Source organism: Peromyscus leucopus, chromosome 4 (genome assembly GCF_004664715.2).
Source record: "Peromyscus leucopus breed LL Stock chromosome 4, UCI_PerLeu_2.1, whole genome shotgun sequence".
NCBI classification, from domain to species: domain Eukaryota; kingdom Metazoa; phylum Chordata; class Mammalia; order Rodentia; family Cricetidae; genus Peromyscus; species Peromyscus leucopus.
This window is the reverse complement of record NC_051066.1, coordinates 65,160,747-65,232,835: the sequence shown is the minus strand read 5'-3', so window position 1 is coordinate 65,232,835 and position 72,089 is coordinate 65,160,747. Positions and strand designations below refer to the sequence as shown.

General features: G+C 36.3%; 5 protein-coding genes across 5 annotated transcripts; all 5 read right to left on the bottom strand.

Annotated features, from left to right (window-relative positions):
* Positions 1 to 1,989: 1,989 nt before the first annotated feature.
* Positions 1,990 to 7,591, bottom strand: LOC114693903 (olfactory receptor 4A15-like). Its single transcript, XM_028870450.1, has 2 exons — positions 7,582 to 7,591; positions 1,990 to 2,945 (listed from the first exon to the last, which is right to left on the bottom strand). Exon 2 carries the CDS (start codon positions 2,938 to 2,940, stop codon positions 1,990 to 1,992), a length of 951 nt encoding a protein of 316 aa, XP_028726283.1. The 5' UTR covers positions 2,941 to 2,945; positions 7,582 to 7,591.
* A 12,876-nt stretch (positions 7,592 to 20,467) lies between these two features.
* Positions 20,468 to 21,415, bottom strand: LOC114693902 (olfactory receptor 4A16-like). The gene has a single exon (XM_028870449.1). It carries the CDS (start codon positions 21,413 to 21,415, stop codon positions 20,468 to 20,470), a length of 948 nt encoding a protein of 315 aa, XP_028726282.1.
* A 12,827-nt stretch (positions 21,416 to 34,242) lies between these two features.
* On the bottom strand, positions 34,243 to 35,160 carry LOC114693901 (olfactory receptor 4A15-like). Its single transcript, XM_028870448.1, has one exon. It carries the CDS (start codon positions 35,158 to 35,160, stop codon positions 34,243 to 34,245), a length of 918 nt encoding a protein of 305 aa, XP_028726281.1.
* An 11,327-nt stretch (positions 35,161 to 46,487) lies between these two features.
* LOC114693900 (olfactory receptor 4A16-like) lies at positions 46,488 to 47,517 on the bottom strand. The gene has a single exon (XM_028870447.1). The coding sequence runs from the start codon at positions 47,465 to 47,467 to the stop codon at positions 46,523 to 46,525; it is 945 nt and encodes a 314-aa protein (XP_028726280.1). The 5' UTR covers positions 47,468 to 47,517; the 3' UTR covers positions 46,488 to 46,522.
* A 16,668-nt stretch (positions 47,518 to 64,185) lies between these two features.
* Positions 64,186 to 65,130, bottom strand: LOC114693899 (olfactory receptor 4A16-like). The gene has a single exon (XM_028870445.1). It carries the CDS (start codon positions 65,128 to 65,130, stop codon positions 64,186 to 64,188), a length of 945 nt encoding a protein of 314 aa, XP_028726278.1.
* Between the last annotated feature and the right edge of the window lie 6,959 nt (positions 65,131 to 72,089).

Below are 72,089 nucleotides of genomic sequence, written 5' to 3'. Positions count from 1 at the left end.
GATTTTTGATGAAGACACCAAAAATAGACACTTGGAAAAAAGTCAGCCTCCTTTACAAAAGGTGCTGTGAAAACTAGACTCCCAAATGTAGATTGATGATACATGAAACTTTTCTTTAACTGTTTACAAAGACCAATTCCAAATGAATCAAAAACCTTAATGCTAGACCCAAAATTCTGGGATTCTCTAAGGGAAATTATTTTAAAGTTTGGACAAGATGTTTCCATAAAGGGCTGTTATGACTCAGAAAATAGTGCCAGAATTGACAAAGAAGATTGTGTAGAATTAAAAGGTTTGCATCTAAAAGAAGAAACAGTTTACTAAATAGAAGAAAATCATTGCTAACTACACATCTGGCAGATTTATAGGATTAATACCTACATACAAGAACAAAACAATCCTAAATACCAAGAAATCAAACATCCCAATCATTAAATTGTTTACTGACCTGAACAGCTCTCAAAGTATGAAGAAATGACCAATAGATGTGTGCAATCATGTTGAACATCATCAGCCATCAGGGAAAGACAAATTGAAACTATACTGAGATTCCATCTCATCACAATAATAATACCTACTATCTTTTGTTTTATTTAATTTCTTTCTTTTTCTTCCATTTTTCTTTATTAAGAACTTTCTACTCACTCTACATACTATCCACAGATCTCCCCTCATCCTTCCTTCCACCCCCAGCCCTCTTTCCCAAGCCACCCTGCATTCCCACATCCCCCAAATCTAGGTCTCCCATGGGGATTCAGCAGAGCCCAGCACACTGAGCCTATAATGCCTACTATTTTTGAAAGAAGTTAGCAAATGCTAAGAAGGATGTAGACAAAAAAGAAAACTTCTACACTCCTGGTAGGTATGTAAATTAATCCAGCCACTGTTGAAACCAGCATGGGGAGTGGTTACTTAAAAACCTATAACTAGATCTACCATGTGAACCAGATATAATTTCTAAGTGTTTAACCCAATGCATTTAATGCCAGTCAACATTATACAGACATCCTTGCACATCAGTGTTTATTACAGCTCATTCACAAATGGCTAAATAACAGAATCAACCACTAAGGTATGGAATCAGCCCAGATGTCCATTAACATAGGAATGAACAAGGTAAACGTGTTGTACAAATACACAGGAATTTATATTCAACCATAGAAAGAAAAAATTGTGTACTTTGAAGAAAATTTGATCCAGCTAGAGATTATACTATTAAATAAAAAGTCAAACTCATATGACAAATATTCCATGTACTCAATCATATATGGATTACAGAATTTCTTTAGATACTGCTAAGTAAACAATAATTTTGAATCTCAACTTAGAACTGTATTGAACTGGCTCCTTGGACTAAAGAGAGCAAACTCTCAAAAGGCATATTTCAGCACATGAACATAAATATGTTTTCCTATTCTGACCGCTCACACAAATGGTGAGGTGAAAATGTCAATTAGCTTCATTAAGACTTTCTATAATACATGTTATACATCAAAGCATTATCTTTTAATTTATAAATATACACAAAATATTAATAGAATAAAGTTTAAATTCATGAAACAAATTGAAAATATGTTAAAAGACAAAAGCCTAGCCCATAAAAGAACTTGAACTAAGCCAGGTGGTGGTGGTATATGCCTTTAATCCCAGCACTTATAAGGCAGAAGAAGGTGGATCTGTAAATTCAAGGCAGCCTGGTCTACAGAGCTAGTTCCAGGACAGCCAACATTATAAAGGGTTTTTTGTTGTTGTTGTTGTTGTTTTGTATTGTTTTGAAACCTTGTTTAAAAACAAAAATAAAATAAAATAAAAAAAACTTACACTAGTGTGTATTAAGCCTGTAGAATAGTCTTGGTTTTTAAAGATGAAGCATAATCCACTTAAACATGAACACCACTGTTTCAGCACAAAGAAATAACAAAAGAGAATAACAATGAAAATGCAAATGCTTCAGGACAATTGTCCCTTGCTTCCATGAAAGAATGAATGTCATGTTCTACAGGAAGAATATAGCTCTCCTACTAAAGTGATTTTAGTGCTCCAAAGTCTCCTCATGGCATTTTTCATTTCTGCATTCCTCAGGGTATAGATTAAGGGGTTCAACATAGGAGTAATTAAAGTTAATACCACAGTCACAGACTTATCTATGGGAAATGTGGAAGTAGGCCTTGCAAACAAGAAGATGCATGGAACAAAGAATAAAACGACCACAGCAATGTGGGATGCACACGTATACAAAGCTTTGCGCTTCCCTTCCAGACTGTGTGCCTTAAGGGAGTGTAAAATGACTCCGTAGGAAACTAGAAGAATTAAGAAGGTGACAGTACAAATTGCCCCTCCATTAGCTATCATACAGAGTCCAATGAGATAAGTATTGGTACAAGCCAGTTTTAGCAAGGGATAAATGTCACATAAAAAGTTGTCAATGATATTTGGACCACAGAAAGGAAGCTGATAAATGAAAATGAACTGAATTAAGGAGTGAACAAAGCCCCCAATCCAGGCCCCCAACAGTATGAGAACACACACCCGCCTGTTCATGATGGTCAAATAATGAAGAGATTTACAGATGGCCACATAGTGGTCATAGGCCATCACCACCAGAAGAATGACCTCAGCTCCAGCAAATAAATGATCGATAAAAACTTGAGTCATACAAGCCTGGAAGGAAATGGTCTTTGTTTCATAGAGTAAGTCAACGATCATTTTGGGAGCAATGGCAGTAGAATAGACAGCATCTATAAACGACAAATAAGCCAGAAAAAAGTACATAGGAGAGCCCAGAGAATGGCTGGCCATGATGGTCACCATGATGAGCAGATTGCCCATTACTGTTACAATGTAGATGAGCAAGAATGTGACAAACAGAACCTTTTGGCCCTCAGGGTTCTGGGTGAGGCCCAGGAGGATGAATTCGGTTACATTGTTCCTCTTTTCCATAAGTTCTGAGGGTTTTTAACTCACTCAAGTGTCAAATCCTGCAGATAAATAGCACATGCTGAATTTTAAAGTAATCCTAAGTCCCATGACCAAAATTTTATGACTAGGTAACACTCTCATGGCATAGTACAACCTGTCCCCTAAATTCTTATCTTTATATCCATACATTAGTACATATCTCAGCCCTCAGTTGAAAAGCTTCTTTTTGCAGTAGATAGAAATTCACACAGACATGCAACTGGTGGACTATGTAAATAACTGGAGATTGTGGGGTCTACCTCTAATTGGGATATGTAAACCCTCTCTTCACAAGGCTCAAGGATATTTGCAGAAATGGGACGGAAAGTTATAAGTCAGAGGTAGTGGAAGTCTGTAGTGAAATAGTGTTTGCCAGACATCGATAGGGACACTACACACATGAACTCACAGTGGGTATGACTGTATATACAAGAACTATATGGAATCAAACCAGTAAAATCACAGAATGAATATCAAAGGGGCTCATAAATTCCCACCACTAACTGAGAAAGAGCTTGCACACTGCTCACATAAGAAGCACCTCAGAAAATGAGTGTTTGGATTACTATCTCACTGTTTCTCACCTTGTTTTCACAAACATCCTGCTTCAAACACCATAATGAAACATTCAGGATGAAAGGATCTTCTGAGTCCCAAATACTGCTTTCTTTAGACAGTTCCTCACAAAGACTAGAAGCTGTGGTTTATGTATACTTTTTTGTTTCTCAAAATCATTTTTAAAATTATGCATTTTATTTAATCAATATTCTACTTTATGAAATAAGAAACTTCTTACAAATATTGGTGAGACTTCCAGATTTTTATGTACTCAACAAATGAATTGTTAATGGATGTTTTAAACACGTGAATCTGATTAGTGGCAAATAAAATAATAGAATATAGTTGCAAAAGCCAGTGCCATATGAGAGAAACAAATTGCATACTGTGTGAGTATGAAATACTAGGAAACACTTTCAAACTGCAGTTTTCTGCAAGTATAGATGATGAAATTTATATTTTAATGTAGACACTTTTGAAACACATGAGGAAAGTCTTTGCCTGCACATTCCTACTTAATTACTTTATAGGCAGAGTTATATCCTTTGAAAATAGAAGTTCTTCTCAAATACAAACAATTATCATGAAACTAATATATCCATGATATACACTCCAATTAAAAATTAAATGTTATCATTGGATTTCTCATCTTAAATATGAACTTTTAAATGTCATGTGTTTTCTTACTCAGTTTCTTTGAAGTAAAGAAAATATACTATCTCTAAAATCTGTAAGTATCCAAATGGACATGGTGAAAATTTAAAATAAGCAGTTGACCAAGAAAGTGGATTTCCTGTGTCATGCATGGTTATTGTCAATTTTGCTTTGCCTTAGTGAAATAGAGCACCTGGAACTTTTTCGATGTTGAGATCCAATTTCTGATTTAGATTATCAATCTCTAGAATCTATATTGAACAATCATGTGACCTTTGGTTAATTACACAATATCATGTATATTATGAGAAGCATAAAACATCTAACATATAGGGAGTGTCAAGGATTCAATGCAAATATAGTTTTAAGAAAATTACCTGGCACGTATGCACTTAAGTAAATTCAGGTATTATTTATTGTGATCAATTTCTGCACATATTTTTAAAAACCATGATTTATATAAAAAAGAGGATATACAAGAATCACCATAGGGCCTTCAACTGTAATGACTCAAAGGAAAATTTCTATTGAATGGCTGGATGGATTATATCTTTATTGTGTACAGTTATGGGGGCTGCCTCTTCTTTTCACACACATCACTATCAGGAGATTTATTGTATTGCTTTTTCTAAGCATTGCTATGGGCTTTGACAATTTATTACAACTAAAATTGATGCTTTAAAGTTACAGAATCAACTGAATACATAAGTTTTTTAAGACAATAGAAATGAAATCTTTAAATTAAGTAGAAACAGATGGTGCATCTTGAAGATTCATGCAGATTTTAGAATTAAATGATCACAAAAAATCTTTACTCATTCTGATAAGTAAATATAACTCCATGAATACTTCAGAAATAAATTTTTGAGTATGAATTTCATATTTTGTAATTTTCTGGTAATTTCCACATCAAAATCTATTCATGCCAGTAAAACCAAAAAGAAAAAATAAACCAGAGTAAATATTTAACTAATATTGAAAGAATTGTTCACAATAGGCAAAAATAGTAACAACTCACCTGCCCATCAACAGACAAATGAGTAAACGCACTATGTAGCACACACTCATAAGTTTAGCATCGAGGTAGTGTTCAAGGACAGCCTTCTTACCCAGTGTGTCTTTATGCCTGTGCAAAGGGCATAATTTCTGAACCTATAAAGTGGGAAGAGTGAGGAAATAGGTGAGTGTATATTCCATTTCAAAAATAAGTGTACTTAATAGGTGAAACTTTTAGAAATTATACCAAATTATTAAATCAGAACAACACAAAGGAACAGGTATTTTATGATCTTACCTCTGTATAGTACTTAGATTTGTCATAGTCATAGAAATAATACAACAGTAGTTTAGAGTTGGTTAGGGATGGAGAGTTATTGTTTTGTGGGGTAAAGAGTACAAGGATGAGATGGATTGTGGTGATATAACATTGAAATAATTGTTTTCATTTACCACACTAAATAGAAATGACCTCTGCAATTTAATTGTAATATATATATATATATATATATATATATATATATGAATGTTTTATTTATTGAAAATATATATTTAAATAAAACTTCCTCAGTCAGGCAAAGAAACAAAAGGTCAAATATTTGTCAGAGAACAAGCAGAGCTGTACATGGGAAGAGTTAAAGGGAGGAAAGGGAGGCAAACATGACCATTTTAAAAAGAATTAAACATCTGCAGAGAAACATAGCCTTTAAAATCCCATAAGGAGGTGACAGTTGGTAGTAATAAGTTACATTCTCTAAATTGTATAAAATGTCTGATAAACACATTACTGTGAATATAAACCATGTGAATGCAACATGTTCTCATTTCTGTTATATGCATTTAAGCAAGAATATAAAGTTTATAGATAGTTATATTTTGTTTATTCTATCAATATTCTATAAAGTAAATAAAGTACATGCAGTATCCTATTCTTGTATCTGTCATAAAAGTTTGAAATGAGTCATCTACTGACTTATGAAAGACACCTTTGAACTAACCTTCTTTGACCTTATCACAAAATCTCTGTAAAGATTTCACTGATGTGTTACCTGGGTTTCTGTTTCTTCTTTGTTCACTTGTTCCAGATTCAGACATCTGTGATTTTATTTTCAAGCCCAGAAAATTATCTCTTACTTTGATAAGTCAAAATTGCAAGCATATCAGCACAGATATACCTTCAAAGAAATACACACTCAGCCACTGAAGCTAGACTTGGTTTGTCACACAGATGCAGCTCCATAGGACCACACAGAGCATGATAAACATGCTTCATTCTTCAAAAAGCATTCTAGAGTTTAGGCTACAGATTTATCCACAGTTGGACTCCGGAATAAACAGCAGATGTATGTAAGGTGAATCATGACATTTGAAAGCTGTTTTGAGAACATGTATCAAGAATCTACTTCACAGTTCATTCATATGCATAATACTATTAGATTAAACAAGCATGTTAACATTTTGTCAGTTGTGAACAATGCAGGATAATCTCAAGTTATTGATTTTGTTTTATATTATTGATCACTCCCAAAACTGCATTTGCATTGTTTATATGTACCATGTTATTGGCATTTTGTTTTATAACTTAAGAGTAACATCAAATCCCCAGGAGAATTCCTTATGAGGCAAGGGAAAATATTTATAGGAACTTAATAATGAAATACAAACTATTTCACTGAGCTCTTCAAATTGCCCCCAATGTGCTTGCTTCAAATCAAATTCTCTGAAGAATTATGCCCCCAGAGAAATGATACCTCCTGTGTTCTCTTTACTCCAATGTACTTCTTTCTGGATACTGATTATTCCATTGCCTTCTCACCCACATTAATTTTAGACCTACCATGTGATGAAAAATGTTTTCATTTCCAGCTTGCCTGGCCAGATCTTAATGGCATACTGTACACTCCTCTGGTAGGGCTGAAGCCTTCCTTTGGATGACCACCTGAAAGCTGCTGCCCTATTTATTTACCCCGAATTGGGTTTATATACCCCTGCCGGTAGTGATCTGTGAGAGAGGGTTTAAAATTAAATAAGCAAATGGCCGTTAAGACAAAGGGGGAAAAAAGCAAAATGATACAAAAAGTCTACAAGAATATTTCTGAGTTAATTTTGTGTTGATCAACTGCCAGGCATGATGCCTTCCATGAAATATAGATAATATGCCCAGTAAGACTCCACTGGGGGAAACTGTTTTTTTTTTTTTTTCCTTTGCCAGTGTGTATAGATTAATGGTTTTCCATCCTGATCACAGTTCCCCCTCCCTCCCTCCTCTCCTTCCATTCCCTCCCTGAAACATCCCTTCTTCCCTGCCACCCCCAATCCACTCCTCCTTTCTCTTCAGAAAAGGGCAGACTCCCACATATATCCGCCACCCATGGTATAACAATTTGCTTTAAGATTAGGCACCTCCTCTCTTACTGAGGCTGGATGGGACAATCCAATAGGAGGAAAGGGTCCCAAAAGCAGGTAACTGGGTCTCAGAAAGCCCCGCTCCCACTTTTAGGAGTCCCACAAGAATGCCAATCTACACAAATTAGCCCATGTGGAAGGGCCTAGGTCAGTCCCATGAAGGCTCCCTGGTTGTCAGTTCAGTCTCTGTGAGCCCCTATGAGCCAAGGATAGTTGATTCTGTGGGTTTTCTTGTGGTGTCGTAGAACTCTATGAGTCCCACAATAGTTTCTTCCCCTCTTCCACAAGGGGAAATTCAACAAGCTACACCTAATGTTTGGCTGTGGGTCTCTGCATCTGTTTCCATCAGTTGTTAGGTGAAGCATCACTGATGAGAGTTGAGGGATAGGCAACCATCTATGAGTATAGCAGAATATCTTTAGGACCCATTTCATTGACCTTTTATTTATTTATTTATTTATTTATTTATTTATTTATTTATTTTGCCAGTCATGTTTGATTTTATTCTAGGTCTCTGGGCTGTCCAGCCTCTGGGTCTTGGCCCTCTAAGTGGTATCAGGGGTGGGCTCCCTATCATGTTCTGGGGCTCAACCTAGACCAGTCATTGGTTGACCATCATCCCCATAATTTCTGTATCACCTTTACCCCAGCAAATCTTGTAAGCAGGGCAATTGTAGGTCAAAGGTTATATGTCTAGGTTCGGGTTCCAATTCCTCTAGTGAAAGTCGTGCCTGGTTATAGGAGATGACCAATTCAGGCTACATATTCCCTGTTGCTAGGAACATTAGCTGGGGTCATCCTTGTAGAATCCTGGGAGTTTCGCTTGCACAAGGTTTCCAGCTCATCCCAGAGATGTCCCTGATTCCAGTTGTCTTTCCAAGTGCTCTTTCCTTCCATCCTTTCCCAACCTGATCCCTCCTGATCCCATGCTGCCCCATTCAGAGTCCCCATACACCTGTGATATCTATTCTGTTTCCCCTTCACAGTGAGCTTCATGTTTCCCCCTCTTGAGCACCTCCTGTTTACTTAGCTTCTTTGGGTCTGTGGACTATGGCAGGGTTATCCTTTACAGCTAATATCCACCTATAGGTGAGTACATACCATGTTTGTCTTTCTGGGTCTGGGTTATCTCACTCATTAGTATGAGATACTTTTCCATTTCATGATATCTTCTTCAATTTCTTTCGTCAATGAAGTGAAGTTCTTGGCATTCAGGTCTTTTACTTGCTTAGTTAGAGTTATACCAAGATATTTTATGTGGCTATTATGAAGGGTGTTGTTTCCCTGATTTCTTTCTCAGCCCATTTATTGTTTGTATACAAGAGGGCTACATTTTTATTGTTGTTTTTGTTTGTTTGTTTCAGTTTGTGTTGTTCCTAGCCACTAGGCTGAAGGTGTTTATCAGGCTTACATATACTATTGTATCATCTGCAAATAGTAATAATTTGGCTTCTTCCTTTTTTTTTCTTTTTTTGTTTGTTTTGTTTTTGTTTTTCGAGACAGGGCTTCTCTGTGTAGCTTTGTGCCTTTTCTGGAACTCACTCTGTAGCCCAGGCTGGCTTTGAACTTGAACTCATAGAGATCCGCCTGGCTCTGCCTCCCAAGTGCTGTGATTAAAGGCGTGCGCCACCACTGCCTGGCTGACTTCTTCCTTTTCAATTTGTATCCCCTTGATTTGCGTTTGTTGTCTTATCGCTCTAGCTAGAACTTCCACTACTATATTCAATAGATATAAAGAGAGTAGACAGCCTTGCCTTGTCCCTGATTTTAATGGAATTGCTTTAAGTTTCTATTTCATTTGATGTTGACTATAGGCTTGTTGTAAATTGCCTCTATTATGTTTAAGTATGTCCCTTATACCTGATCTCTCCAAGGCTTTTATCATAAAGGGGTGATGGATTTTTTCACGAGCTTTTTCAGCATCTAAAATGATGAGCAGTTTTGTTTTTTTTTTTTTCTTTCAGTTTCTTTATATGGTGGATTACATTGGTGGATTCATATGCTAAAACATCTCTGCATCTCTGGAATGAAGCCTACTAGATAATGTTGGATGATCTTTTTGATGTGTTCTTGGATTATGTTTGCAAGTATTTATTATTTTTGCATCAATGTTCATGAGAGAAATTGGCATGTAATTCTTTCTTTGTTAAGTCTTTGTGTGGTTTGGGTATCAGGAAAACCATGGCCTCATAAAATGTATTTGGCAATGTTCCTTCTATTTATGTTTTGTAGAATAGTTTTAGGAGTATTGATATTAGCTTTTCTTTGAAAGTCTGGTAGAACTCTGCACTAGAACCATCTGGCCCTGGTCTATTTAAATTGTCTATCCGATCTCAGTTTAATGTTGGTAAGTGGTATCTATTGAGAAATTTGTCCATTTATTTTAGATTTTCCAGTTTTGCGGAGTACAGGCTTTTGAAGTGAGACCTAATGATTATTTGCATTTCCTCATTCTTTATTGTTAAATCCCCATTTTTGTTTCTGATTTTGTTAATTTGGATATTATCTCTCTGCCTTTTAGTTAGTTTGGATGGGGTTTGTCTATCTGGTTGAATTTCTCAAAGAACCAAGTCTTTGTTTCTTTGATTCTTTGTATTGCTCTCTTTATTTCTATTTTATTGATTTCAGCCCTCAGTTTGGTTATTTCCTTTCATCCACTCCTCTTGGGTGTGTTTGCTTCTTTTTTTCTAGAGCTTTCATATGTGCTGTTAATTTGCTGGTGTAAGATCATTCCAAACTCTTTATGAAGGCATTTAGTGCTATGAACTTTCCTCTTAGCACCACTTTCATTGTACCCCATAAGTTTTGGATATTTTGTGCATTCATTTTCATTGAATTCTAGGAAGTCTTTAATTTCTTACTTCTTCCTTGATCCAGTGGTCATTCAGTATCGAGTTGTTCAGTTTTCATGAGTTTGTAGGTTTTCTGTTGATTAGATGGCTGTTGAAATCCAACTTTAATCCATGTTGGTCTGATAAGATACAGGGAGTTATTTTAGTTTCCTTCAATCTGTTGAGACTTGCTTTTTGATTGATTATATGGTAAATTTTTGAGAATTTTCCAGGAGGTGCTGAGAAATGTATATTCTTTTATGTCTGGGTAAAATGATCTGTAGATATCTGTTTGGTCCATTAGAGTTATAAAGTCTTTTAGTTCCATTATTTCTCTGTTTAATTTTTGGGTGAATGACCTCTCCTTTGGTTAGAGTGGGGGTAGTGAAGTCTTCCATAATTAATGTGTGAGTTCAATGTTTGATTTATGCTTTAGTAATGTTTCTTTTGCAAATGTGGGTGCCCTTGTGTTTGGGGCATAGATGTTACTAATTGAGATGTCTTTTTGTTGTATTTTTCCTTTGATGAGTGTATAATGTCCTTCTACATCTCTTTTGATTAACTTTGGTTGGAAGTCTGTTTTGTTAGATATTAGAAAGCTGCACCAGCTTGCTTCTTTGATCCATTTGCTTGGAAATCTTTTTCCAACCCTTTATTCTGAGGTAGTGTCTGTCTTTGATGTTGAGATGTGCTTCTTGTATGCAGCAGAAGGATGGATCCTGTTTTCATATCCATTCTGTTAGTCTGTCTTTTTACTGGAGAATTGAGTCCATTGATATTGAGGGATATTAATGACTACTGATTGTTGATTCATGTTATTTTCTTGGTGATAATGGTAGAAGTTGTAGTGTGTGTGTGTGTGTGTGTGTGTGTGTGTGTGTGTGTGTGTGTTCCCTTCTTTGGGTTTTGCTGGTGTGAGGTTATTTATTGCCTGTGTTATTGTGAGTGTAGTTAACATCCTTATGTTGGAGTTTTAATTTTAGTATCTTCTATAGCCTGGACTTGTGGATAGATATTGTTTAAACTTGACTTGTAATAAAATATCTTGTTTTCTCCATCCATGGTGATTGAAAGTTTTGCTGGGTATATAGTAATCTGTCCTGGAATCCATGGTCTCTTATAGTCTGTAAGACATCTGCCTAGGTCCTTCCAGATTTTAGAGTCTCCACTGAGAAGTCTCGTAGGTCTGTTTGCCTTTATATATTACTTAGCCTTTTTCCTTTGTAGCTTTTAATGGTCTTTTTTTTTTTATTCTGTATGTTTACTATTTTGATTTTTATTGTGCCTGGATGTTTTTATCTAGGTCAGTCTATTATGTGTTCTGTAAGCTTTTTTGTATTTTTTCTAAGCATGTCCTTCTTTAAGTTGGAAAAAATTTCTTCTGTGATTTTGTGGGATATATTTTCTAGGCCTTTGAGCTGGGCTTCTTGTCCTTCTTCTATTCTTGTTATTCTTAGATTTGATCTTTTCATAGTGTCCCAGATTTCCTGGATGTTTTGTGTTAGGAATATTTTAGATTTAACATTTTCTTTGGCCAATGAATCTATTTCCTCTATTGTATCTTCAGTGCCTGAAATTTTCCCTTCCACCTCTTTTATTCTATTGTTGATGCTTACATCTGCAGTTTCTGTTTGCCTACCCAGGTTTTCCATTTCAAGAATTCCCTCAGGTTGTGTTTTCTTTATTGCTTCTATTTCAATTTTCAGGTCTTGAATGGTTTTCTTCATCTGTTTGCTTGTTTTTTTTTTTCTTGGCTTTCTTAGCATTATTTAAGGGATTTATTTATTTATTTCCTCCATTTTTTTGTTTGTCTTTTCCTCAATTTCTTTAAGGGATTTTTTTTTTTCATTTTCTCTTTAAGGACCTCTATCTTCTTCATAAATTATTCTAAGGTCTTTTTTTTTCTGCCTCAGCTGCATTGGAACATTCAGGTCTTGCTGCAAAAAGATAGCTGGGTTCTGATAGTGCCATGTTGCCTTTTATGTTATTAATTGTGTTCTTACACTGGAATTCAGGCATCTGGATTTGGAATGATTAGAGCAGACCTCATTTTAAATATGAACTTTAAAGAAAAGTCAATGTTTTATTCCTCAATATATTCAAAACATAGAGACACTGGTATTTCTAAAACCTGTGCATAGCTGAATGGACTTTGTGGAAGAATGTTGAAAGGCAGAAATAAGAGAATGCAGGTCTCCTATGATATATGCAGTCACTGTCAGTTTTGGTTTACTCTGTAATCTTACATTGAGAGACACAGGTTCTTGAATTATTGGAACTTTGAGGTGGGAGATACCAGACTCTGATTTGGAATATGATCCTCAGAATCTATGTTGAACAGCTGTGTAAACTTTATTAAATTACTCAACATCATGTGCATAATGAGGGTTTTAAAATATCTCACTTTTAGGAAGTATCAAACATTACAAACAAGGAAAGATCAAAATCTTACCTGCACATAAACACTAAAATGTTCAAAATATTACTTACTATTATCTGTTTCTATATGTAATTTTTAAAGTCAGACTTTAATAAGTAGAGTTTCAGAATACTCCCCATGGCCCTCTTTCTACCCTAATTACCCAAAGGAGACTTCGTATTGAATGGATGGCAGATTATAACTTCAATGTGTTCAGTTGTAGATGCTTTTTCATTTACTATAGGCAATTTCATTGTCTATAACTCACTGTGGTATTTGAAATTCATCTCCAACATGAAACCAACTGAGTGCAAACTGTACTGTACAAAACTCTATCCATTATGTTTTAGTTTTATTAGCTTATAGGGATTTTTTTTCATTACAGAGTTTTTCAAATGAAGTGTTTGTAGTTCTTTACCCCTTCCATCCACATCCCTTTTTCCTCCCTTGCTCCTTTTAACCCCCAGTAGTCTGTTTTTACCTTTGACTCTCTGCTGTGGATATCGCTCTGTATAAATAAAACACTGATTGGCCAGTAGCCAGACAGGAAGTATAGGCAGGACTAACAGAGAGGAGAATTGAAGGAACAGGAAGGCAGAGAGAGATACTGCCTGGAGCCGCCACCAGAACAAGGAAGATGTAAGGTACCAGTAAGCCACAGTCACATGCCAAAGTATAGATTAATATAAATGGGTTAAATATAAGAATAAGAGCTAGACAATGAGAGGCCTGAGCTAATGGCCAAGCAGTTTAAATAATGTAAGCGTATGTATGTTTATTTTATAAGTGGGCTAAGGGACTGCTGGGGCTTGGAAAACTCCAGCTACAATGCTTTTTTTTTTTTCCTTTTTTTTTATTAAGAGATTTTCTATTCATTTTAGTTATCAACCACAGATTCCCCTGTCCTCCCTCCTCCACTCCCCTGCCTTCCCCCACCCCAACCCATGCCCCATTCCCACCTCTTCCAAGGCAAGGTCTCCAATGGGGAGTCAGCAGAGCCTGGTACATTCAGTTAAGGCAGGTCCAAGCCCCTCCTCCCTGCACCAAGACTGTGCAAAGTGTCTCAGCATAGGCACTAGACTGGGCAAAGTGTCTCACCACAGGCACTAGGCTCCAAAAAGCCAGCTCATGCACTAGGGACAGGTCCTGATCCTACTGCTTGGGGGCCCCCTAAACAGTTCAAGCTAAACAACTGTCTTGCTTATACAGAGGGCCTAATTAAGTACCATGGGGGCTCCTCAGCTATTGGTTCACAGTTCATGTGTTTCCACTAATTTGGCTAGTTGTCTCTGTACTTTTTCTAATCATGGTCTTGATATCTCTTGCTCATAGAATCCTTCCTCTCTCTTGTCAATTGGACTCCTGGAACTCTGCCTGGGACCCAGCCATGGATCTCTGCATCTGCTTCCATCAGTCACTGGATGAGGGTTCTATCATTACAGTTAGGGTATTCAGCCATCTGATCACCAGAGTAGGTCAACTCAGGCACCCTCTCGACCATTGCCAATAGTCTATGGTGGAGTCATCATTGTGGATTCCTGGGAACCTCCATAGCACTCTGCTTCTCCCTATTCCCATGATGCCTTCATTTATTATGGTATCTCTTTCCTTGTTCTCCCACTCTGTTCCAGTTCCAGCTCGAACCTCCCACTCCCCTAAGCTCTCATTCCCACATCCTTTGCCCTCCTGTTGGAGAGGATGCAGAGCAAGGGGAACACTCCTACACTTTTGGTGGGAATGCAAACTTGTACAACCACTTTGGAAATCAGTATGGTGGTTTCTCAGAAAGTTAGGAATCAATCTTCCTCAAGACCCAGCTATACCACTCTTCGGCATATACCCAAGGAATGCTCAATCATACCACAAGGACACATGCTCAACTATGTTCATAACAGCATTATTTGTAATAGCCAGAACCTGGAAACAATCTACATGCCCCTCAACTGAAGAATGGATAAAGAAAATGTGGTACATATACATAATGGAGTACTACTCAGCAGAGAAAAACAATGAAAGCATGAAATTTGCAGGCAAATGGATGAAGGTAGAAAATATCATCCTGAGTGAGGTAACCCAGACTCAGAAGGACAAACATGGTGTGTACTCAGTCATAAGTGGATACTAGATATAAAGCAAAGGATAACCAGACTGCAACCCACAGCTCCAGGGAGGCTAGCTAGTTAGGAGGACCCTAGAAAAGACACAGGGATCATCCAGCGATAGAGAAATGGATGAGATCTACATGAGCAAACTGGGGGTAAGGGAGGGTAATGACTCTCTCTTTCATCAATACCTCTTATTTTGTTGTTGTTACCTCTCTGGATTAAGCACCCTAATACCAGTGAGAGTATAAGAAAAGAGATGTCATCAGTGGACTGAAGTAAAGATAGTTCCTGAAATGTCTCAGTCACGGGTCTGGTTTGCCTTCTCATTTTATACTCTAAAAGCACAAGGCAGGGCAGCAAGAAATGAGAATTGGCGAAAGCAGAAATGGCAGTCAACAGGTTAACAAGGACCAAGATCCATTATTTCGTCTGTTTCCCAAGGTCATTCTTTCTAGGTAGCAAGACAAGTCATGCTTGACAAATAGACAATACAAATAGTGCTTTAAGTCAATCATTAAATAAATTAATAAACCAATGTCTAATAATTGGTCCTTTATTCTTCAGAATTTATTTTCCAGGTCTCCTATTTAGTTTTTCCCCTACCCCTGATTTGAATACACATATACAAATATTATAAAAGAAAGATTATAATGCTCAAGTCTCACTGGCAAGGGGAAATAGAAGAGATTTCAGGTGGCTAGACTGGTGGCTGGTAGAGATGGGAGCACAAGGAATCAGCTGGGAGAGGGCATGGAGAGAATACTGAAAGAGCAGACTGGAAAGGGTGTCATTTCTGGGTCAGGTAGAAACCTAGTGCAAGGAAAACTCCCAGGAATCTACAAGGATGATACCAGACAAGACTCCTAGCAAAAGGATATATTCAGCCTCAGGTGTGGAGACAATTTTAGATGTATCCAATGGCATTGTGCTTCACAACTCTCCATTTTGATTGGTGATGATCTTCTTTAATGGACTCCATCTATTGCAAAGGGAAATTTCCTTGCTGAGAAGTGACAGCTACACTTATCTGAAGCTACAAGGACAAATGTTTAGACTGTACTTATGGATTATGTTCGGTTAGTGAAGTGGTGGTTTTAGTTTCTCCCCCAAGTTCCATAACTTTACTAACACCGAGTAATTGACTAACATTTTAGCATCAGGCATGGTTTCCCTCTTGTTGGGTGGGTCTTAAGTCCAGTTAAAGATCTGTTGGTTACTGCCAAGGTATGCATGCCACTAATGCACCCCAGGGCTTACCATGCCATACTTGTCATTGGTGTGATTCATAGGCATCATAACTAGGTAGGATTGGTGATTGCATCCCCTTCTTTGGAAGCTTGTATGGTTTCTGTGGAACCATGAAAGCTAGTGTTCAGGAAGAAGGTATTCATATCACTTCCAGCTCAGGGGCCTCTGGGCTCTGCATCTAAAGCGTATGGTGTCTTCAGCAGTAAGGACTTAGCTTCCACCTCTGGTGGGCAACCAAGAAAAATGGCAATAGCCTGCATGTTTAAGGGAGTATATTGAAGAATCCTGACCAAAAACTCAAAACAGGGGTTGTCATGTCTGGTACTGGTCATTCTATTAGATGGTCTTTGGTGTTTGGTGAGGGCACCATCAGAGCAAATGAGAAAATTTTATTTAAATTCTGTATGTATATTTATACATAGAGGTGCATGTAATGTAGGACTTTTCTTTATATAAATAGTTAATGGTATGATTCCTTACAACTTTTTAAGGCATCTTTACTGTTATTTTACTTTTCTTCTTCCTGTATATGTACCTCCATCCCTTCCCTCTCCCTTAGAAGCTCCTATTTTCCCATTTTTCCGAATGGATAATTTATATGCTGCTATTCTGCCCAATCACCTTGTAGTATAGCCTAGTTTAGCAATATGTATTCTTATCTGTTCTGGTTTTGATCAGGACACAGGTTATAAGAGCTATGAATGTTATGTATATAGGTCAGTAAAATTTTTGTATGTAACCTTTATTTTATTGCTTAAAATATGAAAAAATTTTGTATATTGTAACTATTTTATTTTGTTTCTAGCTTCCTTTTAACTAAGTGGAGTGGCCTTAATAATTACACCAATACAACCCCTACCATGAAAATGATCCCTTTTATCTTCATGGTTTCTGAAGTTACTCCAGGATCTGTATCTGTACTCACAACTGAAGATTTGTATCTAGAAGCATCTGTTAAGAGATACATGTGACATATGTCTTTCTGGGTCATCTCGCTCAATATGATATTTCCTTATTCAGTAATATTATCTATAAAGTTTATGATTTCATTTTTCTTTACAGCTAAATAGTATTCAAAAGTATATATACCACAATTTTATGGTCCACTGATCAATTGCAGGACATTTAGAGTGTTTCTATGTCCTACTCTTGTGAAGAAAGCAACAATGGACTTGGATGAGTAAGTATGTGTGGATTTGGATTGTGAATCAGTTGGGCATCATTCAAGGAGTGGTAGAACTGGGTCACATGGTAGATTTAATTTCAGCTTTTTATGAGTTCTCTATACTGATTTTCATAGTGACTTCACCAGTTTGCAGCCACAACAAAGAAATTTTGTAGCACAAAAGAACATGTGCAAAAAGAGTCCGAGATTTCATTAGAAGGCTGCTATGATGCACCATCGACATGTCTTCTTCACATTACTGCTTCATTTCATTCAGGAGGTCTGTCATTTAAGCTGTAGACAGATGAAGGCATAAAGTTGAAAAGCATAAAGCTAGAAGATAATCTCTGCCCAATCACCTTGTAGTATAACCTAGTTTAGCAATATGTATTCTTATCTGTTCTGGTTCTGATCAGGACACAGGTTATAAGAGCTATCAAAGTTATGTATATAGATCAGTAAAATTTTTGTATTTAACCTATATTTTATTGCTTGAAATATGAAAAAATTTTGTACATTGTAACTATTTTATTTTGTTTCTAGCTTCATTTGTCTAATTTGTGTTTCCCCCTCCCCAGTGAGAATATATTTTCAGGCTAAAGTAGTATTTTAATATATCACAGAAAAAAAATCATGCCATCCTTGTTGAGGAAGCTTTTCACTTCCCTCAATCAACCACAGCTTCCTTTGTGAAACAGACTTTTTTTTCTTACTTTGTAAAAATCAAAATTTATGCAAACAAAAGAATCCATGGTGATGAGAGCACTGATATCTTAAATAAGGACACAGACAGGATCTTGCAGTTGCCTTTACCCACTCTCCTTCACTTAGCCTGAATTCTGTCCCTGGCATCTGCAGAAAACCACTTCGTGGTGTCCCTTCAGGGTGGACACCAGAGGAAGCAGAGCCCTCTTCTGGCAGGTGAGCACAATTTTTCTACTGGGGAGCTGGTCTTGCCTTTGTGTCTGCAAGAGCTCAGTGCTAAAACACTGTCTCTCAGATTCCCATATAAGACAAAAGGTGCGGTCAGTTAAAGGGTGCAATTGCAGCCCCCTCGCCAATTCTTCCTATGGCAGCACCATCCATTGCCTTTTTCTCTCTGCTTTCTGTGCAGACACGCAGGGCAGAACCTCTATGGCTCTTCTAAAGCAGCTTGTTGATATCAAGCTGATCTTCCATCCCGACCATAAAAAAAAAAAAAAAAAAAAAAAAAAATCAGGAGCAGAGGCCATATGATCTACGCTGTTTCTTGTTTTAAGGGCTTTGCGGTTTCTTAGATTCCATTTTTTTTTTTTTTTTTTTTTTTTTTTTTTTTTTTTTTTTTACTTACGATTAACTCCTTTTAAAAAAAAAAAAATTAAACGTAATTCTTTATTGATTCTTTGGGAATTTCTCATCATGCACCCCAATCCCGCTCACCTCCCAGTCCCTCCCCTTACCCTTGCAGCATCCCCTCAATGCCCCCCCAATCAATTAAAAACAAAGGAGCTCTAAGCCACAGAGACAGAGAACTTAGAATTGTAAATCTGTTACAAATTCCTAATTGCCATTTTAATTCTTACAAAGACAAGCAATCACATTTCTTCAATTTTATTTGAACACAGCTTTTTTTTTTTTTTTTAATTTTTGTTTTGTGTGTGATCAAGTCTAGAATCTGTCTGGAGGAGTTGTAATTTTTTCCCTCTTAATTTTAGCCCAGTGTTAGCTAAATAAATGTTATCGAGAAAAGTAACAACTGGTTTCAATAGATGAACAGAGCCTGAAGACTTCCAGTACTTCTGTCTTGCCTAAGCCTCACACGTTAGCCTTGAGTCCAAGGCCAAGACACTTTATACTATTCATGTTTATGGTGAAATGCAATGTTATGTGTATTATCCAAAAGTTATAATCTGAAAATGCAGAGATAATGACCCCAAAAAGGAGCAATCTTCAGATGAATAATGCATTTCTGGGAATTAATCATGTAGCATAAGCATTTGTTTTTTAAATGGTTCTTTTTAAAAATTGTATTGTATTTTGAGATAGTCATACATGGGCACTGTATTTTCTCATTCCCACTCCTCCATCCTCCCTCAAACTCCTCCCATGCTCCATCACAAATTCATGGTATCTATTTTAATTTTTAGTGATATATATGTATATATAGATGTACACCTCCTGATTACAATTAGTGTTGTTCATAAGTAGGTGTCCAAGGCTAAACACTTTAATTTAGACATTCTTTCCAACACCCTAAACATGACATGCCTGATCTCTTCTAAAATTACTTTTTAAATCTATTATTAAAATAATTTTTTCATATCTGTTTTGATAATATTCCTTTCTCTCCTCCAACTCTTTGCACTTCCTGCCCACTTAGGAAATTTAATGTGAATTTTAGGTAAATTGCTTTTGTATTAAAACAAATGACATTGGTTTTTCTTTTTCTTTTTTTGTTTTATGAATTATTTTTGTTTTTACTTTTGAGATTGTAATTTCATTTCATTTCTCTCTTCCCTGTCCTTCCTCCAAACTCTCCCATAGATTCCTCCCCTCTTTCTATCAAGGATGGCCTCTTTTGTTCATTAATTGTCATCATGTGTATATATGTATTCGTATATATACCTATATTCCTAAATGTAACCTGCTCGGTCCACATAATGTTACTTGTATGTATGTTTTCAGGGATGTCTGTCTGGCCCTGGACAACCAATTGAGGCAGACTCTCCTGGGGAGCTCTATCTCTCCAACTTTTAACTTTACTCGGTTGCCTAAAGTTCTTTGTGTAGGGTTGAGGCCTCATGGGCTTTTCCTATCCAGGTTGGCATGCTTGTTGGTATCATTCTTGTTGAAACTTGTTTTTCAAACTTAAAGTAGAAAACCCACTTTCTTGTGGGTTTAATTTTGATATAAATTGAATACAATTAAAACATTTTCAAGGACAGCATAGTTTTATATCTTTACTTATATAAATACATTCTAATTTTTTTAAAAATGTTAATTCATTCTAAAATTTTTTAAAAAAATGTTATTTTTTTAAGGCGCTAGACAAAAATATAGGTATGAACCAAGTAGGGAATAGTAGACAACAGAATCATTTGTTAAAGTCTACTGCCTGTTTATTACTTAGGAATTGTAACCGAAGTGCTCAATGCGGGGAATGAACTCTTATTCTACCTGTAGTGACTTTTTTACACCAGAGTTTTTGCATAGCATTTTTCATCTCTGAATTTCGCAGGGTATATATTAATGGATTCAACATGGGAGTAATAACTGTAAAAACCACACTTATTGATTTATCTATGGGAAAATTAGACACTGGTCTAACATAAATGAAAATGCAGGGGACAAAAAACAGTACAACCACAGTGATGTGGGAGCCACAGGTGGACAGGGCTTTCCTTCTCCCTTCCTGGCTGTAGCTTTTGAGAGAGTTCAGAATGAATGCGTAGGAGATTAGGAGAAGGACAAAAATGATCATACAGATTGCTCCACCATTGGCAACCACAGTAAGACCAATGAAGTAAGTGTCACTACATGCCAGTCTCAATAGTGGGTACATGTCACAGATAAAGTGATCAATGACATTGGGTCCACAAAAAGGGAGATTAGAGACAAAAATAAGTTGAACTACAGAGTGGGCAAACCCGCCAACCCAGGCTATCACCAACAGTAGGATGCAAATCTGCCGATTCATGATGGTCAGATAGTGAAGGGGCTTACAGATGGCCACATAGCGATCATAGGCCATCACCACCAAAAGGAAGACCTCAGCACCACCAAATAAGTGCTCAGTAAAGAGTTGTCCCATGCAAGCTGTGAATGAGATAGTCTTTTTGTCAGAGAGTAAGTCCATAATCAACTTGGGTGATGTGGAAGTGGAATAAACAGCATCCATGATTGACAGATAAGCAAGGAAGAAGTACATTGGGGAGTCCAAGGAGGGGCTGGCAACCACTGTCCCCACAATGAGCAGGTTGCCCACCATTGTCACAATGTAGATGAGTAAAAACAAGACAAACAATGCTTTTTGTCCAGTTGGATCCTGAGTGAGACCCAGAAGGATAAATTCTGTGACATTGTTTCTCTGTCCCATTTAAATATATGTGGATTGTGTCTCAATGGAAATCTCAAGAGAACAGGGTCTGCAATGATATTATAAAAAAGAATACAAATTTATTAGTTCTTAAGCATACCTTTAGTGAAACTGAAACTGATAAAAATAGAATTGAAGAGATAAGTAGTAAATAGAGGAGTGTGGTTTTAACATATAAGGAAGTCGTATTTTACATGTATGATTTCCTTAAATGTAACATTTACGTTTAGAAGGATACTGAAAATACAATTTATGTGTGTATATTCCAAAAATCAGCATAGCCAAGGGAAAAGTTTAGGCTCAATGTGAAAAGTCATGGCCTTGAGTCACTATCAAGGTGTAAATATAAATATGTTTCCATTTGCATAATTAGAAATATAAAGACTGAACTACATGACATCAGAATCCTTCCTTTCCAAACAATCTACATTGCTGGTAGTATGGCCCTGACTCTTTCACCGACTTTGTATTCTTTCTTATATCTTATGATCAAATGAAGATTTCCAAATTAGTTGCTATTACTTGAAAATGCCATCTAGCAGTAACAGGGATGCGATGACTGCAGTGACCAAATCACAGCTCTACATTTCCCAGTCATTGTGTACAAAGAACGCAGGTAATATAGTACAGCAATGGATAACATGGGCTCTGGATCTGTAGTGTGCCTGCTACACTTCCAGGTTCTCTCCCTACCTGTATGGGCATCAACAAATAAACTAACATCTCTGTGCATTAGTTTCATGATTTTCACAGGGGAAGTATGACACCACCAACTTCTGTTTATGTAAATGCAAGGTACCCTGAGCACTGCTAAACTTTAGCAAAATCCAAAATAATAAAATGTGTCCCTGGTGTTCCTGATAGTTTTATTGTGAAACTGAATTAGAATCAACAATAAAATATCTATCAACTTAATAATTACAAATATAAACCATGTTATAAAAACATTACATATATTATCCATGAACTAATTTTCAGAATAAAGTTAGAATTCTGTTAGACATATTTGTTTTGGTATAAATATATTTATAATAAAGTGTAATATGTACCTATTTTAAATAGAAGCAAATAAGTGGACTTCATACACAGATACTAGGAAAAGGATGTGAAGAGAAAGATATGCACACTATGCAGACACACAGACACAGACACAGACACAGACACACACACACACACACACAAAAGAATTGCAGCCTAGAGTTACAAGCCTAATCCAAGAAAGACTACAAACAAAATAAGAAAATTAATTAATTTCTAAGGTAAGATATACATAAAACAGGGGCCAGACATAATCTGATATTTCACTAAGTGGTAGGCATGAGGTACCTTCTACATGTCTCATTCACATTACTGCTTCATCTCATTCAACAGACCCGTCATTGAATAAACAGACCAACAAAGGCATACCTGTTGCAGGACACAAAACTGTAAAATTATTATTTCTAGTACTCCTTGAATTATAGCTTATTTGATGTATGTTCTCAAACTTCAGTTCCAGTTTTGGTAAGATGGAATACATTATTATTACTTAATTATGAAGTTATTTACATGCATAGTAAAACTTAGTATTTGAACTATAGTTTATTGTGCCAATTGTCAAATATTTTTTGCCAAAAGAAATGAAAAATAGTCTCAACATGATTCAAAATTGCAGCTTTAATGTCTTTTTAAAAATTAACACAGGTTATTAAGAATATATTTTTCTCAAAGAGCTAGAGGGGTATTGGGAAGGTTTAGGGGGAGAAAATTAGGGATGGCAGAAATGTTGCAATTATAATATCAAATATAAAAGAAAAAGAATATATTTTTCTCAAAATAAAATATATAATCACAAAAATATCACACTAGTATTTTATGATAATAAATTTAAATATCTGTCTAGTTAACTGCAGTTTTGAGTATGAGTTTGTTTCTTAATACATGCTAACTTGTTTGCTCAGGTCATTTATAAAACCTCATATAACACTCAAATTCATGATAGACATTGAATCTTTATATTGTAGCATGGTAGTTAAGATGTATATTTTTTCTAATTCATATATCTAAAACAAATTACATGTAAATATATTGTGCAAAATACAAAATCTCACAAAGAAAAATATAAGGTACTAAGCTAATTGGTTCATTTGTTATATGTTTGACAAATTTATACATATGTATTTATAGACCATTTGTTGTTGTCAATACAGAAAATAAATACCTATCAAATATAATACTAGAACATATCCTGATATTTTCTAATTAATTCCTATGTTTTGGTAGATTTGTCATTAAATTCAGTTGTTCCTGGGAGAATATATGGTCTTTTAGCTATTAGTTGTATTTCAAGATATCACAGGGATTTGCATCTAGTATTCATTTTCAGTTGTTTCACAAATATGCATTTTCGGTCTTGTCCTGGGTCTATAAAACTAATACTTCTTTCACTCAGGTAGATAGATCTCTCTTGTAGCTATGGTGTGATAATAAAATACATGAATAATTTATGTGTAGTTCTAGAAATAACTACAACTGATGACTGTTTCAATATCTTCACACCTGCTTCTCATTAAGTCAGTCTTCTAGAGAAGTAAAACAGTGCAAATGCCTATAATGCAAAATCATTTAAAATCAACATATACAACATAGCTGTAGATAGAAATTCTTACCTGATAGGAAACATCACTTTGTGGAGAAATAAAGATATATATTTTATTGCTGTGTAAAATTTGGTCTGTTAGTGGAAATCAACCTGATCTGGGCCATTATTTGGTAGCTCAAATACACAAACACAAAATTAAGCAACATTAAAAAACACACAATTTTTCCATTATCATTTCTTGTGAAACAACCAAAAATAACTCCGCTGTGAGGACTCACAATTGATGTGTTTGCATTTAACTATCTTAATTTTAGGCCCTCTGTTTACCAAACCACGCTTCAGTTTAATTTCCTAGATAAGAAGATGATGGAAATTTTTCCACAAGTATAAGCAGAATTCTAAATTCTTCTCAAGTATAATCTTCCTAGGAAATACTACTTCCTTAAAAATTAAAAAAAAAAAAATACTTGTATGTCTCCACAATTTCACCAGGAAATTCAAATCTTACACAAATTTCTGGGAGCAGTCACAGATATAACAAGAGAGCATGCTAGTCCAAGGACTGGAGTTCAGCTAAGGCATCCTTTTTAGCTTGGGTGGAATGGAGTTCTCACAATGCCCTGGGGCCATTTCACCCGAAGAAGAACAACTCCTCCATTTATATGTGCAGATACAGCCTATGGCTTTTGCATCATCACTCATTTAAAGTTAAGAGACTGCCCAGACATAATAGAGCTATTTGTAAGAATTTTTGGAACAAATTCAAATTTAACAAATTTAGTCTCTTCCAAAGAGGTTTCTTCCTTAGTCAAATCCCTGGAGGAAAGAGACTATGCCAAGAGATGGGATCTGATTTCTCAGTAATGTAAAGAACCTATACTATGAAAAGAAAAATTCTGATCTGCAATGATTGATAAAACATGAGTTGTAAATTATCAAATGTTTAGTATGGCCACTAATATTTAGAACATTCTGAAGGAGAGAGCATGCCCATTCTCCTTCCAACACCAAAGCACAGCATAGCATTCCTCTGTAAGACTCACTCCAACCAAGGAGCTCTGTGTACAAAGGCAGAGAACACAGAACTTCAGACTTCTGTAGCTGGCACTCTAGCTCTTCAGAAGGCAGCCAGTATAAGTTCTTCACTGTTAGTGACTTTATGTTTCAGTTAAGATCTGACTCTGTGTCAGAGGAACTTGTAGGGATATTCATGGTGTCAATCATTTTATTTCATTTCAGGATACTATGAAATGAATAAGAACTGAACAACACAAAGTGAATAGTGAATACTGGAAAACGCAATGCTTTTTTTTTTTTTTTTTTTTTTTCAACGTGAACAGTGGCTGAAAGGTTTCTACTGCTGTTTTCTTCCCTAGGCTCTCTGTCACCTCCAGTAAAAAGTTATAGTATCCTTTGATAGACACTGTATTTTTGATGTCACAAATACCCATTAAAAAAGCTTCATTATAAGTTGTCCATTTTCAACTTACCAAACAAATGAAATAAAACTAGCAATCCCAAAGATTATATGTATTTCCTCTAAGACAAAGACTAAATAATGTTGCCAGTCAATTGAGTAAATGGTGAAAAATACATGAAACACATTTAATTCTGTAAAAATTATCAAGGTATAAAGTCATTATGATCATTGCATCACTGCAAAATGATGAGTTAATATATAGACCTGAAGAAATGTAGTCAGAAGACACAAAAAAACATTTGGGGTTGGATTTATCTCATTTTTCTGACAAACTGAAAACTGAAAGTTTTCAGAAGAACTGATCACTTGACGAAGTTATTTAATGGATGCAATTTCCTAAGTCTCTCCAGCCTGAATTCAAGGAATTATTAATGCTCTTTTCAATCTGAGTGAAGTGAGTGTTTGTAATTGTATTATGCTTACAGCAAGTCAAAATTGGAATGTGCTTGCTTCATTAAGAAGAATATGTAGTTACTATCAGCATAACATATTGCCTCCAAATATGCAAGATTCATGGTTAATTCTCTATAATTCAGATCTGGTACCACTTCAAAATAATAGGGGAGATTATGTATTTGTCACCAATGAAGTAAAAAGAAACATTTCTCAGTACCTAATATGAAAAGAAGAATAAGGACACCTAGTGAAATATAGTCAAAGACTTTCCAAAACAACAGAGCCAATGAGATGTGAGGCTGTTGTCCTAAAAGACAACAAAATAAATTCATTTTCTGCAAAGAAATGGACTCTGTAAACAGGCTTGAATTGTCTGTATAATATTTTTATACAACAGATCTGACACTCAAAAAAAAAAAACCAGGGAAAGACAAAATGTGACTGAAAGACAAGAGTAAGGAAAACACATATAGATGATGCAGACAATAAAAAAATAACCACTTACAAGTGAACTTAAATAATAGAAATCTGTAAATCACTAAGTAGAAATTAAATTGAATTTTGTAAGTTTAAATTCTAAAATATGTATTAATAGAAATGAAGAGCTCATTATTTGTACTTAATGACAGATTAGAAATGCATGATAGAGAATTAGTCAAATGAAAGAAAGATCATATATGCATAACAAAAATCAAACATTTTTGAGACAGGGTTTCTCTGTGTAGCTTTGCGCCTTTCCTGAGACTCACTCTGTAGCCCAGGCTGGCCTCGAACTCAAAGAGATCTGCCTGCCTCTGCCTCCCAAGTGCTGGGATTAAAGGTGTGTGCCACCACTGCGCGCAGTGCAAAACAAATATTTTTAAAATAATATATGAGCTATTGCCATTGCCCTTAGCTGCTTTCAGAACTTGAAGGTAATATGCTGTTGCTGAAGACACTAAACATTTCAGACAGAGGACTTGGGGGAATTGAACTGGAAACTGGTCTGGAAGCCTCATCTCTGAGGACGGGCTCTCATCATATTGGAAGGTGCTGTGCAAGCTGCCAAGGGAGAAAAGCAGCCAACCAGTAATCCTACCCAGATGTAAAGTCTATGAAACAAAGCAATGACTGGCCTGTCAAGATATCCCTATTGGTGCAATAGTGGCACTTCTCTCTTAGGGGCAAGCAACAGCTGTCTAAATTGGAATTGAGGCCTGATCAATGGGAGGGAATTGAGGGAATTAATGCCTGATACTGTAAATCTACCCAACTATGCATGACTGGTGAGGTGACAGACCCTAGAGGAGAACTTACTAATGCGATTTTCCTAAACTACTGTAGTCTCTACCCACATTCTAAACACTTACTCATACACCAACGTATTAGTATAGCTCTTACCCCTCATCAAAGAGGCTCCATTTTGCATCAGGTGGAGAATATTAAAGAGCTCTGCAAATCTTCAAAGTTGATTAAATTATTATAGTATGACAACCTCAACCAATAGATGTACAATGCAAACCCCTACACCCAAGGCTCAAAGAATTCATGGGAAATGAGTCAGAAAGATAAGAACCAAAGGACCAGGATGCCTAATGCTAGATAGGTTCACTAGACATGAGAGGGAATTTGCACCCATGAAAACTGAACTCTATGGTTGCCTGAACAAAACCTTTATAATGACAACACCAGTTATTATGCCAATCTAGATAGGGAAAATTCCACAAAGTCCCATCTCTAGATGAAGAGCTTCAGGTGGTCAATGTTGGCTGAGAGAAGGAAACTTAATTTCTTCCAGAAACAACCTCGCATGTAAATTGTCCAATTCCAAAAGGTCAGCTGTGGACACATGAAAAATTAACGCTAAATGGACTTACTTGTTGGGTTTGTGTGCATATATATGTATATTTGTGAATTTTTAACACTTAAAGAAGAGGGGATACTTGAAAGGATTTATAAAAAGGCAAAGTGGCTACCTTTCAGTGGGCCCTGCCAAGGTATGCCATGATACTAAGCGAACACACCACAGGCAACAGTTTTTAGTGCAAGAGATTTATTGGAGGACAGGGAGGAAGAGAGTGAAAGAGCAAGAGCAAGAGCAAAAGGCTGTGGTGACATTAGAGAGGCAGGTTGGCAGACAGACACACAGACAGACAGAATGGGCAAGAAGAGAAGCAAGCAGCAAGAAAGTCAAGAGGAGAGGAAGCTGAGACAGGCTGACACCTTTAAAGGGTACAGGTGTTGCAGAGCTGACGTGGAAAGGTCACCTGTCTTCAGGGGAAGTTGTACCTGCCTCAGAGGCCAAGGCAGGCTGCTGCCACAGCAGGAACTAACAGTAATGAGCTTGGGAGTGGGTGGGGAGAATGGGAGAAGTAGGATGGGGATTATGGAAATACAACACTCAAGTATGAAGTTCTCCAAAAATGTTTATCTGAAAAGAAAACATAAATAAGTAAATTTCAGAAAGCATCTGCTATGTCATTGCTGGGTTTATATGCCTTTATCTCAACTCCTGCAATCGTGTGGTTAGGGGTTTTGATTATACCACATCACTCTTGAATATAGTATGCCTTTTATTTTCTTCATAAATGTCTGAATGAAGTATTCTCTCAACCTCATCCCCCATACATGATATTCTTCTGCTTGGTGGGAACTATATGCTTTCTCTGTGTTTTTCATGTGACTTATTTAGTTTCTCATTTCAAATTTTTTATTGTTTTTCGCAGTTTTTGTTCCTTGCTTTTTTTGTTTTTTTTTTTGCTGATTATATTTTATTTTTTATTTATATATATATATATTTATATTGTTTTTCGAACAGTTTTCTCATAGCTTTCGCCTTTCTGGAGCTAACTTGGTAGCCCAGCTGCTCGAACTCACAGAGATCCCTGGTCTGCACCTGCTGGATTAAGCATGCGCACATAAATAACAGGTTCTTTTTTTTTTTTTTTTAACACAATTGAACGAACCAGCAAGCGCTCTAATGCTTGATATTTTCTTCATTGCTAACTTTTTCCCCTATGCCCTGGATAAAGTCATCTGATTATTTGTGTCTGTTTTCAGGTTATTGATCATTTTATATGATTTTTAAAAATTTTCCTCTGGCATTTTACCAATTTCAGTCTCTTAGTTTAGAGGTTAAGGAATCACGGTCCTTTGAAGTAGTCACATCACTCTGATTTTCATATTGCTTGCTCCTCTGGTCTAGGATTTGTTCAACTTTTGGCTAGTTGTCTTTAGAAGAAATGGTAGAATCTTCTTGTTGACAGCCTACTTTTTTTTAAGTACAGAAGAATTTTTAATACTTAATTAGCAAATAGTTGAAAATGAAAACATAGAGTCATAGGATACGGAGGATAAAGGCTCCTGAAAACCTCTAGGTGCTCCTTCTGGACCCTGGGTAGGCACAGACCACACCTAAACACCAATTTCTAAACACAAAGAGATCCATTATTAAGCAAAGCAAAAATACAAGGTGGCTGAACATTAATCATGGAGAAACAGCAGCAAATAACTTTGGTGGTATAAATTTTAGGGGGGGGGTCTGTGTCAGAATGAGCTGGTATAGGTTGGTAAGTTCTAATTAGGTATGTCAATTAGGGCCAAGTGGAGATTTTTGATTACTGGACCATGTTTTGATAGTTGGACCTTGGTGATCAGCCTCAGCAAATGGCCAAATAAGGGAACAGACCTTAGTAGATAGCTTTAGGAATGTAATCTAACAGGTTTAGCAAGAGAGAGGGAATGGGGGAAGGATGAGGCCTACCAGAGCCATATTAGCCATGCTTGCACCTGCTAAAGCCCCTCAGAGTGTAGATGAAATTTTAAATTGTATTATTAAATAAGAAACACAGAGCCAAATACAGAGTTAAAGGCCCAAGAGATCAGAGAGCACTAGCGAAGAGCCAAGACCAACTTATCTTACCACCTGGCCACCATCGCTTCCTCAGAGAGAGAGACCTTCTTCCTGTGTGACTTGTCTTTTTATTGTCTTTCTGTTCTGCCTTCTCATTGGCTCTAAACCCAAACACATGACTTCCTCATCACTGCCTGTCTATACAGACCTCTAGGTCTCTATGGTTGGTACTGGGATTAAAGGTTGGGGTCACCACGCTTGGCTGTGTCCTTGACCACATACAGACTCTTCCTGCCATGTAATAGGGTTAAGGGTGTGGGCTACCACCACCTGAATTCTGTTCCTGGCTCACTAATGACCTCTGATCTCCAAGCAAACTTTATTTATTGCCACATCAGAGGATCCAATGCACTTTATAAAAGAATGATCAATGTGCAAAATCAGCCAATGTGGCAAGCTGTGTGAGTGAGAAAATTAAAAACTTTCTGTTCAACTCAATAAACACAGACAATGAAGGGCTGTTAGATGTAGGAGGGGTATCTACCTGACATCTTTTTTATACATTTATACAATATATTCTGATTATTGCTTTCCCCTCCTCCAACTCCTCCCAGATCCTTTCCACCTCCTCACCTCTCAACTATGTCCAACTACACGCCCTTTCTCTCTCTCTCTCTCTTTCTTTAGAAAACAGTCAAAAAATGAAATAAAAGAAAAAAAGATGAGAAATACACAGACAAACCAGTAAGACAAAAATAAATAAATGTGAGATAAAAACCTCTACAAAGACACATTGAGTTCATTTGTGTTGGCCATCTACTTCTGGGCATAGGAGACCTACATTCAATGATAAATTAAAAAGAAAGCTAAGGAGGTACCTTTAGGCAGGCCCTGCCAAGGTATGCCACTAAACAAACACGCCACAAGTAGCACTTAGTACAAGAGGTTTATTGGAGGGGTGGGAGAGAGAGAAAGGTCATGTGTTGGAGTGGGGACATGAGAGAGGCAGGCAGACAGAGAGAGAGAGAGGAGGAAGAAGAGAGGCAAGAGAGGAGCAAGAGGAGCAAGAGTCAAGAGAAGGAAGAAGAGACAAAAAGAGCGAGCTATGCCTGGTGGACACTTTTAAGGGGTGCACATGTCACACAGCTGGTGGTGGAAAGGCACCTGGCAACAGGTGATGACGTAACTGCTGCCATGGTGGAAATTAACACTACCTGTAAGTGTTGTTAATATGTCAAATGAGACTCTATTGGAGAAACTGATTTTTCCTTAGCAAGTTGTTATCTATTAGAAATAGCTTCTGTGTTGGGTACGGGAGTCATGTCTATTTGCTCTTCTCAATGCTTCGACCTCTCTGGTTACCACAGTTTCTGAAAATTCATCTGTGCATCTGTCCTGTTATATCTTAAAGACAGTGTTTACTTGAATTCATCCACTCCCATACCATCTTTCAGTCTCCTCTTCTGTATCACTCCCCAATCCCAGAGGGAAGAGGTTTACTGAATACATTTAGTACTGAAGTCTCTATTCAAAATAGTCAGATATTGGAAACAGCCTACACTTCCATTAATGAAAAAATGGATAATGAAATTGTGGTGAATTTATACAATGGAATATTACTCAGGTGTTAAAAATGAATTTTGCAGTTAAATGGATGAATCCAGAAAAACAAAATCATCCTAAGGGTGATAGCTAAGACCCTCCAAAAATATTGTTTGTGTTCTCTTATATGTGAATGCCACCTTTTAAGCCTTCAATCAATATACTATAATCCATATAACCACAGAGGTTAGATATAGAATAAGGGGCTAGGTGGGAGAGGAAGATCTCCTGGGAAAGGGAAATAGAATGTACAGTTATAAGAGACAGGGAAAGATAAGACCTAGAGGATTAAATAAGTAGGAAGATGGTAGAGAGATGTAAGGGAGGGAATCCAGAGAGGGACAACAAACACTAAGGGCCATTTGAGGGGTCATATGGAAACCTCCTGTAGAAGTTTCTAAAAATATATACGTATGTGAAAGAAATCTAAATGGAACCTCCCCAAGTACAGGGGAGAAAATGTCCTAACTAGACATCTTTCTCCATCAAACAAAATCTCTAGTGCCAGAAATGGATTATATCTGATTGAGTCATTGGCAAAGCAGTCCCACAAAAACACCCACACAACTCAAACTATTGCCAAGGTTCTTATTTGCTCTCCACAAACTGATGGGTAAAGGTCATATTGATGAAGACAGCAATTACATATATAATTGCACACTGAGACAACAAGCTGGTGCCTAACTAGAGGCTTTACCACTACTGACTAGTGCCCATGGTACTGGAAGGTACTGTTCATGCTACCAGAGGAGAAAGCTAATCAACAACTGAGCTGCAAATCCTGACCTATAGCAGTGACCTGCCAGCATGATAGACTGGTGAAATAATGGCGCAAACATTGTCTGATTAATTGTCTGATTGGATTTAAGGCTCACTCCACAAACAACCTGCTCTTGAAGGTTCAGTCTTTGCTATCTGGCTTATCATAGTGTAAAGCCCATGAATTGGGGCGAGAGGGGGGGGGGGATGAATGGCTTCTTTTATTCACTGCTGTAGACAGTAGGACTGGACTTCCTATTAGTGAGCTGTGAGGCTACCAGTGACAGCATTTAGCAGTGTATCCCACAGGGCAGGAAGATTAGACTAGGGTTCTATGGAAACAGCATCCCTAGGGACTGATTGATCTTCAGAAGTATAGCATGGTATGCAGCACGAATCCTAATTGGTCTTAATAACAAAAACCCAGAGTCAGAAATAGGGGTCAATGCTGAAAGATCAGAGAGACAAAAGAGTAAGCCACAGTCACCATCTCTTACCTTGCCTGAAAAAGAGTGAGCTCCTCTCTTCACCCACTTTATATTCCTCTCTCTGTACAGCCACATCATTTCCCTTCTCTACTTTCCTAGTGCTGGGATTACATGTGTGTGAGATCCCAAGTGCTAGGATCAAAGGTGTGTGCAACCACTGCCTGGCTCTGTTTCTCTTTTAGACTGGATCAGTCTTGTGTAGCCTAGGGTGGCCTTGAACTCACAGAGAACTCTCTGCCTGTGCCTCCTGAGTGTTGGGATTAAAGGTGTATGCCACCACTGTCTGGCCTCTATGACTAACTAGTGGCACCTCCACACTTGGATCTCCAGGCAAACTTTATTTGTTAGATCACAAACAAAATATCACAATGGTACCTAGAAGAATTTGAAAAGATCCACTGCTTTCTTTCTCTCAATTATATTTACCTAACAGCTTTCTTGACTATGGTATTTTCTAAAACACTTGCTGTTAAACTCTGTACTTTATGCTGTAACTCCTTGACTATGGCTTATATTTTTACCCATGGAAGGCAGCAGCTATTCTATTTCAAAGTGCCATGAATTCATAAGGAAACAGACATTAAAAAATAGTATGGTATCAGATATTCTAAGCTAAGAACATTAATGGGTTGTTTTTATTATTATGAAAAAAATAGCAGCAAGCATAGAATCCACCAGATGGATATATATAATTATCATATAATTTTTCAATTGTGAAAAATCAGATTTGGTTATTTTTTCTATATGTATATATATATATTCATTATTTGTTTAGATTTTGTATAAACTTTTGTATATACCCCTTTGTCATTAATATTAAAACTGCAATATTTTATATATGAAAAGTAATATGCTAAGAAACTTCTATGTAACTATATAAATAAAGTTTCTTTCAAATACAAAACTAAAATTTATATTTTTAATATTAATATGCTATTAATACTGTATGAGGTGAAGAATGAGCAGAGTTGCTATGTGTTATTTCTTTATTTCTCCCAATTGGTAGTAAGCTTCCTTAGCTCTCAAAATCAATTAAATTATTTAAGAAACACAAAAGACATTTTCAGTAAATAAAATAAAATTACAGTACTAATTATGCCATAGAAAACTTTAGTCTGTGTACACTATTTTGTTACCCAAACTTAATGTGCATTTTCTACAAATTCAGAAAATCTTAAAAATGCATGTTGTTCCTGGGAAGAATTCACTTAATAATTGTTTTCACTAAACAGTCATTAACATTGAGGAGAAGCTTAGTGTTATAAAATAATTGTCTGGCTTACCTCTGGATTTCTACATTGTGTGTAGGAGTAAGCTATGATGTTATTTTTTCATCATTTGTTTCCTTATTTTAAAATTTTATTACTTACACTTTTTGAGAATTTCACTCATGAGTACTGTATTTACATAATTTCCTCCTTCCATTGCCTCCATTGAACTCCACCAATGTCACCTCACTCTCTCAAAAAAATAATGGATTCTTATTGTTTAATTATTATTGTTTCATATGTACATTTACATGTTTATTTATTTATTTATAAATACAACTTGCTGAGTCCATTTAGTGTTGCTTGTGTATATGTTATCTAGAAGTGGCTACTTGAGATTGGATGTTTGATCACATAAAAGTCCCTAGAGAAGATTAACTCCATTTCTCAGCAGCTAGCATTTTATGGCATTTCTCTTACTTCATTTCCTTTTTCTTGTCCAAAGTTTCTTCATGGCATTTTTCATCTCTGCATTTCTCAGAGTATATATGAGGGGATTCAACATTGGGGTGATAACTGTGTAAAATACAGTCAATGATTTATCAATGGGTAATGTTGAAGGAGGTCTCACATACATAAAAATACAGGGAATAAAGAAGAGGACTACCACAGTGATGTGAGAGCCACAAGTGGATAAGGCTTTGCGCCTCCCTTCCTGGCTGAGATTCTTCAGGGAGTGAAGAATTACTCCATAAGAAATGAGCAACAGCAAAAAGATGACCACACAGATTGCCCCATCATTGGCAACAACTGTGAGGCCAATGACATACGTGTCTGTGCAGGCCAGTTTTAATAAGGGGTACATGTCACAGATGAAGTGGTCAATGACATTAGGGCCACAGAAAGGAAGGTTATATACAAAGAGAAGCTGGACTACAGCATGTACAAAACCTCCAACCCAGGCCACCACCAACAGCAGAACACACAAACGTTGGTTCATGATAGTCAGATAATGCAAGGGTTTGCAGATAGCCACATACCTATCATAGGCCATGACAACCAAGAGTAAAATCTCAGCACCACCAAATAAATGTCCTATAAAAAGCTGGGTCATGCAAGCTTGGAAGGAAATAGTTTTCTTCTCATAGAGTAAGTCTATAAACATATTTGGTGTAACTGTCGTTGAATAAACAGCATCCATAAATGATAAATAGCCAAGAAAGAAATACATGGGGGCATCTAAACTTGGGCTGACCACAACAGTCACAACAATGAGCAGGTTGCCTGCCATTGTCACAATGTAGATGACCAAGAACACAACAAATAATATTTTCTGGCCTTCAGGACTCTGAGTGAGGCCCAAGAGAACAAATTCAGTCACGTTGTTTCTTTGTTCCATATATCCTTCTGTATATTTTTATGTCAGGAGTCAAACAAATTATTTGAAATTATATCAATGACTTCATGAAATTTTTAAATATTGTTTATTCATTCTGAAAATAAGAAAATAGAAATCATGGTTTATTTTATTCCTGAACATATAGATAACACAAATAGGAGTCTCCAAACTCAATGATGTTACAGGCTAATTGAAAGAGATATAAGAAATTAGAGATATATGAGGGAAAAGAAAAGATTGTGAAATAAATGAATTGTCACAACTAGCTTTCACACTACCTAGTGACTGATAAAATCAGACATAAAACAAGTACAATAAGAAAAAGCAAAATAACATGGATTAAAGATATAATGTAAAATCGAAACAAGTTAATATATAAAAGGAATAAAAGCATGCAAGAAAATAATAAAAACAACAACATAAAGTATATTATAATCTCAAAAAAATCAAAATTTAATTAAAAGATTTTAAATAAAAACTTCTTTAATATTTAAAGAGCAAGTAAAACAAATACATACAAATATATGAAAACATTTTAGGATGCTGAAATTCACACATTAGTAGAAAATGAAAAACACAATAAAATGCTGAACTTCTAGAGTAGAAAAATAAAAATCACACATGAGTCTATACCAGTCAAATCAATAACAAATTACTTGTGTAGTTGAAAATGATATTTTTGTACTTAGAAGTGCAATGAAATTTTATATTTTAGACACAATTTGGCAATATATTTTGAATGAAAAAATACAAGTACTTATCACCTCACCAGTTGTATTCTTTAAATCTGTTTAAAAGAAAGTAAAGTCATAGAACGTGAGGACACATTTTGCTGTTTTATTTATGATCAGAGGAAGCAAAAAAAATAGTAAAATAAATGGTAATAAATAAATAGGACACAAAATTTATTAAGTGCCCATTTAAGAGAATAACAATTACTCCAAAGAGACTGTTGAACAAAACAGAAATAAGCATAAAATTATATGATACACATGTATTATAAATTATGAAAGACTATGTTTTGTTGCAACTATTATTTATATTTATGCTATTGATGCAGGAGGAAACAAGGAGCCTTATGTTAAAGGATGAAGTGACAGGAGGAAATAATCAAGCGAACAAGAGAGAGGAGGGGGACAGAATGGATTTCATATACCAAGTTATCATACCACACATTTGCACACACCATGGCAACATGAGAAGGTCAGAGGAAAATTGCCAGGGGTCTGTTCTCTTTTTCCACCATGTGGGTCCTGGAGGAGGAGGAGGAGGAAACTCAAGTCATCAGGTTCCACAGCAGGCTCTGTCACCAGCTGAGTCATCTTACCGCCCACCTCTTTAACACTCTCAAGGACACTCTGGTATTTCCCCTCCATTTCCTACATCATCAATTTCCCCCTCAGATTGCATTATTCTCTCATCACATGTATATATATTCATTAAAAAACTCTGTCCCCTTATCCTACATTACTTTCAAGGAAGCACCTACCTCTATTCTATGTTCTTTGTATACTCTTCACTTCACTAAGCCTAGTGGTTGACTTTGTTTCTCCTCTTACCTGTCCTGCTATTTATATCAACTGAAGTAGCAGCAGGCTTAAGGATCATGCTAGTTTCTTTAATCCCCTCATTCAACTACTGCAGTGCTACATTATCCTCTAACACTTAACATAGTAAACAATGCTAGGAGAATATCTGAGTTGACACTATCAACTGCCTGTCCAGTGGAAGGTCCCTCAAGTAGTTACATTAGAAATTAGTTGTTAAAAACAGTAATCAGGAAAATATATTATTATATTTTTTATAATATTAAGGTATCCAAAAACATTACAGTTTTATATGAATCCACATACATTTTAATGGTCACAATGGACTAACCCTTAATGGGAATGATTATCACAACTTCACAGACAAAATTTTAAAAGACCCTTACAAATAAATACATATCCTTAGTTACCTATGTAAGGGCATATTCATTTAGCCCAAATTCAGGAGTGTGGTTCCTGATTACTGGTCCTGAATGATGACAACTGCACACATTGATTCCACCTCTTAAGAGAGAGCAAAACAACACAAACTCTAATCTGGGTTTTGAAATGTTTCCACCTGAACAATTCTCTTCATACTTGCAAGAATTCTGGCTGATCAGTCTTTCAGGAAAAAGAAAATATGAAGCATTACTTTTTAACCTTGTTGGGATGAATATTTGGAACATCCTGTAATTGCAAAAATTTTAGTCTTGATTTGCAACACAGAAATCTGAAATCGTTCTTTTGGAAAAATCTCTAGAAATGGTAAATAAATTTTAAATATGCATGCTGAGGCTACATAGCTGAATTTTGTTGGATATCAATGATACTTAATAAAAATAATTGCAATTTATGTTTTACACAAAAAAGTAAAACAATGAAATAGCCTTTAAAACATTGGATTCTCAGGTATACTAGCATGTAGGTATAGTTGAACTCAGGTTGCCTGAAGGATGGAAATAGTCTTAATCTGTATTCCATCATTTTTATTTGGGTTTATCATTTCAGATTCTGGAAACCCAGCTACATGAATACTGATGCAGCCAAACATTCTAAGGGAAGAACAAAGTCTGGATATTTTATACAACACAGAATAACAAAATGCCCTATCATCGTATCTCCAATGCTGGTTTTCCTCTAATTAGATTCATTGGGACCTTATTTGTAATTTTGAAGGTAGGCTATGCATCTCCAGAGATGCCCTCAAGGACAATCACTATAGATTTACAAAAACATAACCTTTGAGGAAAATATCATGAGTGAACAACTTGAGGACAAATTATCAAATAATAAAGTCCAATCTGGGTCCAAAAAATTATGTATAAAATCTCATATATAAAAATTATGGTGAGTATATAGTTTGACCTACATTTCCCCAGTTGACAATTGATCCTACAACAAAAACACGAGGAATATTAATTTCCAACCAGTTATCAAAGGCTTACTTCAAATGTAGCAATTTCCCTTAAGGGGAATAAAGTTCAAGTTTATACAGTTTTAGAGGCCAGTCAGTAGACTGGGTTTGAGTAGAGGGGTTGAAAAAGATAAAACAAGTGGGAGATTATACTGTCTTTGAGATACCTTGGAGAATAGTCACTAAAATGGACCCTGCAGTCACTAATCTACAACACATATTGATACGTATTTCAAAGAATTTTACTCAGACAAAATAAATATCTGTAGAAACTCAGCTATAAACCAATAGCAAAAATATGACTAAATTTTAACAGATCTAGCAAACTAATCTGTATGTCTCCATCTGAATATACTCTATGGATAAAAATTTCTACAAAGAAAGGTAAAGTACATATAGAGATATCATATATAGTCATATTTTAGAAGCATCAACAGTATTGTTTACTTTCTTTCAACTCTTTGCTAGTTTTATTGGTGTAAAATTGAAAAGTAGTAATTACATATGTTTCAAGTATACCACTGATATTTGGGTAAACATATACACTGGGAAGTGATCACCATAAGTCAATAATATGTGTATCATTTTGGGTGATTGATTGTTTCTTTAAAGCATTTTTATGGTTAAAAGAGTAAGAGCTATTTTCCCGATTTTTATAATTTGGAACAGTGGGTAATGTTATATACTATTGTTTTAGTCATAGTTCTCTAGAGAAACATAATAAATTGAATGAACATAATAAAAGGGGATTTGAGTGATTTATAGGCTGTCATCCAACTAGTCCAACAATAGCTATATCCCAGTGCAAAGTACAAGAATCTGATAGTAGTTCAGTACACATGATTACATATCTCAGCTGGTCTTCAGTCTATGTGAAATTCCAAAGAAAAAGTTTCTAATACTATTGAAGGAATGCTCAACAGTAGAGTAGATGAACTTGCCAGCAAGAGTAAGAGCAAGTAGGGCTTCCTTCTTCTATGTCCTTTTATGAAAGCTGGGCCAGAAAATGTGGCTGAGATTTAGTGTGGGTCTTCTCATCTCAATAATCCAATCAAGAAAATCCTTCACAGGTATGTCCAAATGCTTGGGTTTTACTTGATCCCAGATGTAGTCAAGATGATAACCAAGATTGGCGATCATAACTATAATGTAGAATCATAAAAACTAAAGCCTTTCACATTATTCTTTACCCTCCATGCTCTGACAAACATTACACTCTGCTTCTGTAAATCTAGGAAATATCCCACACAACTGAAATAATGCATTATCTATCTTTTTATGCCTGAAATATGAGATATGGTTTAGTTTAACAATATACATTGTAACACTTGGCTATGTATATTTCCTCCTTAAGGCTGAATGTGTCATTGTATATCATTGTTCTTATCCATTCCCCAAGGGCAAGAAATTTCAGTGTTTTCATATGTTGATCGTCAAAAATAACACAACAGTGAATATGGACTTGCACAGTAATTTGAAATACTTTCAAAATTGTATTTGTCTAAATTCACAGAAGTAGAATTCATTGATAATGAATATTTTCAATTATTTATATGTTTTCTTACATGAGTTTTCATACATCTGAAAGTAGATGTCCATAGAGTCCAGATGAGGGAGTTGTGACATGAATACGCTGAACTGAACTTGGCTCATCTCCGTCATTTCTTTTCTTTTCCAAACTAATTTCCATAATAACTCATGAGGCAATAACCCCAAGAAGAGTGAAGGACTTTTTTCCTCACCTCATCACCAACATTCATTTTACTTTGTGTTTGAGTTATGAAATTTATTTATTATTTTGTTGTTTTGTTATGTTTATAAGGGATCTACCATGGAACTCTGATTGATCTTGTGTTGCTTGAGTTTTCCTGCCTTGCCCACAGTCAGGACAAATCTTTGTCACCTGCCAGTCCCACAGCCGCTCAGACCCAACCAAGTAAACACAGAGACTTATATTGCTTACAAACTGTATGGCCGTGGCAGGCTTCTTGCTAACTGTTCTTATAGCTTAAATAAATCCATTCCCATAAATCTATACCTTGCCACATGGCTGGTGGCTTACCGGCATCTTCACATGCTGCTGGTCATGGCGGCAGCTGCAGTGTCTCTCTCCTCAGCCTTCCGCTTCCCAGAATTCTTCTCTCTCCTTGTCCCACCTACTTCCTGCCTGGCAACCTACTTCCTGCCTGGTCACTGGCCATCAGTGTTTTATTTATATAGAGCAATAGCCACAGCACTTCCCCCTTTTTCTTTTTTTAAAAAGGAAGGTTTTAACTTTTACACATCTCCAAAGTCAGCTTGGTATATTTGGGAATTTGGGCGTAGCTTCTCTTACTACTTCCTGCTGGAGGGGGGGGCTGTATCTTATGGGGACACAAAGAAAATTTTAGGATCATGGAGTAGTCCGTGAGACCGTATCGTCTGAGCCAGTTGCCTTGAAACGATTCTGGATGTTGGATCATCTGGGCCATGGTGTCATCGGAGACCTTTCAGGTGGTCTTGGCTGGTCAAACCTGATGTATCTTAATCTGGAACAAATCCATAGCCTCTGACTTTCTGTGGAAACAAAAGCAGAGCCTCCTTTCCAAAGCAACATATCCTTACATCCAAATTTTGAAGTTAAGGTACCTTTAAAATACACATTTTGGCATAACTCAACAGCTTTTGCAATCAAATGTTTCTCTTCAGTTACGAATATCAAAGAGAACATAATCCAGATTCTCTGTGTGGTAGCCATCTTTATGTGGCTTATTTTTTATATTACCTTAAGCCTATTGCTTTAAACTGCAGCCTTTTAAGCCTGAAATGGTATTGTAGCTGCTGGCTCCGCCCCCTTCAGCTTCCCAACATGGCGGTGGTACGTTTTCCGCCAGTTCTGGGAGCCATCGTGGGTCTGTGCTTTTATCCAAGCAGCTCGTAGCCCAGAAACCTCTTTTTGTTTTGTACTAGCAAAGGCTAAATCCACTACGCAGCTTAATGTGCCACTTGCAGAGGCCTCACTCCCGCCATACTGTAGATCGAGCTCACACGCTAGGAACCTGCCAGTAACTCAAACAGGCAGCTGCTGCTCATTTGAGAGAGACAATTAGGAAGCTGTTTTCAGCTCCATTTTAGAATCTTTTCTCAGGTTTTAGGTAGAAACTTTTGCCAACACGTTGGGCGCCATTTGTTGCTTGAGTTTTCCTGCCTTGCCCACAGTCAGGACAAATCTTTGTCACCCGCCAGTCCCACAGCTGCTCAGACCCAACCAAGTAAACACAGAGACTTATATTGCTTACAAACTGTATGGCCGTGGCAGGCTTCTTGCTAACTGTTCTTATAGCTTAAATTAATCCATTCCCATAAATCTATACCTTGCCACATGGCTGGTGGCTTAACGGCATCTTCACATGCTGCTGGTCATGGCGGCGGCTGCAGTGTCTCTCTCCTCAGCCTTCCGCTTCCCAGAATTCTTCTCTCTCCTTGTCCCACCTACTTCCTGCCTGGCAACCTACTTCCTGCCTGGTCACTGGCCATCAGTGTTTTATTTATATAGAGCAATAGCCACAGCAATCTTGAATTGATGATACTCTTATACCAGTTTCCCAAATGCTGGAATAACAAACTTATACCACCAAGTCCAGATCTTCTGCCTTTTAACAACAACTTTATAACAGATGTGAGATGATATCTCCTTTTAGCTCATATTTTCATTTTCCTGATGATTAGTAACACCATGAAACATTTAGCAGATACTTGGGTTATTTGCAAGTCTTCTAATAATGTTTGTTGAGAATGGATGCACTGGAGTTTTGTAGTATATTGGGTTTTGTTGTTTGTAGATGTAACCAATCGTCTTATTAAAATAAGAAACACAGAGCCAATGTAAAAGAGAAAGCCAAGAGGTCAGAGCTCAGAGCTAAAATCTTACCTCCTGCAGTGCTCCTAGCTTCCCCAAGAGAGAGCTTCTTCCTGTGTGTCTGTCTTTAAATAGTCTTTCTGTTTTGCCTTCTCATTGATTGTAAACCCAACCACATGACTGCCTCGTCACTACCTGTAAGTACCGCCCTCCAGGTCTTAAAGGCGTATGTCTCCGATACTGGCTGTATCCCTGAACACACAGAAATCTACCTAGCTCTTCTAACCACCACGCTCTTGCTATGGCTCTAATAGCTCTGACCCCAGGGCAACTTTATTTATTAACATAAAATTAAAATCACATTTCAGTACAAATAAAATATCACCATAGTTGTTGTTGCTGGGTTTTGTTTTCCCTTTTTCTTTATGTTTTTCTTTTTAGTTTTTTATTTTATTTTTGAGATTATATTTACACCATTTTTTCTTCTTCTTTCTCTCCATCCAAATAAACCCATATATCCTTCTTTGCTCTCTTTCAAACTCATGACTTTTTTTTCATTAATTGTTTCATTTTTAATACTGGATCTCATGTAGATAACCTTGAGCTTATGATTCCTCAGCTTCTACTTCCCAGGTGCTTGGATTGCAAGAATATGCTACCATTTCCAGATAAGTTTGTTTGTACAGTACTTAGGATTGAACTGGGACTGTACATGTGATATGCATGCATTCTATCATGGAGTTATGTCTATGTGAGGTTTATTTAGCCTAAATAAGAAAATGTAATCATGTCATTTTAAGAAAATTGATGAAATTCCCAGCATATATAACCACTATACTGTAGTGAATAAACTGTAAAATAAAAAAGATAATACTATAAAAACATAGTTTGTACATTAATTAAATTTGTCATACCTGCTCTGGAAAGAAAGGAAAATAACAGCATATATATGAGAAGTATTTTCTGTCCAAAAGACATGCATCTGTTAACTGAGAAAATGGTCAAATGATGGATCACTTAATAAATGATATGACTTTTCTTTGATCCAGCTTCTCCCTCCCATTTATCATCATTGAGTTTCTTAGATAATTGATGAATGTGACTAGCATGAGGTCCACTGATGTCTAACACAAAGTGTATAGTTTTTATTACTCCTTTGAAAGGTGCTATTTGCTATTATCGTGACATCAATATACAAACAAGAATGACCATTTTTAATGAACACAATTCATAGAAAAACACCAAATACATTTCCCATGCATTCAAATAGTAGTTCAAGGCCACTCAAAGTTATTTGTTGAGATTTTTCAATAATATATATATATATATATATATATATATATATATATATATATATATATATATATAAAACATATTTAAAGTTATTGATTGATGTTTTTCCAATTCTAAATTTTGGAGAGAGAGAGAGAGAGAGAGAGAGAGAGAGAGAGAGAGAGAGAATACATATAATCTGTCTGAGGTTTTCTATTGCTTTGAAGAAACACCATGACCACAGCAACTCTTATAAAGGATAACATTTAATTTGTTGGCTTACAGTTTCAGAGGTTTAGTCCATTTATCATTACAGGAAATGGCAGCATTTAAGATTCTCCCCTAGGGTCTATGAACTGTCCTAGCCATTGGTCTTGGTCCATTAGTGGTGCAAGCTATAGTTTTCATCATGTGAAGTGGGACTTAAATCCTGTTTACTATCATGATATGTATGACTGTTTTGCCTGCATGTATACTAGTAGTGTTCCTGTTCCCATAAAGTCAAAAGAAGGTGTCAGATTCCCTGAAACTGGAGTTACAAATAGTTGCAAACCACCATGTAGGTGTTGGGAACTGAACCAAGGTCTTCTGCAAAAACAGCAAGTATCCCAGTCCTACCCCTAGAAACCTTACCTGGTTACAGAGGTGACCAGTTCAAGATCCAAATCCTCCATTACTAGGAGTCTTCATGTGGATCACCCTCATAAAATCCTGGGAGCGACTACTACACTATGTTTCTACATCACCTTCCACAAATGCCTTCTAATTCTGGTTGTCTCCTTCTCCATCTCTTGTCCCTGATTCCTTTTGCTCTATTGCCACCTACCCCAGGTCGACTCATTAGGTAGAGAGGAAGCCCAAATTGGAGATCTCCATCAGGTCTCTCCCCTTGGAGCTCAATTGCCTTGCCCAGCCTTGGTGTGAGGGTACATGGATCTGGGAGACAAGGGAAGTCATGGTGGGGGAGAGTGGGAGGAATCTAGAGAAGGGAAGCTGTTGGATGAAGTGATAACAATATATAAATAAAATAAACAATCAATCAATCAAACAAACAAACTTATCTGCTTTGGGGACTATTTTCCTTATACTGGGTTGCCTCTTCAAACCTTGGTATGAGGGGAGGTTAAACAGTCTTCCTGCCCCTTAATGTTCTGTGTTTGGTTGGTATCAACCAGGAGGCTTGCCCTCTTCTGGAGAGAGGAAGAGGGAAAGTAGATGGGGTGTCAGAGGGAGTTGGGGAAGGGACTTGGAGGAGAAGAGAGAGGGGAATTTGCTGTCAGTAGGTGTTAAAAATAAAAATAAAATATTTTCTTTAAAAATAAATGAATAAATAAATAAATAAAAAGTAACGGTGCTCTTAACCACTGAGCTATATCTCCAGTTTGAGTAAATGAACTATAATTTTCAAAATAAGATAGAATAGAAAAGGAAATAAGTATATAAAGAAATTAATATATCAAAAGGGGTTGTTCATAAAACGCAACGCTTAGACACTGTTGGTGAGAAGACAGAATTGCACAGCTATGTTGGAAAACACCACTATGCAATCCATGCCACTTACAGGGATAGGAGTATATGAACATCTGTGTGACTAGGAGATATTTCCTTCCCATGTTCACTGCAGCTATATTGACCCTAGTCAGGAGGGAACCAACCTAAGTGTTAATAAATCAGTATATGAATAAAGAACAAAAGAGTATTTAGTAAAACTCACTGTGAGATGTGATTCCACCTTTAAAAAGATGAACACTGCTAATTTGCAGCAACAATAAATGAAACTGAAGATTATTAAGTTAAATAAACCAGGCACAGAAATAAGTATTTATATATTCTAAAAGAAGTAAAGGGCTAAATGATGGTTGTCTAGAATGAGAACATGGGAAAATGTTGATCTAATATTGTAAAATTTCAGTTAGACCAAAGGACTAAGTTTAAGCTTTCTATAGTACAACATAGGGATAATAGTTAATAACTTGCAGTGAATTCTTCTAAATTTTAAAATTAGGTTTAAAGTTATGAGAAAAGTAAAAAATGCCATGTAAAGCAACACATATTGTAAAAAATTAATTTAAAATAATTACAATTTATCTCAATAATTATATGAAATGTTAAATAGTAACATGAAAAGTTTGCATTCATCAAATGAAAGGCAAACAGTGTAATATTGTATAAAATATATACATACATACACAAATATATATAAAGCCTAGCAATGAGATAACCTCTGGGAATAAGGAAACTAATTATACCAGTTACTTACACAAACTATTTTCAATGGTTTCAATAGTAATGCATATGTAAGACACAAAATTTATAAATAAGTTGCATGTATTGCAGACATGCATAAACTTACAGTTTTTAAAGGATGAATGTTCTAAGATACATCTTTAATTAGCAAATTATTGCACCTGAATGTCTAGCCTTGTTCATTCTACATTGCTTCATCTACTATTAAATATTCTCTCCATAACAGATATTAAGACTATAAGTAATAAAATTATATTGTATTCAGAGTATGGATGATTCAACACAGCTGTAAACTGTAAAACAAAACTAAAAATGAAGAAAAGATAAGTTAAAACACTTTATAATAAACAATATTTTTGGTTTATTTATGTATTTAATAAATAATTATGACATTTACCTATTTTGAAAAATTGAAAATATAATATCAATAACTAGTGAGGAAAAACAAAAATGGGTTCTTAACTTGGCATAACATGTTTTTCAAACAATCACTTTTCTGTCAACAAGAACTGTAATCTAGTGCTTTCTTCAACTGAATCTCATATAATGAAACTATTCATACCTTTAGCTAATCACAATATTATCTTGTATTGAAGTACATGAAATGAAAAATGTGTTAACATTGACCCAGGAAAAAGAAGAAATGCTGAAACAAGTGTACAGGTGTTAAAATCTGCCATGCATATCACATAACAAATAATTACATTAGAAAAACCTCTCTTTTTCTTCAGAAATTCATCTAGAGATACTTCTCACTGATTTCTCATGAATGTAGATGATCATAATTTCAAAATATTGATTATCTGACTGCTTAAAAATAATAAACCCATGTTTTCTATGCCCTAATTAAAATAAATTAAAAAATAGTTGCAATATTACCTTAGTTCTCTCATATGTAATATGCAAAAAATCCATTAGATTAATTTTAATCTCAATGGAAAATTGATTCTACTCCTCACTGGCTTTGTGTAAAGAAAAGCATACCTAAAGAATTCCCTGAGCACACTGTATAATATTTAACAGAATTTATTAACTATTTGTAGCTTTGGAACTAGTATGTATTCAGCAAGGAAACATTCTTAATCTTTTCATAGTTAATCTTTCACACCAAAGTTTTTCCATACAATTTTTCATCTCTGAATTTCTCAGAGTGTATATTAAAGGATTCAACATGGGGGTGATAATTGTATAAACTACAGTCAGGGATTTATCAATAGGAAAGTTGGAGACAGGTCTAACATACATGAAAATACAGGGAACAAAAAAGAGGACAACCACCATGATGTGGGAGCTGCAGGTGGACAGGGCTTTACGCCTCCCTTCCTCACTATGTGTCTTAAGAGAGTTTAGAATAATCCCATAGGAGACTAAGAGAAGGATAAAGACAGTCATACAAATTGCTCCACCATTGGCAACCACAGTGAGGCCAATTAAATAAGTGTCAGTACACGCTAATCCCAGCAATGGGTACATGTCGCAGATAAAGTGATCAATGACATTGGGGCCACAAAAAGGAAGGTTGTAAACAAAGATAACTTGAACAAAAGAGTGGCCAAAGCCTCCAGCACAGGCTGCCACTAATAGGAGAATGCAAACCCGACGATTCATGATGGTCATATAATGCAGGGGTTTACAGATGGCCACGTAGCGATCATAGGCCATGAATACCAGGAGGAAGACCTCAGCACCACCAAATAAGTGCTCTACAAAGAGCTGGCCTATACAAGCTGAAACAGAAATTGTTCTTCTGTTGCAGATTAAGTCCATAATCAATTTGGGTGAGAAGGCAGTGGAATAAACAGCGTCCATGAGTGACAAACAGGCAAGGAAGAAATACATTGGAGAGTCCAAGGAGGGGCTGGCAATCACTGTCCCCACAATGAGCAGGTTGCCCACCATTGTCACGATGTAGATGAGTAAAAACATGATGAACAATGCTTTTCTCCCAGCAGGATCCCGAGTGAGACCCAGCAGGACAAATTCTGTCACATTGTTGCTCTGCCCCATTTAGTCTTACAAGGATAGATTCAGAGATAATAACTCAGGATAACATCTGCCATGAAATTGTGAACAAGGACAAGAAACATTTTATTATCGACAGCATTCCTCAGTTTACAATATCCTCAGTTTTTAGATGTGAATCCCAAGTGATTTTTAATATGCATCTAGCAAATTTCTTTTCCACTATGCACCATTGATGTGTTGTTAACACTATTTCTCTTTTGGTGATTTTTGTTGAGCCCCCAGCAAATGGGTTTGTTGTAAAGACTTAAGTGTATCTTTGTATCTAAGACCAAACAAAAGTTCCACAGTTATTAATATACATAGACTTCTTACTTACAATATTGTTTTTTCATAAATGTCAGCGATGACAAGAAAAGGGTGTTAATTTTAAGAAATTCATACACTTGGTTGAAAATAAATCTAGAATGCATCGACTAACATAAAGTCTGTTGTTGGAGTTCGGTGTTATTTTGTGGGGATTATCTTTATAATACTATCTATGTAGCTACCAGACAGCTCTGCTCCAGGAACATCCATCTCAAAGGTGTAATATTGTATCTAGACATTCTGTCATAAACATCTCAAATGACTTTGTTTTCTTGAGATTTCATATGAAATTTCAAGAAACTTGACTTTAAATTGCATCAAAAAGTTATAATAGAATATTTAAATTGGGGGGCATATCATTTGATTTATTTTAAAGATTTGATCACACCTTGAATCCCAGCACTCAGCAGGCAGAGGCAGTCGGAACTCTGTGAGTTCAAGGCCAGCCTGGTCTACAGAGTGAGTGCCAAGGAAGGCTCCAAAGCTACACAGAGAAACCCTGTCTCAAAAAACCAAAAAAAAAAAAAGTCTACTATGATTTTTATTTAAAGAATTAACATTCTTATTGAAAACTCATTTAATAAATAATTTAATATAGTTCATAAAATATAATTGTAATTTAAAATAGTAATTTTATGAATCTGGGTCATAGCAGGTAACAATTCTATATGTATTTCCCAACAACTTTGCATGGATCATTTTAAGGTTCAAAAATAAAAGTCCATGTCAAGAATCTGGAACACAGTATACATTTATTTCCTTACATCCTAGCACATTTCATAATAAAATACATTTGTTAATGAACCCCAAATAATTATATATCTTTCTTAAAAGTCATATGTAATACACATAACTGAGATGATGATGTATTTTCTATTACTACACATGCACTAACATATAGAATTTATTACTTGACCTTGTATAAATTAAGCAATAATCACATTCTAACACTGGATACAGCATAAGATGTGCATTCCAGTTAACTTATTGTTGTGAAACCTTAAGTTTCTTTTTTTATTCAGAAATTACCACAGAGATTAATAAGCCATTGGCTCTGTTCAGTATAAGAATATTTTTGTATCCCTAGGCCTTTGTCTCAAGAATTGATATCCTGAGTTTTACTTTGATCCAGAAATCATTCTTTTCTGTAAAAAGGGTGACTGCAATATATATATATATATAAAGACTTTTATAGACAGAAACAAAAGAGCTTGACTAAAATTCAAATACTTACTCTATAAAGTAGCTGCATATTTGTGCCTTCTATGAAAATATTTTCATAAAGAAACAATGATGGTATACTTGTACAAGTGTGTAAAATACAACCAGTTTAAACAACTGATTTAAATTCCTTATCATACTTACATATCTCATCATGTGCAACTCACAGATCTGTAAACATTATATCAGGATTTTTCTGTTCACATCATAAATTTTATATTCTGAAGAGTAGTGAACTACTCTATCTTGTCAAGATCCAGGTCATTTTCTCTAGAGATTTTTCAGGGGAATAAAGCAGCTGAGAAATGATTGATTTTCTAATCTGAATTTTTTCCAAGTGTTCTGACTGCAACCCAAAGAAGGAAGAAGTCACAGACGTTTTACCCAACAACACCCTAGCAAAATTCAGTCTTACTGTGATGACCAGGTGGTCTCTGCCTGAGAGTCTCCAAGGCATGAAGGCTAAGAGCTTGCAAATTCAGTGTGTTCTAATCTATATTCTGATTCTTGGAAGACAGTCCAGACTTTAGTAGAAGCAAAATAGCTCATCAGAGTCTCAAACTGATAGAATGCTATATGAACAGTAGCTGCTGGAAGATTGAGAGTTGTTTTTTAAGGTTGTGTCCCCAGTAGGTATAACTAGCTCCAGTGGATGGCTACACACCCAAGAGCATATAGGCAGCCTTAATTGCACTCAGTGGGTTAGAAAATAAATGAATGAGGACATACTTTTGTGTGAATATGGAATGACAGTGAATCTGGAAAGGGGATAAGAGAAGAGGGTAACTATGATCAAAATACTAAGAACAAAATTCTCAAAGATTCAACAAAAATATTTTAAAAAGAAAATTGTACTAAATATTAACATATATAATGTTGAAAAAGAAAATGCCTAAGAATGAAATAATACATTTTCTTGAAGTTAACCATCCTCAATGTCTCTTTTTGTTGTTGTTGTTGTTGTTTTTGTTTTCAGAGCTGAGGACTGAACCCGGGGCCTTGTGCTTGCTAGGATGGGAGATCTCAATGGCTCTTAATGTCTTCCTGACTCTTCTTCAAGATAGCTCTCTGAGCCTTGAGAGGAAGGGATTGATGAGGATACCCCATATGAACTGACTGTTCCAAAATCTCTCACTCTCACATTGATCTCTGCATTAGTTCCATCTTCGGTAGGAGGAGAAAGTTTCTCTAATGATGGCTGAGCAAGGCACTGATGTATGAATATAGCAGAATGACTTTAGGAGTCCGTTTATTGCTATATTCCATTAGTAGAACAGTACTATTTGGTTTTCTCCCAAAACAACAGGACTGACGCACATATGAACTCAAAGAGTCTGTGGCAGCACACACAGAGCCTACACATGTTCAAGCCAAATGGGGTCTGTGCACTGAGGGGGCATCGGAACACAAACTCCCATTCCTTTAATCAAGAAGCTATCTGCAACTGACCCCCACTTGCAAGGGAAAAATTCTTTTCTCCAGTGGGGTCTTACTGTGTCTAGTAACGACATTTCAGGGTAGGTCCTGTACCCATAAGTAGGGGACCAACACAAAATGGTGGTGATTTTGTAGACTCTTGGCTTTGTTTGCATTTTTTTTGTTCTACTGGTCTTTCGTCTGTATGCTTTCTGATCTTGTGTTTTTGTGGTGTGTGCGTGTGTGTGTGTGTGTGTGTGTGTGTGTGTGTGTGTGTGTGCTTCTTGTAGGTTTTCCTTTTTAAAAAAAATCTAGCTTGTTTCTCTGTTTGCCTTATAAGAGAAAGAAATGGCATGGAAATAGGTGGATGGGGAGGAAGAAAGGATCTGGGAAAAATTAGGGGATGAGAAACAGTGATCAGAATACATTGTATGGAAAAAAAACAATAAAAAAGAAACCACACATTTTCAACAACATAAAGAGAAAATACATCAAAATAGAAGCCAAAAATATTTTGAGGTTTACAATGATGAAAACAAAATGGGTGACAGCTTATGGCCAACCAATGACTTTTAATCCTGGATTTAAAAATTACAAATAGTAAATACATTGTGCAGCAGGTGTCAATTTAAGAAGTTACGACTTAGCATAATATTCTCATAGTCCACATCATCTCAAATGATGTCAAGACATTCTCTACAGAAGGATGACACCTGGTGGTTGTGGCACATGCCTTTAATCCCAGCACTCTGGATTCAGAGGCAGGTGGGTCTCTAAGTTTGAGGCCTACATGGCCTATGGAGCAAGCTCTAGTCTAGAACAGCCAGGGCTACACATAGAAACAATGAAATCCTGTCTCAAAATTAAAGGAAGAAGTCGATGGAAGAGGAGGAAGGTAGAGGAGGAGAAGAAGAAGAAGAAGAAGAAGAAGAAGAAGAAGAAGAAGAAGAAGAAGAAGAAATAAATGAATGAGTAGATGAATACGTTCTTGAGATCTGAAATGTGTAATGCCATAATGATGAGAACAGAGGTTTGAGAACAGAGGATAGAAAGCAGCCAGGCAGTTTTTAGACTAAATTTAAAATGTAGTAATTCTTCCTCTTGTGCTTATCAATTCTGTCTTTGGCAGAAGCCATAACTGTCCTTTCATCTAAAGGCAGTTTGGTTTTGGCCAGAAGTGCCAGAAAAGTCTAGAGGCACTAATTAGTGCTATCATTTTACACAGCAATGTATATAGTTGCCCTTAAAAATACATGTGTGAATGTTCCTCAAACCAGTCCAGACTCCTGGATGAAGAGGCACATGAACACAGTTGGGACACCAGGACTGATCAGTCCATCCCACACTTCAAACAAATCAAGCCTTATTAACCTCTCAACAATGACCTGGAATAACAACCTTTTCATGGGACCTGCTGTTCCTTTACAGTGGCTTACTTGCTTTCTTTCTTTGAAGCACACATTTAGAACCTACAATAACCTCTTTTTTAAAGTTCACCTTCCTGTTATCTTTAAATGTATTCTTTGAAATAACAGAAGCCTTTGGCCTGGAGTAGCTTTGGTTGCCTTTCAGTGTTGGGACCACAGACCTCCAAGTAATACTCACCTGAGGTGGGAAACTCCCATTACTCTAAAGGAGTCAAACCTCCATTTTCCCCCACATCACAGCAATGTGTTGTCTATGAAACAGAGATGAGTGCAGTGACCAATATTCTATTTCTTTCTACTTTTAGTTTCCTGTCTTTATTTTCTGTGGTGATATTTTATTTGTGCTAAAATGTGGTAATATTTTATTTGTACTTTAATAAATAAAGTCTGCCTGCAGATCAGAAGAAAAGGCCAGCCTTTATAAGTAAACAAAGAAGTCAGGCAATGGTAGCACACAACTTTAATCCTATCCCTTTGCAGGTAGGGATCTGTCTGGAGCTCTGAGTTCAAGCCCAAACTGGAAATAGAGCCAGGTGTGGTGGCACACACCTTACATTCCAACACTAGTTAACCATGGAGGTCTGGAGGTCTGTACACACAGACAGGAAGTGGCAGAGCTGGGCAGGAAGAGAAAGTGATATAGCTGGACAGAGAGAGCAAATCAGATGGTAGAACAGCAAGGCCTATAGGCAAGGGTAGACAGGAAGCAAATTGCATTTGGAAGCTGCAAAGTTGGTGAGGTAAGGTTAGCTGTGGCTTTCCCTATTTCCCTGATCTCTCAGGTTTTCACCCTATATCTGGCCCAGTGTTTTTGTTTTTTTTTTTTTTAATTTTATTTAATAAGACCATTTAGAAATTCATCTAAAATTTTTCATATTCTTGCCCTCAAAATTCAAATCTACAGCCCCTATGACATCCAGGCCAGCAAACCAGGATCTACTATTCCCTGCTTTTACTTTTCTTAATTATGCTCCCCTTTCACTTAGAAACTGATGATTTCTTCTGTCTTTCAATATAATGTGCATAGTTTCTCCTTGATCTCTGGGATATGAGATGAATTTATGCTTGGAAACAGTTCTTATACAGAGGGGCTTTCATTGGAGGGATGAAGGACATATTTAGAAAAGTCAGAAGAAGAGAAATGATGGGTAATGTGTGTATGAATATGAACAAATACAATGATATATATGTTTGAAAGTATCACAATGACATCCATAGTTTTATACTTTGTCTATAATATTAATGAAAAATTAAGATAACCAAATATACAATAATTTTGACAATATTACCTTCTCATGAAATATTAATAATTGTATTAGAAGCAAAAGTTTATTTTAAAACTTTTCCCATCAAGAGAATATTGAAAAGCTAAACTTCTATAAACCAAACATAAAAGCATGCAAGCTCATAAAAGAAACACTACAGCAACTAAATTCACATATTGACACTCACGCAGTGATAGTGGGTGATTTCGATACTATACTTTCGCTAATAGACAGGTCATCCAGACGAAAGCTGAACAGAGATATGTTGGAGCTAAATGAAGTCATAAACAGATACAGAATATATCTTCCCCCAAAATATATACCTTCTTCTCAACACCTCATGGAACGTTCTATGTAATTGACCATATACTGGGATAGAAAGCAAGTCTCAACAAATAGAAGAAAATTGAAATAACGCCCTGTATCCTATCTGGCCACCACAAATTAAATCTGGATATCAACAATAGAAATAATAGAAAGCTTATAAGCTCATGAAAAATGAATAATTCACTACTGAATAAAAATGAGTCAAGAAAGTAATTAAGAAATTAAAATCTCAACCATCCCATTCCCTGAACGGGGATGGAGTGAGAGATCAGTAAAATAGATACCATGATAGAGGAAGACATCATGGGGATAGAGAGAAACCAAGTGCTAGGGAAGTTCCCAGGAATCCCCAGGGATGACCCCAACCTGGACTACTAGAAATAGTAGAGAGGGTGCCTGAACTGAACTAACTTGCCCCAGAGATCAGATTGGTGAATACCCTAACCATCATCACAGAGCTTTTCTCCAGCGACTGATGGAAGCAGGTACAGAGATCCACAGCTAGGCACCAGGCAGAGCTCCAGGAGTCCAGTTGATGAGAGAAAAGAGGGATTCTATGAGCAAGTGCAGCAAGATCATAATAGGGAACCTGCAGAGACAACCAAACCAAACTAGTAGGAACTCATGAAAGTTGGAACAAATGACTGTAGAGCCTGCATGGGACTGGACTGGGTCCTCTGCATGTCAAGACCATTGTCTGGCTTGATCTGCTTGGGGGGCCCCTGGTGGTGGGATTAGAATCCATCCCTGGTGCATGAGCTGGCATTTTGGAACCCACTACCTATGATGGGACACCTCATGCAACCTTGAGGCAGAGGGAGGGACGTGGATTTGCCTCTACTGGATGTGTCACCTCATGGGAGGCCTTGCCTTCTTGTTGGGGGTAGTGGGGAGTGTAGACAAATTTCTAAATGGTCTTATTAAATAAAAAACAGGGAGCCAAATATAGGGGTGAAAGCCTTAGATCAGGGAAATAGGAGAAGCCACCAGTCAACCTAACCTCACCAACTTTGCAGCTTCCAAATGTGCACGACTTCCTGTCTACCCAGGCTTTATATGCCTTGCTGTTCTGTCCTCTCATTGGCTCTCTTATCCCAGCTACCTCACTTCCTCCTCCTACACAGCTCTGTCACTTTCTGTCTGTACAGACCTTCAGGTTTTTATGGATGGTACTGGGATTGAAGGCATGTGTCACCAGGCTTAGCTCCCCAGTGTGGCCTTGAACACACAGAGATCTTGCCTCCTATGGGATTAAGGGCATGTGCTACCTGACTTCTTGTTTACTTAAAATGGCTGGCATTTTCACCCTGATCTCCAGGCAAGCTTTATTTATTTCCCTACAAATAAAAATCACCACATTTCAGCACAAATAAAATATCACCACGGTGTGGGGGGGGGAGTTGGGAGGAGGAGGCTGGAGGGGTGTGGGAAGAGGGAAGAGGGGGATCTTTGATTGGTGTGTAAAATGAATGGAGAAATTTTCTTTTTTTTTTTCTTTTGTTTTTTTTTCAATACAGGGTTTCTCTGTGTAGCTTTGCACCTTTCCTGGAACTTGCTTTGGAGACCAGGCTGGACTCAAACTCACAGAGATCCACCTGCCTCTGCCTCCCGAGTGCTGGGATTAAAGGTGTGCACCACCACCACCTGGCGAAATTTTCTTAATAAAGAGAAAGAAATTAAAATCATTTTGAATCCAGTGAAAATGTAAACACAGGTTGAAACCAGGGTTGGAAAACACAGGGACAAATAACCAAATGAATGGAAACACATGAACTATAAACCAAAGGCTGAGGGGGCCCCAACTGGATCAGGCTCTCTGAATAGGTGAGACAGTTGATTGGCTTGATCTGTTTGGGAGGCATCTAGGCAGTGGTACCAGGTCCTGGGCTCGTTTCATGAGTTAGCTGTTTGAAACCTGGGACTTATGCAGGGACGCTTGGCTCAATCTGGGAGGAGGGCACTGGACCTGCCTGGACTGAGTATATCAGGTCGATCCCAGTCCTCGGGGGAGACCTTGATCTGGAGGAGGTGGGAATGGGGGGGTGGGCTGGGGGGGAGGGGAGGGGTCAGGAAGGGAGAGAACAAGGGAAGCTGTGGCTATTATGTAGAACTGAATAGTATTGTAAAATAAATAAAAAAAAGAAAATGTAAACACAGCATACCTAAAGTTATGGGGCAAATGAAGGTTGTTCTAAGAGACAATTTCATAGCACCACATGCCTACATTAAAAAACTGTAAAGATCTCATATTGGTAACTTAACAGCACACCTGAAAGCTCTAGACCAAAAAAGAAGAAATAATGCTCCAAAGAGTAGATAGCAAGAAATAAATTCAGGATTAAAATCAATAAAATAAAAAAGAAATATAAATAATAAATGAAACAAAGAATTGATTCTTTGAGAAAATAAATAAGATTGACAAACCCAAAACTAAATTAACCAAAAAGCTGAAGAAGATTCAAATTAGCAAAATTAGAGATGAAAAATTGGACAAAACAAAAATACCAAGAATAAATATAGAATCATATTGATATATTTTAAGATTCTATATGCCCCAAAATTGGAAAATCTAAAAGAAATGGATAATTTTTTTTTGTATATACCACCTACCAAACTTAAACCAAGATCAGAGAAGCTGTTGGACAGTGGTGACTCACGCCTTTAATCCCAGCACTCTGGAGGCAAAGGCAGGCAGAACCTGCATTCAAGGCCAGTCTGGTCTATAGAACAAGTTCCATGATAGACAGGGCTACACAAAGAAACCCTGTCTCGAAATAGAAGGAGGGGAAGGAAGAGGAAAAGGAAGAGGAGAAAGGAGTAAGGAGCGGGAGGAAGAGGAGGAGGAGGAGTAAGAGGTGGGTGAAGGAGAGGGAGAGGAAAAGGAAGGAGGAGTAGGAGGAAGGAAAAGGGAGGGGAAAGAAGAGGAGGAGGAAGAGAAAGAAGGAAGAGGAGGAGGAGGGATACATTCTTGACATCTCAAGTGTTCAACACCATAAGGATGAAAACAGGAGAAAGAAAACAGGCAGTTTTTAAACAGAACTTTAAAATTTAGTCATTCGGCCTCTAGTCCTTAACAATCTCATCCTTGGCCAGAAGCCCTAAGTGTCCTTTCATCTGAAGGCAGTTTAGCCTAGCCAGAAGTGCCAGAAAGTCTAGAGACATTAATTAATGTTCCCCTTTTACACAGCAATGTATATAGTTGCCTGTGAAAGTGTGTGTGTGTGTGTGTGTGTGTGTGTGTGTGTGTGTGTGTGTGTGTGAATGTTCCTTAAACCCCAATCTAGACTCCTGGATGGAGAGACACATGAACACTTTATAGTTTACCAACAACTAACTTGTCATTTGACTTGCCAGGAGAGGGAAAATTAGTGTCCTCCAATTGAGTGACACTGGGTATATGAACCATTCTAAGGAAGACCTCCTGTTTAGGAGTAGTTTATTCACATAATGAACTCTACAGTTTTTTTAAAATTTGCTTTTATTTGGCTATAATTTGGTGTTTGTTTGTTTTAGGATATGGTTTGTTGGTGGTTGTTTGGTTGGTTGGTTGGTTCGTTGGTTGGTTTAGGGGGATTTTGTGGTTGTATTGGATTTTTGTTTGTTTTCCAGAAATAACTTAAAATTGAGTGGGTAGGCAGGGAGAGAGGATCAGAAAGGATTTGGAGAGGAGAAGAACATGTTCAAAATATATCTAAACTTAAAAATAGCTTTAAATAATAAATGTCCTGGAAAGACAAGGGATACAAAGAACATACCTCAGCAGAGAGCCAACATCACCCTACATGGGGATAGAAACAAAGTATCTACACTAAAATTGAAAACAAGACAAGTCTAGTCTCTTCATACCTATTCAGCATGGTACTGGAAGTGTCATCTAGAGTAATACAACTGGAGGAGATCAAAGAGATACCAATAGGAAGGGAAGCAGTCAAAATATTGTGCACATAAGGAACCCTAAAATTTCTACCAAGAACCTCCTACAGCTGATAAATACTTTCAGCAAACTCTATACAAAATTAATACACAAAAATCAGAAGCCCTCCTGTATACAAATGGCACGTAGACTGAGAAAGAAATCATGGAAACAACACCTTTCACAATAACCTCATAAAACATAAGATATTTTGAGGTAACTCTAACCAAGCAAGTGAAGGACTTGTATATTAAAACTTTAAGACACTGAAGAAAGAAATTGAAGATGATACCAGAAATGGAAGGATATTCCATGCTCATGGATCACTTGGATTGATTTGGTAAAAATGCCATCCTATCAAAAGCAATTTACAGATTAAAAGCAATCACCATCAAATATTCCTCACAAGTATTCACAGAAATTAAAAGGAAAATTTTCAGCTTTATATGAAAACACACACACACACACACACCATTCGAACAAACAAAAAAAAACACAAAATACCTGAAATAACCTGAATAATTAAAGAATTGCTGAAGTTATCACCATTACCAGCCTCAAATTGTACTACAAAGCTATAGTAACAGAAACAGCATGGAACTGGCAAAAAAGTATGCGTGTTGATCAATAGAATTGAAGATTCAGACATAAATCCACAAACATATAAACACTTGGGTTATTTTTTTTATATAAAGAAGCTAGAAATACACACTGGAAACAGGACAGCATATTCAACAGCAGTGCTGGTCAGACTGGACCACTACATGTAGAAGAGTCAAAAATCAACAATCCAGATCCATACTTACAACCTGCACACAACTGAACTCCAAATGGATCAGAAACCTCAACATAAAATCAGATGCCTTAAACCTGATAGAAGAGAAAGGGAGGAATAGACTAGGGCTCATTGGCACAGGAAATGAATTTCTGAACAGAACACTCTTAGCACAGTTGAGAAGAAAACAATTAATAAGTGAGATCTCATGAAATTCAAAAGTTTCTGCACAAACAAAAGGACACTATCATTTGGCAAAACAGTGGGTCCAGAATGGGAAAGATCTTTACCCACTACATATCCAATAGAGAACTAATATCTAAAATATTCAAAGAAATCAGAAGAACCGAACATCAAGAACAAATGGCCCAATTTAAAAATGTATTATAGATCTAAAAAGAAATTTTCAAAAGAGGAAATACAAATGGCTAAGAAACCCTTGAAGAGTTATTCAGAATCCTTAGTCATCAGGGAAATACAAATCAAAATCACTTTGAGATTTCATCTTACACTAGGCAGAGTTGTCAAGATCAATAAAACAAATGGGAGCTGATGCTGGTTAGGATGTAAAATAATGGGAAAACTCATCCATTGCTGGTCAGAGTACAAAATTGTACAACCACTGTGGAAATCACTGTGGTGCTTCCTCAGAGAGCTGGTAACTTATCTAACTCCAGATCCAGCTATATCACTCTTGAACCTGTATCCAAAGGATTCTACATCTTACTACAGAGGCACTTGCTCAGTCATGGTCATGATTGCTCATTTCAAAATACCCAGAAATTTGAAACAAAGAAACAAACTATATGTCCTTCCACAAATGAATGGGTAAAAATGTACATTTACACAATGGGACTTTACTCAGTTGTCTTTAAAAATAAAATTTGCGGGTAAAACTGGATCTAGAAAAAAAAATCATCCTTAGTGAGGTAACCCAGACAATAAATGACAATATGGTATGTATTCACTTATATATGGAGGTTATCTTTTAAATCTTCTATAAGCAAGCTACAATCCATATAACCACAAAGGTTAGGTATAGATTAATGGACTGGAGGGGAGGATTGGATCTTCTTGGGAAGACAATATAGAGTAGATAGTTAAGGACTGATGAGGAAAACACTGGAATGGGAGGAGTCAAATAGGGAGGGGGAGAGAACAAGGAATTTAGAAAGGAATATGGGGAGGGACAGCTAAAACTAAAGGCCACATGAGGAGTTGTATGAAAATCTAATACAATAAAGACTTTCTCTAATATATACATACAGGAAGGTGAACTAAATGAAATAACAATGGAGGAGAAAAAGCCACAGCTAGTCCACTCTTTTCACCAAATGAAGCTTCTAGTTCCAGGAATGGACTGCATCTGTTTGTGTTGTTGGTCAAAGGGGTCCTATGGAAACCCCCAAAGAACCAGACTATTGACAAGGCTATTAGAAGCTCTCCACAAACTGACAGTAAGGTTCTATTGCTGAAGACAATACCTACACAACTCCTTGGACACCTGGATATCAAACTGGTGCCTACCTAGAGCCTCACCCTTACCGACTAGTGTTCATGGTTCTCAAAGTACTCTCCATGTTACAAAAAGAGAAAGGTAAATACCAACCAAGATTCAAAACCTTTGATCTACAATGGTGACCTGCATGCAAAATGAGCTAGTGCAATAGTGGCACAAAGCTTGTGGAATTTATCAAGCATTATTTGATTAGATTTAAGCCCCACTCAATGAGATGGAACCCATTACCAACACTGCTCAGATACCCAAGATCCTTAGTCTTGTTGTTCTAGGAACCTAGGGCAAAACCAAATTCTCCTGTTCTATAAAAGGAACATAGCAACAAAATTACTTCTAAGGACATCCTGTTATACGCATAGATCAGTGCCTTGCTCTTCCATCATCAGAGAAACTTCCTCTGACAGTAGATGGGAATAAATACCAGGTGGACAAGGTGTCACTTGTGTGAGAGACCTTGAAACACTCAGGACTAAATGAGATGTCTTCATCAAATCCTTTACCTGAGGGTTAGGGTACCCCACTGAATAGGAGTGGCAAACATTATAAAAGCTAGAGGAATTATCTCATCAAGTAAACAAGGCCTTCTAAACACAGCAGGACTGATGAACATAGGAACTCACAGAATATGGCAGCATGCAAAAGGGCCTGAGCAGGTTTATACCAGATAGGGTCACAACCCTGAGAATGGAAGTAAACACAAGCCCACATCCCTAACCCTGAAACTATCTCCAATTGATAATCAATCATAATGAAAAATTAATATTCTCCAAGGGAGTCTCACTGGTATACAAACCACTCTCAAGGCCAAACCCCCATCACTAGCAGTAGATAACCAACCTAAAAGTAACTTGTTAGTATTTTTTGAAGTTTTTTGGTTTGGGTTGCCTTGTTTGTTTTTTGTTTTGGTTTTGTTTGTTGTGTAGTTTTGCTGTTTTGTTTTATTTGTATTTTTGTTTTCGTCTCATAACGCTTTGTCTAGGCACATTTTTCTTTATTTCATCTTTTCTTCTTTTTTCTCTTTCTTTTTTTCTTACCCCATAGGTAGTTTACTTAAATTTTATGTTATTCTATTTTGTATTTTTAGGAAATTTCTATGCATGCGAGTGTATGTGTGTGTGTGTGTGTGTGTGTGTGTGTGTGTGTGTGTGTGTGTATGTGTGTCTTGTGTTTTTTCTTTGGCTCTGTGTTTTTCTGTTCGTTCATTTGTTTGTTTGATTTTCCAGTTCATGGTTTGTATGGTTTTTATAGATATGATAGGATGAAAGGGTAGATTATTGAACCTACTTTTAAAGAGCAACAACTTACAAATATTTTACATTGCTATGGATTTTAGTTTATTGATACAAATTTAAAGTTAATTTTGTTGTACTGTATGTATATTTCTACTCTTGCTTAAAGTATTTTGTTTTTGTAACTCATTTGAAAATGTAGTGTATATTAAGAAATACAGATTAATAATTAGTCTTCTATGATAATCACACTTATAGTCATGTCAGTTAAGTTTTATAGGTATACATAGATATATTTCAATTAGGTAGGTAATCTCCAAATACTCAAAGACCTACAGAATATGGCATTTAAAAGTTTTAAAAAGCTTAGACTTTCCTGGATAACAAGACACATCTGCTCCTGGCAGCACCGATTTACTTCAAAGAGGAAGATGGGTGTCAAAGACACTCCATATGGAGTTTAGGTTCTTCTTGGCAAAAATAGCCATTTGGGCAAGAACCTGTTCTTGCCTGGACTGTTTGACAATATGTTGTATAAAGTGAACATGCAGGACCCTTAGTAAGGTGACCACTGAACTTTGCAAGGCAAGATGGTCTTTCAAGTTCCTGCTTCACAGAAGAAACTGCCAGATATTCTGCAGGACACAGAGAGAAGTGACTGAGAAACTCTAGGCCTATAGGCTGAAGATGGATGCCCCAAAGTTGCAGAGGAACTTTGGATGACTGTCCAGGCAGGCAGCTATCTCTGTCATTTCTGGAATTTTGGAAGCTGCTTACAATGCACTTCCTGTTTATTTAGGTAATACTATGTTATTCTGAGGTATTTGATGTAGTTGAAGACTAGATAGTTATAATTTTCCTTGGTTATGATAAATGATAAACTATATATGAAACTTTAGACTCACAAATATAGGATAGATAGAATATTTTCTTTAATTTTGCCAAATACAAATAGACTAGAATTGTAACTATACTTCTTGCTTGATAACTGTTCTATTATATGCAATTTTACTATGTTAAAGTTAAAACCTTCCCTTTTGTTTAGATTGAAAAGAGGAAGTGTTCTGGAATGTTGTTCTATATGTTGTGAATATGTGTTGCTCTGATTGGTTGATAAATAAAATGCTGATTGGTCAGTAGCCAGGCAGGAAATATAGGCTATATACAGAAGTGTCTGCAAGCTGCACAGTATGGTGTGTGGTAGATATAGTTTTTGCAGTACGGACAAATAAAAGGTTTTTGGGATACACGCTGCTTTAGTGGAGGCATAGACCCACTGCTTCTGAGACTTGGATATGGAGACTAAACCAGCCATCTTCTCTAACTAGGCAAAGCTTCCAGTGGTGGAACTGGGACATCAACCCAGCCACAAAACCTGCAACCTACAATGTGTCCGTTCTCCAATATGTGCTGATGGAATAGTGGCATAGAATATTGGGAGTAGCCAACCAATGACTGGTCTAAATTGAGGCCCACTCATTGAGAGAGAGCCCATGCCTAAGACCACCTGGATGGCCAGAAACCAGAGGCTGGATAGCCCAGAGACCTAAGATAGAACTAAATAGAACTGGCAAAAAAAATCAATGAAATTATTTCTAATGATATTCCACTCTACTTATAGACTGATGCATAGCAAAATCATCATCAGAGAAGCTTCATTCAGCAACTGATGGGAGCTGATGCAGAGACTCACAGCCACTTAGGTAGAGCTCAGGGAACCCCATGGAAGGGAAGAGGAGGAAGTGTAGGAACTGGGGGTAGCAAGATACCAGAAGACATGGTCCACATAATCAACTAAGCAGGGCTCATAAAAGTTCACTGAGACTAAATCAACAATCACAGAGCCTATATGGGTATGAGCTAGATTCTCTGCATGTATGTTATGGTTGTGTATTTTAGTGTTCTTGTGAAACTCCTAACAGTAGGTATATGGGGTATCTCTGACTCTTTTGCCTGTTTGGGGGAACCTTTTCCTCCTACTGGATTGCCTTATCCAGCTTGATATGAGAGTTTGTGCCTAATTTATTGTAACTTGTTATGCCATCTTCAGTTGATATCTTCAGTAATATCCCTTACTCTTTTCTGAAGGGAAATGAAGGAAAAGTGGATCTGGAGGAGAGGGGAGGTGGGAAGGAACAGGGAGGAGAGAAGGGAAGGAAAACTGCAGTTGGGATTGTATGAGAGAAGAATAAATAAAATATTATAACTTTTTAAAATAGTAAAAGTTCTAAGATACACTATAATTAAGGAATTAAGTGTATTATTATACATCAGGCTTCTTCATCCTATATTTCTGTACTTGCTACTTCATGTCATCTGACTAAGGGTTATGGGTGTCTAGGTAATATGTGTGTGTGTGTGTGTGTATATATATATATATATATATATATATATATATATATATGTGTGTGTGTGTGTGTATGTATGTATTTGTGATATATCTAAGTATAATATATGTGTATATTATGATATGTAATACACAATACACACACACACACACATATATATAATCTATCTGTGAGATTGATGCTGAGGTTTAAGATGCTGTTATACAACAGCAGAAGATATGGGTAACTACATGAGATGGTGAGAATTAATTCATTCAAGGATCTTAATTACATTTATTTATCCATCAAGATATATATTTATGCTACTTTTTATTTCAAAATAAGATCCAATACAGGTAAAACTCCTGCAAAGCATAAGTAAAGCTTCTATAGCATTATGAAAGAGAATTAGTATGTGGCTTTTTTTCTGATTCTCCAAGATGACTTCAGACTGTGAAACTTGTTTTTTATATAAATTGAAAACCAAAATATTGATATACCGAAATAAATTATTTCAAAATCTGTTAGAAATTTTTGAAATTTATTACAACTTTTAGGAAATATTATGTTAATGGAAATCATTTCTTTACTATTTCTTCAGTATCATGCCTAAAACAATGAACAATACTTGTTCCTTACATGGAAAGATTAAATGCATTAGCTACTAAGAATAACTAAAAATATATTTACGATTTGGCTTTGCATATTTTTCTGTAGTTAGGATATGTTGTTATGAATAATAGACCAGCAAACAACACTGTCCATTGGTTGTGATATTAAACCAATTACATCTGTTAACAAAGTACCATAAACTAGAAAGACAAAGACACTGATGTAAGCAGTAATAGTAGCCTAAAACAATTTCTTAATGATTTCTTTAAAGAAAATAATCTATATAGATACATTGAATTAGTTCCATCATCCATGTTTAAGACTTATTATTGCCTGTTAATTACTTTACAATTACTAGCACATTCAGTTACTGGAAATTCTTATTCTATCTGTAGATAAAACTTTACAGAATAGGTTTTCCATAGACTTTTTAATCTCTGAATTTCTCAAGGTATATATCAAAGGATTCAAAATGGGAGTAATAATTGTATAAAAAACAGTAATGGATTTATCCATAGAGAAGTTGTAAACAGGTCTAACATACATGAAAACACAAGGAACAAAAAAGAGGACAACCACCATGATGTGGGAGCTGCAGGTAGATAGGGCTTTGTGCCTCCCTTTCTGACTGTGAGTCTTAAGAGATCTTAGGATGATTCCATAGGAGATTATGAGAATGATAAAGACTAAAATGCATATTGCTCCACCATTAGCAACTACAGTGAGGCCAATAAAGTATGTGTCAGTGCATGCAAGTCCTAATAAGGGGTACATGTCACAGATAAAATGATCAATGACATTGGGACCACAGAAGGGAAGGTTGTATACAAAGAGAAGTTGAGCCACAGAATGTGCAAGCCCTCCAGCCCAGGACACCACCAATAGGAGGAAGCAAGCCCGCCGATTCATGATGATCAAATAATGCAGTGGTTTGCAGATTGCCACATAACGATCATAGGCCATCACCACCAAAAGGAAGACCTCAGCACCACCAAGTAGGTGCTCTAAAAAGAGTTGAGTCATACAAGCAGGAAAGGAAATGGTCTTTCTATCACACAGCAAGTCTACCATCAACTTGGGTGAAATAGTAGTGGAATAAACAACATCCAGGAGTGACAGATAGGCAAGGAAGAAGTACATTGGGATTCCTAAGGAGGGGCTGGCGATGATTGTCCCCACAATGAGCAGGTTACCCACTATGGTCACAATGTAGATGAGTAAAAACATAACAAATAATGCTCTTTGCCCAGCAGGGTCCTGAGTGAGGCCCAGGAGAACAAACTCTGTGACATTGGTTCTCTGTCCCATTGACTCTTTTTTAAAAGTCTTGTTTTGCTGATTACAGGTCTTGAACAGATCCTGCCGTGAAGTTGTGACCAATGGCCATCAGTTCACTATGACATAAACCACATCATCATTATCTGTTTCACAGGTGAACCGGCTGTTTATATTTAATAATCATTTCTAGTTCCTCTTCCAATGAGCCCAACACATCTTCTGTTAACTCCTTCCCCTAAGAGGATGTTGTTGAGCCTACAAATACAATGTCATATGTCAAGATACAGTGGGCCATTTAGCTAGGGTTTTATCCATCTTGTCCTTATTTTTCCTGCAACCACCTGTTTGATCAACTCTATGTATTGTTCTCTCCATTTCATTCATTCCTGTCATTTACTCATTATTTTTTTTTTGTCCTCTACTGCTTTGGGGTTGAATTGTTCTTATTTTACTAGATCATAAGATGCATTATTAAGAGAGATCTTATGTAAAGTGACTAATATAGAGATTACTGGACTGTTTATGATAAGGAAACAGAACATGTGGGAACAAATGGGAGAAACAAAAGAAGCAGTTGAAGTGGGAAAGGGCAAAAAATGATAGCAATGTTGAATAGAAACAAATGCAAGCAAATTATAGAGGTTCCTGTGTCTGAAGATGACATGATGAAATCTATCACTTTGGCTTTTAATCTAAATTTTAATTATAAGGAAACTTTAAGAAAAATATCAGTGAAGTTCTATACCACATTCTTCTTGTTTAAAATGTTACTTTTTAGCACAGTTGTCCGCAGGAAAAAGCAATGACAAGGCTCCTGATTTTGAGAATTCTTCCCTCTAGAATATGATTAGGCCATCAATGTATTGATTAACATAGTTTCCTTGGGGTAGACGTGTTTGTGGCATTTATCCTTAAATTATCTTGATCTCTGCAACCAACCATCCAACCCATCGCTATTAGACTGTGGTACTAGATACTGACCATCACATCTTAAAGGATTTCCAGTCTTCAAAGATCTTTCATTGAATTTTATGAGGACTGAATTCAAATATCCCCTATAATTAATAAATTACTTAACCCATTTATATTTTCAGCAGTTCCTTCATCTGGCTCTTTGGGGCTTCCAAATAGCCAAAATTCTCTTTGTGGCACCATTGCCTTCACTGAGGATTCATGACTCACTATATTCACTGTCCCAGTTTTGATCATGTATGGTTAAACTGAGTAGTTTAAACTAGTGAATGCAAGCCAGTACTACATCAGTGAGATTTCTATGTTTTAACACCTCTTGGAATGAGCTGTTGAATGAAACATGAGACAATAGAAACTGCAATCAGATGTAGAGGCAACTCATCTTGCTGATCCTGAGTAGGGAATGTTCAAGTGAAAATTCTGTGTAGATTTCAAGATGAGCATATTAAAGAGAATGGCCCACACAAAGTATGAGAAGGCAAGTGTCTGAGACTTTTTCTAAATGTAATTACAAAGTGAATTTTAAATTTCATGCAGAAATTGTGAGAAATTAAATACAAGGATTCCAGAATTCTTCCCAGTCAGCTATCCACAACACTATTAGTGCAGATGCCAAACGATGGCCAATGGACAAGAGCACTTGTTATTCCTACAGAAGGCACAGTTCAGGTGCCCATATGGTGATTTATAACATCTGTAACTCCAGTTCCATGGTATTTGATGCTTTCTTCTGACTTCCATGGGCACTAAGCATGCACATGGCACACATACATACATGTGGGCAAAACATTCACACACATAAAATAAAAGCAAATCTATTTTTTTTCTAATTTAAAGAGTAGTAGTGCAGGTCTAGTTCTTTCTGTTCTGCTGACAATGTCTTTCATTTTTTCATGTTTACTGAGTCATGCAAATTTCCCAGGCTTATTACTTTTTGCAGGGGAGGTTAAGTGTCAACCAGGAGAAAATGGGATGGACTAACTTAGGTGACTAAATAGTGACTTCCAATTTCCCTCAGAATAGAGTCTAGAAAACTCAGACAGATGCATAGAGGCAGAGAATAGGGAAATGGGAAATTAAGCGAACTCTGTAGCCATATGACAAGTGTTGCAAACTCAGGGTTCATTCACTTGTAAGAATAACTTTGAACTCTATAATAAGCATCCCTATGCCTCTGACCCATTGCTCTGCAGAGACACAGTTAACATCGACTCCCTCTGGTAATTTCATTGTTTTTACTGATGCTGCTGTGTCATAGAAAGTTCCTGAAGCCCTGCTTAGCACCTGCTAAAATCTAAACAAATGATAGCTGTTATTGGTGCTGTTAGTTTAACAATATGAGGAAAGAGAAAATCCATCACAGCATCTATTAGTATGTTACTGGCAAGAATGTAAGTAATAGAAAACCATAAATCTGTTGAACACACTTTAAGATAGAATGTTCAGTTATATTCTTAAGAATTATATATTTATCATAGGTAAGTACTGGCAATATTTACCTCTGGAGTAATGTATTTCATTTAGAAACAGGAGGATTCCATTCATGTGCATTTAATAATAAAAAGAACATGTGAAGAAAGTCTGTACTTTATTTCAAAATTTTATTTTTTATAATTAATTCTTTTTAAAATTTTTTATAAGAGATTATTCTAGTCATTTTACATATCAGCCACAGATTCCCCTGTCCTCCCTCCTCCCACCCTCAGCCTTCCCCCTCAACTCATCCCCCAATCCCACCACCTCCAAGGCAAGGTCTCCCAAGGGGAGTCAGCTCAGCCTGGTAGATTCAGCTGAGGCAGGTCCAGTTCCCTCCTCCCTGCACCAGGGCTGAGCAAAGAGTTTCATCATAGGCCCTAGGTTCCTGTGATGTACCCTCTTTGTGCTTCCTAATTATTATGGCCATTATCTGACTCAGAAGATAAACAATGTTCAATCTGTGTATTTGTTGAATGTCATAAGTATGAAAGTATTCCATGTCTAACAATTTATTTCACATCATTCTGAAATAATTAGCTGTTAGTGCCACACTTCACTAAGAAAAGTCTCTATTGATTAGTCTAATCACTACCATAAAAGACTGAAATTAGAGTCCCTGAAATGTGTAGTATACTATGTAGTTCACGTTTTCAAAGACTTGATAAAACTACCCCATATTATGATTATTATTTTAATTTAAACTGTCCATTACATGCATTTCTAGAAAAAAAAAGCTTACTACAATTTTTATAAACACAGTATTATATTAACAATTTTTGAATATGTGTGACAATAGATACCATGCTCTCCAATCATGGTTTTCTCTCCATATAGCTACTACCATGTTTGTTGAGTCATTTTAAGAATTATTAATAAAATCCTTATATTGTGCACATAAAACATTTTTCTTTGTACTTTATCACATTTGATGTGTGTTTTTAAATAATCCAATATTAATATTTAATATAGCACATTTATTTAACATATTATGAGAAGTACAATACCAGTAAAACAAATTCATAGATAAATTAGATTGTCAGTATTACACATCTAAGTTTGAGCATATATTGAATAAAGTGGAAAATAAACACCAATCAGGCTTAAATAGCATGCTGTTCATATTCCAATAAACTTCTGTGTTTTTCAACCTTAATTTTCCCAATCCAGACACCACCATAATATTGTTTTTTAGGCACTCGAAGCATTTTAGCATGTCACAATAATACTCACCTATTATTGCCAGATAGTTGTGCTTCAATAACTCACATTTGGATTTGCCTTTAGTAGGGAAAACCATGGCCTCATTTACTGAGTGAGTACTGGATATAAAGATATAAATATACTTCTGAATAAAGTTAAAAATTCCTTAAATATTTTGACATTGCTTACTGTACAGAGGTAATTGACCATCTTTATCTACCGAAAATACTTTCATAAGAAAATAAAGATGCCATATTTATACAAAATTGACCTAATTCATGGAAATTAACTTGTTCATGCCCATTTTTGATGCTATAAATACAGTAAATATAAACCAAAAAATTAGTCATGCAAAGTGTTTCCTTTTCAACAATTATAGTGGAGCAACAACAACAAAAATGCTTTGTTTTAAAAAATGACAATAATATCTGTCTGCCTAGGTACTAAAGTTTTCATATAACAACAGAAAAGCCTGAAGTCTTAAAAGTCAGTAATAGTGTTTCTCTTATACCAGACATATTCTATAGCCTTTCATCCATTCACAATATTCCTTTTTTTTTAAACTTTAGTTGATCTATAATCTTGGTTTTCCTAAAAGTAAAGCTGAAATCATAAGTGTGATAAAATTTGTGCACAAACCTTATGAGGATGTACACAGATATAGAGAATTCTTTTACAGAAATTTTTTGGTTAACACTCTTTTTAATTAAGAGATTCACATTAAAGACTGTATTCTACTCTGAAAATCATTCACAATATTTCTAAGGTCATTCTTAAAAGGGTGCCCCTATATCTCATCATCCTCACATAAGTTACAGATACCTTCCAGGACTGAGAAAGCAGTAAAGGATACAAGACGACATGACATCTCAAAGACTAAATGCTAACTAAGACATTCTCCAGCATGGATATAACAGTTTTCAGAAATTCCATGGGTCATTTCCTGTCAGGAAAGGAAAACAATTCTCCATTTGTGTAGATAATTTTACATGAATAATCAACCCTTCACATCATCTCTATTTCCAATGGACTAGAGTGTTGCATCATTATAAGTGATGTTGTTAGACTGCTTGGAATACATTCAAGTCAAGAAAACTTTCCCAGATAGATATCTTTTCCTAAATAATACTTATAAAGAATATAGTTGGACATTACAAAGAAAGAGTAGATAACTGACAGGTAATGTAAAAATTCTATAATGTGAAAAGGGAAATTTCAAAAAATGAAATAATTAATAATCTAACAGCTATACATTATGATAGCATGTACCACAAACCAAAGAATGAAACACTCCTAGTCTTTTCCTGGAACCACAAACCACTGCATATATCACTCTCTGACACTGAGAGACACTCATCCCAAATAGTTCTGAGTCTTTGAAGAAAATTTGCTTAAAAAAATCATTGTAGTTAATGTTGCAAGAGGTAACTAAGGAAAGGTAACAGCAGGAGAAAGTCTTACCCAGGAAAAAGCACACCAATTGGTTATCCAATACCAAATGATCAACCCTGAAAATACATACAAGTAACAGTATACAGACTAAAAAGGTTGTACTTAAAATATTTAAGAATATAGAAATATAGAGGTATAGATATGTAGTTATGTAACAGCAATTAATTATTTTAAAGACCATGAATTTCAAAAGAGAAAGGGAAGAATTATGTTATAATACTACAGTCTCAAAATATACTAAATAATGAAAAAAGAAGAGGAAAAAAGAATCAGTCATGTTATTTAAAGTTATATTTTAAACTAATTTGTAAAAAGTTAAAATTAAGGACTTAATTTTATCTTTCCTTTTTAATTTTTTTTTTATTCTCTGTGGATTTCACATCATGCATCTCAATCTCACTCATCTCCCATCCCTTCATGTCCACCCTCTGCCCTTGCAACTCTACCCCCAAATAAAGCAAAAGAAAATTTAAGAGAAAAGAAAAAGAATGATCTTGCAGTGGAAGCTGTAATGGGACACAGTGAGTCATGCAGTTTACCCTTTAGTTCATACATATTTACTTGCATGTGCTCAATGCAGTCATTGGTCTGGTTCAAGGCCTCTGGTTTCTGATATGCTATTTTTTATCGTTACTTGTAATAGAACAAACCCCTGAGCTGTTTAATCATCTTCCTGAGATTTTCTATTAAATTGATTCTATTCTCAAATGATGTTTTATGCTACTTTGATTTTTTGATAGATTTGTATCAAGAAACCCATCCATACAGATGCATTGACATACATTCTTCATCAGAACTTCATGGCCTATTACTTTATGAGCAGCAGCTTCTTCAGCAAGAAGATATTCTTTCTTGTTTTTTTCCTTTTATTTAAAATGGATTTTTTTCATACAATATGTTCTGATTACAGTTTTCCTTCCTTCTACTCCTCCTAGTTCCTCACCATCTCTGTTCCCATCCAGATCCACCGACTTTCTATCTCTCATTAGGAAGCAAATGGTCATCTAAAGGATAATAATAAATAAAATATAAGATAAAACAAAAACAAGCAAATCAGAATAAGACAAACAGAAAAGCAGAAGGAAAATAGCCAAAAAGGAGGCACAATAATCTAAGGACCACTCATTCACACACTCAGGAATCCCATAAAAACACAAAATTGGAAGCCTTAATTATATATATATATATAACCTGTATGGTAATAAATACAGTAAATGTAAAACCCAAAATTAAAAGAAAAAAATCCTGATATGATATTATGAGACAAGAAACCTTCAAAGATGCCATTGAGTTTGTTTTCTGTCTATTGCTGGGCATGGGGACCTCTAGGCTTACCTTCTTGTAGGAGGGAATCAGGGTATGTTGGGGGAGGGAATGCTGGAGGGTCAGGAGGAGGGAGGAGAGGGATCTGTGATTAGTATGTAAAATGAATAAAAAAATTTTATAAATAAAGTGAGAGTAGTTTGTTTCCCCAGTGAGACTACCTTGGAGAACATTTATGTCTCTTTTTGCCATTGGTTATCAATTGGAGATTGCTTCTGTGTTAGGGATGGGAGCAAGTGTCTCCTTCACCTTTCACCCTGGACACTATCTGGTGCAGACCTATGCACGTCATGTACACGCTCATTGTCTGTGAGTTCATATGTGCATCAGTCCAGCTGTGTTCAGAAGGCCTTGCTTCCTTGGTGTTCTCTATGCCTTCTTAGTTCTTAAACTCTTTCTGCTACCGCTTCCAGAGTGTTTCCTGAGCCTTGTTGAGAAGGTACTATTTGATGGAGACACCCCATCTAGGGCTGAGTGCTCCAAGGTTTCTCAATCTCCATACATTTTCTGGCTGCAGATTTCCATATTTGTTCCCATCTGGGTAGAAGGAAGCTTCTCTGATGACA

Coding starts and splice junctions, on each gene's coding strand:
- LOC114693902 (XM_028870449.1), bottom strand. CDS start 21,415: ATGGGACAGAGAAACAATGTCACAGAATTTATCCTTCTGGGTCTCACT.
- LOC114693901 (XM_028870448.1), bottom strand. CDS start 35,160: ATGGAACAAAGAAACAACGTGACTGAATTTGTTCTCTTGGGCCTCACT.
- LOC114693903 (XM_028870450.1), bottom strand. CDS start 2,940: ATGGAAAAGAGGAACAATGTAACCGAATTCATCCTCCTGGGCCTCACC.
- LOC114693899 (XM_028870445.1), bottom strand. CDS start 65,130: ATGGGACAGAGAACCAATGTCACAGAGTTTGTTCTCCTGGGCCTCACT.
- LOC114693900 (XM_028870447.1), bottom strand. CDS start 47,467: ATGGGGCAGAGCAACAATGTGACAGAATTTGTCCTGCTGGGTCTCACT.